Genomic DNA, 72,089 nt, shown 5'->3' with positions numbered 1-72,089 from the left:
CCCACAGCCCCTCCACATTCCATCATATGTATACACCGTAATTTGCCCTTTCATTCATCAGTTGATGTTCTTTTAGGCCACCTTCATCCATTGTAAATCATGAATAATGCCACCAGTGTTCAAATGTCTGTTCATGTCCCTGATTTCAGTTCTTCCAAGTGTATACCTAAAAATGGCGTTGTAGGATCATATCTAAACCCTATACTTAGCCTATTCTGGTACCACTATAACATTCTACATCCCTAACAACAGTTAATAGTTACCTTTCTTTCCACATCTTCTCCAGCACTTGTATATTTCTGTTTATTTTTTAGACAGTTTTATTCATATACCATACAATCCATCTTAAGTGTATAAGTCAATGGTTCTTGGTTTAATCAAATGGATTTGCATTCATCACCACAAACCATATGGGAACATTTCTATTTCTTTTGCAAGAAAAGAAAAAGAATAAAGGGGAGAAACAACAATAATGATAAGAATCCTTTGCCCCTCTCTTATATCCCCCTCTCATTGGGATTTAACTTTGTTATATTGCCTTTGTTATAATTAATGAAAAAATATTACAATGTTACTGTCAACTATTGACCCTGGCTTGCATTAATTGTATTTTTTTCCACATACCATCTCATTTTTAATACCTTGCAATGATGACATTCATTCATTTTCCCTCATGTAAAAATATCCTTGTATTTGTACATTAAATCACTATCATTGTCCACTCTACATTTGCTCAGTTATACAGTTTTTGTCCTTTCTCTTTCTTTCTTTCTGGTGTCATGCATACCCCTAAACTTATACTTTCAATCATATTTACACATACCTTTCTCCATTATAATTACAATATTGTGCTTCCATCACACAGTATTGCACTATTCATACCTGAATCTTTACACTCAATTCTGTTGAACATTCTTTACTCCTTCAGTATCAAATGTCAACTCTTTCATTTAAGCACCACCCAATTAAGTCCAATATCATTCATTGCAGCAGGCACACCTCCTAGCTGACTGCAGGTGTAATCAGCAACAGACGAAATTCACATACTATTGGCTCATGTCCACAGCAACAGAACTAGGTGACTTCACCTGGCCAAGTTGACAACTGAATGTAACTACCACAGCCTCTTAATTAAGTTCTTTAACTGTCCTACTCAGCAAGTGGTCCTTCTCAGGCTGCTGCTCACCACTGGTGTAAATTGGTCATATGCTCTTAATTCTCAACCTGCCAGGGTACGGTTGAGACAGAGGCTGAGTTTGACTGTGGGCTTAAACCATTTCTGTTTTCCAGTTTCTCAAATCTAAATTCTGTAAATAACAGTCACTGCCTGTGCTGGGCCTTGTTTCCCCATTTTTTGGGGAAAAGCCATTCTTTAGTCCCCTGTTCCCTGAAGTCTGGAAAAGTTACAGGTCTCTCCATTAAGTGCCTATATAGCACCTGCAAGTATATGTTTGGGACAGGCTCACCTTTGCTTTGGGTAGGTTGAAATTATTGCTGATATCCCAGCCTTAGTGGTCTAAATTCTCTAAAAGAGAGCTGACACTTGCACAGGGCCCTGCACCCGCACCCCCATCCCCACTTTTCTTGAGGAAGATACACCCTTTAGGGAACTATCTCCTTGACCTGATTAGTTTGTCTCCTCACTTCTTAATTTCATTCTTGCTTGGAGTAGTGCTTATGGGCTGCTAAAAAGTAAAGGAGAAGGAGTAGGAGGAGGAGGAGGAGAAGGAGGAGGAGAAGGAGAAGAAGGAAAAGGGGATCCAAGATCCTTTTCAGAGCTGGTCCCCAGGCAATTAAGAGCCAGAGTTGTGTCCCTTGTCTTGGGACACAACCCCTTTTCTAGTATTCTGAGCTCAGTTAACTCCAAAAGTTTCTGTATTTTTTTTTTTTATCATCCCTGCCTTCTCAATGCTAGGGAGACACTTCTAACTTTTATGTGTGTTTGTCTCATAATTTTATCTGTGCTTAAAGCTTATATTCAGCAGTCTGGATTTATTAATCCAATCTACAATTGGAGCTTCATTGAGCCTTCTTTCCATTGCTCTTAGTAGAGATGGTTTCTTTTTCCCATCAAAGGGAGACTCTGAAACAGTTTACAATGCCAGTAGATGAGTAGCATTAGCTTCCACAGCATGGAATAATTTAATTGCAGTTCTGTGCTGCAATCTGAGCCCTTTCACACATTCCAGGCTGATATATGATATGTGTCTGGTGACGGAAGCCCACCAAACAGTTGTGCTATACAATTTCTGATTAATTTATTACCTGCTCTAGGAGGTGATAACACCTCCCTATACTGCTACCTTGCCTTGCCTCTCCACCAATTAACTTTAACTATAAAAATATCCCATTCAGAAAACTGAAAAGAAATATTTATGCACTGTTGTATGTATGCTTAAAATTCTCATTGTCTTTTATTTCCACACAGTGACCTTAAAGTTGCATGAGATTTATAGACAAACTTCTTAATATCTCATTTCTTTCTAGAAAAACAAATAACTTTTGAAGTTTAGTAATTATTGATTCAATGTCTTTAATAGATATAGGCCTATTTGCATTATCCATTTCTACTTGTGTACATTTGCTAGTTTTTGTCTTTCAAAGAGTTGGTCAATTTCATCTAAGTTATCTAATTTGTAAACATAGAGTTGTTCATAGTATTTTCATTATCCTTTTACTACCAGGGAATCAGTAGCAATGACACTGATTTTCTTCATTTCAGCTCAGTTCTGATATTGGTAATTTGTGTCCTCTCTAATTTTTCTTCATTAGAATGCCCCAAAATATTATTCTGTTCTATTACAATGTTTTTTATTTCTCACAGTTCCTTTTTAAATCTCATTAGAGTTCCCATCTCCCTCCTTACCTTAACCACCTGTGGTTGCATGTTGTCTAATTTTTTCATTGAATTATTTAACATATTTATCATAAATGTTTTACATTCTAATCTAAAAATTCCAACCTTTGTATCTTATCTGAGTCTTGCTTTGACTCTTGCTTTTCCTCATCATGGTGTCTTTTTACTTGCTTTATGGCATGTCTTAAAAGTTTTTGTAAGCCTTAACCCATATCGGTTGTGAGGAATTGAGGTAAATACCAAAGTTTTATGTTAGTCTGCTAGGAGTTGGACTCTTTTAATGATTGCTGTTGCTGAAGGTTCCAAAAGTTTCAAATTTCTGTAGTAGTCTTTCTTTTGTCTGCCTTCTTGACTTTGGTAATTTTTGTGTATTCCTCCTCAGAGTATGCGTCTTTCAGCTCTTTGATTTGTAATCTACTGGTATTATGATGGAGCCCTGTGGGTATAGCAATGAGATAGGCCATGGGGAGGAGTGGGGGTTGGGACAGGGAAACATTACATTTTCTTATGACAATATATCAGTCTTTAGTAGGCCTGCATATCTGGGTTGTTACCATCACAAATATAACTAAATATACACATTGTTCTTTTTTTTTTTTATTAATTAAAAAAAGAATTAACAAAACAATTAGAAATCATTTCGATCTACATGTACAATCAGTAATTCTTAATAACATCACATAGTTGCATATTCATCATTTCTTAGTACATTTGCATCGATTTAGAAAAAGAAATAAAAAGACAACAGAATAAGAATTAAAACAATAATAGAAAGAAAAAAAAAACAAAAAAAACAAAAACAAAAAACCTATACCTCACATGCAGCTTCATTCAGTGTTTTAACATAATTGCATTACAATTGGGTAGTATTGTGCTGTCCATTTCTGAGTTTTTATATCCAGTCCCGTTGTACAGTCTGTATCCCTTCATCTCCAATTATCCCTTCTCTTTTTTTTTTTTTTTTAATTAATGGAAAAAAAGAAATTAACCCAACATTTAGAGATCATACCACACACATTGTTCTTTAACAAATGAATTATTGCTTGCTTTATTCATAAAATTGTAAGAAGTCCTCTTGTAGGTACCTTGAACATATTCAAAACATAGAGGATTTTGTGATGGCTTTTTCACTTTGGAATATGGATTGTACCTGGAAAATTCAAGGGATAGTGAAGAATATTTGCAATTCCAATTTAGTTAAACATTTTTTAAAATTCTAGTTCAATTACTTATTCCTAGATGTTTAACAGTTTCTTTTGAATAGGAGCCAGAGACTTATAACCCAAAGATATTCAGAATTGAGTTATAATCTTTGACCCATGAAGTGCTCATGGAAACTGTTCTGCTTTAGAGAATTATTTGAATATGCTAAGCTAGTTGGCAATTATAATGTCATTTATTGCATTCTCTGCTGTACAAGTAATCATCTGAGTGCCCAATAATTTTTAAGATATATTTTATTTCAAAAATCCATATCCAAGTTCAAATATATAATTCTGATAATATAAAGGACAGGAAAAGTTGATGAAAACTATATCATTCAGGATTCCTGGTTTCTGGTTATTTTAAGCAGAAAGAAAATACATTAGAGTACATTAGGTAACTATCATGGATTGAACTGTGAGCCACAAAACCATGTTTGAATCCTAATTCTTGTGAATGTGAGTTTATTTGCAAATAGGATCATTGAAGATGTTATTCATTAAGATGAAACAAAACTGGATTAGGGTGGGTGCTAATCCTATGTGACTGGTTCCTTAAAGAGAAGATATTTGGACACAGGAAGTGAATAGAAGACTGTCAAAAAGAGAGAGAAGGAGAGAGATACAGAGAGAGAGAGGGAGAGGGAGAGAGAGGGAAAGAGGGGGGAAGAGAGAGAGAGAGAGGGGAGAGAGAGAGAGATAGGGTCATTTGATGGAAGCAGAGACTGAATTATGCTGCAAACCATAGAGCATCATTGACTGCCCACTACCACCTGAACCCTATGGACTTGGAGCTCAGTGTCCCAGTCTCTGTTGCATCTGTAGTACAGGCCTGTAATCTAGGGCCCTGCAAGCACCAGTGAATCAGGGGAGCTAATATATATAAGCATTGATTATGGGGACTGAATACAATAGCTCTGTTATTGTTACTGCTATGATGGCAGAAACATTAATTTTCACATATGAGAAATGATGAATACTGTGCACACTTACTTCTCTGCAAATCTTACTTTTTTCCTGTCACTTATTAAGGATAGATACTATAAATGGATCTGAACAAATTATTGCAGCATGAAATGACATCATATCAGCATACTATAGGTAATTGTTGTTGGGGGATCCTCAACAAGGAGCCAACAGATCATGAGGTCAGATAAGAAAGCTCTTCAGTGTTATGAGATAAAATGCTCAGTTGAACAGTTAAAAGTGTTTTGCAGGCTTTGTCTCAACTTCTATAGTTATTGATCAGACATTGTTCTGGGAAGTTCCTAGTCACTGATACTGTTCCTTCATCCACAAGTGAGATCCCCTTGTTCCAGGCTGCTCAGATCTGCTCTAAAGTCATGTTTCTTTCTTCACCAACTTGTCTGTCCAAGTGATCCTCCCCTAGTCTCCCAAGGAGTAGGATTATCTAGTTCCTGTTACCCCTTTAAATTGGTCCTACGTATACTGTTGCTTTGACTACCTAGGGTCTTCTATTACTTCAAGGCCTTTCTTCTCTCAGCACAACCATCTGTTGTAAATCAAGTAATTGATTTTATTATTTCTGTTATGTTCTTAGAGATCTTCCTTGGCCAGCCTAAAAGTACTCAAAGAAATGTAGATACTTCTGACTAACTAGAATAGTGATTTCCAACCCTGGCTGTACATTAGAATTACTTGGAATTTAAAAATTTCTAAAATCTAGGAACTGCCCCATGAATCCCATATTGAAATGCTCTGGAATATAGCCTGAGAAACAGCATTTTATGAAAAGCTTTTCAATTCCATGTGCAGTGACATTTGAAAATAACAGTGCAAGAAAAAAATCATATCAAAACGTGTTAAAAAGTGAAATATGATTGCTATTTAAAGATGCTATCTTGCTATAATTATTTCAATCTTAAATAATTACATACTTTTTTAACCTTCAGAATTATAAAAAAAAGGTAGGCTGACAGATAAACTGGTGACAAAAATGTTCCATCTAAATAAATACATTCCTTTTAAAATTAGCTGTGGAAACTAGGCAACTTTAAATCATGCCATTTTTTCCAAACCATCAACAATGAAAAGGGTTTGATACTATTTATTTGGATTGTTTTTTCGTATGAGCAGACTCTGGTAATTGCACCTTGGTCTTTGGCATGGCAGGAGAGAATTCTACATGCTGAGTCATAGTCATACCACCCTGGATTGATTTTTAATTCCTGTAGAACAACTTAAAAATGAATTCAATCTTCATTTGTTTGGAAGGTGATTTTGAATTCAGAAATTGAGAACTGTGTTTGTAGATATATCTGCAAGGACTTTTTAAAAAGAAAAGTATATTCTATTCTTTTTATTTTTATTTTTCATTTTTAGTTCTATCCAGATGTCATCCTTAGTTCCATGGTTACTCCCAAATTTAATGCAATCTATTTTCTGCCATCCAGGAACCTACATTCTACTGGGGAGTAAGAACAAGAATAAACAAAATTGTCTTTTAAATAACAGCAAGTTTATCTTTTTTTTTTTGCCAGTTTTGCTTTTGTTCTTAATTGACTCTGAATACAGCTAGTGATGTTTCCACCGGATTTGGAAAGTGAGATTTGGGATGGCCCATCTTCAAGTGTAGGCTGTGCGGGGCTTTTGTGACTGTTAATCAGGGGAAGCAGTCATAGGCTATCAGATAAGATCCCTTTGAAGCATGTTGAATAGGGAATGGCTTGACTGGATGGGCTGGTTAGATTCATCTGGCCATAGTGTGTAGGATATAGGCAAGACCTCGCTTCAATAATTAAGAAGCTATTAAAATAATTCAAAGCAAGATGCTGCCACACTATGGCTTCCTTTACCTTTCTTTTTTCACATGGGCAGGCATTGGGAATTGAACCTGGGTCTCCAGCATGGCAGGCGAGAACTCTGCCTGCCGAGCCACTGTGGCCCACCCTTTAACCTGTTTTGCAATACTTTTAAGGAAAAGTACTCGTTGAATAAAATTTTCTTCTGTGATTTAAAAAAAGTCTTCTCCAGAGCAATCTCATTAAAGACATCACAATGAGCAATGGGACTAAAACTGACATAAGCCTGCGAACTCCCAGTAAACTTGGACTGTAGCATCCATATATATATATATATATATATATATATATATATATATATATATATATATATTCTATAACTTTAAATGAATATTTCTCACTATTCTTTTTTCAGTTAGTAAAATGAGATGTGAACTTTATGTATACATTTTATTAAGTAATCCCAAATTCCAGTAGTAAATATAAATTGAGCTAAGGATTGTGTCTACCTGACAAAAATATTTTTAAGTAACTATCTAATATTTTTTGTTTCTCAAAACAGTGAAATTGGATAGACTGCCTTGTTTTTGAATATAATAAATAAGGTAGGTAAAATAATTAGAATGAAACACTGTGAATAAATAGGGTATAGAGAAGTGTTATGTACTTTATTTCACTGAAATTTTGATTTGTGTTTTGTACGTTGGAGCTGATCTTCTTTCATGAGTAAAATAGGATTTTAAACTTTTGATACTAGCATCTTGAATCCAACTTGATTTTTCTGAATTGCCCTTCTGAGCAGGGTAAAGGATTACCTGTTTTCTAAATAATGAAATTAAAAGAGTGTATCATAGGACACAAAACATTAAGAAGAGATGGCCAAGTATGCCATTTATTCTGATTGTGTGCCCCCAAAGAATTGAGCATCTCCATAGACTTCCAGAGATGAGATAGCTTTTCAGTGTCTACTGAGCCTAAGAGATTTCCAAAACACTGATAATACATGCCAGGTTTGTGGATAATGAAAAAGGTGGCATAACGTAAGACAAAACTGCAAAAATAACGAAAGTATTGACAGTAAAATTAGCATAGGAGGCAGCTCAGGCATATTAAAACTATTCTAATAATGCAAAATTTATAAATTAATGTTTACAGAACAGTAACTGAAAGTTCCCTGTTATTGAGTTCCATTCCTTATGGAATCAAATGTTCTTTTATTTCCATGGGGAGACATTCAGTCCCAGATGCTTTAAAATCACCCTCTTGCATATCAGTAGAAGTTCCACTTTTGAACCTGGGAATAGAAAAATTCTATTTTGCTGAAATCCCTAAAAGACTTTTTATCTTATACTATTCTCCAAAACCCTTGTCACAAAATCCAAGCAATTTTAAATTATAAAATGCTGATGAAGGTCTTAGGTCTCATCATTTAGGATGATTTGATTTTTGTCCCTATGTTTACCTCAGTGAAACACACTCTCCCCTTCTATTTCTACCAGCTGTTCATTAGCAATAGGAATGTTTTTTTTTATATTAGAGTAATGGGTGTGGTTCAAAATTTATTCTGAAGATAAGTCTGTTTATTTTTTTAAAAAACTTTCTCCCTTAACATAAAGGGCACAGCTCTATCCACTCTGAAGATTTTCTACATGATAATGAAGAAAGGAAGAGTCTAATACTCTTAGAATATTTTTTTTTAAGTAGTATGCTAGGTGCTACACAAACATTTATATCATTTTATCACTGTAACGTTTCTGTGAAGTAAAACTCATTGAAAACAGGTGTCGTAAATACATGTTAGAATAGGAAAAGGATTATTATGAGTCCTTAATTTATTCAATATCCTTTCCAATATTTTCAACTTTATTGTTCCTTTGTTTTCCAATTTGTCTAAACTCTGACTTTGAACAAATGCAGCTGTTGGCCTTCTGTGAATCTGGATCCATCTGATGAGGGTTTCTGAAAGAAATGAACCAACTACACAGAGCGGCATCCTGTATGCTCATGGGCTCCCCCTTTGTGCTACATATGATCCTTCCCATATTCCTGGCCAACATTTCCTGACTTTCCACAGGGATGTTTTTAAACCTTTACCCTCCTCAACTCACAGAATCCTCTTTTCCTTCTTTGCATGCACAAGGTGTCCTCATCTTCTATTTCTCAGTGCAATAGAAATAATTAAGACATGGAAATCTTCTAATCATGAAACCTGCACATTTATAACTATCTGCTCATGCCACTTCCAATTTATTTCCTGTTACATAAGGGCTATCCCTCCTCCAATTGCTTATGGCTATGACTTCACTCTAGAGTTTATTCTTATTTATATGCTCAGAGACTTGATTATTCTCTCTTCTTATTTTTTACAGCTTTAAATCATCCCTCATTTCAGGCATCTTTCCATCAGCATAAAAGAGAGATTAATAAACTTAAAACATGCAAAACAACCACAGAAAACCCATACTCAGTCTCACTCAATTAAATCTGGTTTAATTCCCCCATGACTTTATCTTAAAAATAATCTTTTAAAAGACCTCAGGATCTTCCAAAATTTGATCTCTTTCTACTCTGGACTTCTTCGCTTGACTATATTAAAAGCATTTTGAAGTACTGTTTCTAACATTGAACTCATTCATTAGCTTCCCCCCATACTCCAATTTCAAGTATTTTTCCAAAACTGACTACATTTTGGACTTCTCTTCTACTTTTTTCCTTACATCAGTCCTTTTCTCCCCTACCACTATACTAATCCTGCGTTCCAATTCATCACCTAGAATCGAATCTCATTCTCCTCCAAAATATTTCACTCAATTTAGTTCTCTCAGGACATTTCTTCAAACACAAAAATTATTTTCTCATTTCACTGCATTAACACTTTGACAGAACACCATTATCTCTGGTCAAAATTAAAACCACTTAATGAGCCTTTTTAAGACCTATCCTGAAATCTGTCTTGCCTCATCTCTCATTATTCTCCCCCATACATTATTTGTTATAGTTATACTGGATTAACCTAATTTCTTTAAATGTGCTTCATTATCTCATGGTTTAGGAGAGACTCCTCTGCCAAGAGCATTCTCTGTGCAAACCCCACCCTTACACACACACTCACACACACACACCACGACCCACTTGTCCACTCAGTTCCTACTCCCATTAAGGACTTATTTTTGCTCACTTTCAATAGATAATTTTCCCAGATCAATTCTTAATCCCCATTCCCAATCCTCCCCTTACCACAGAATTGACACTAGATGTTTTAGTGTTTGTCCTCACCTATCATAGTTCTTACAATACGATATCATCATTGATTATTTACTTGTTTATAGTATCATCATAGTGTGGGTAGGACAAGAATTATGCTTCTTATAGATTGTCATTTATCCCCAATTTCTTCCAAAATAGTCGTTAGCAGTAATAGGCTCCCAATTACTACTTTTGTATGTATCATTCTAATTACACTATAGTTAATATCATCAACTTTATTACTCCCTGTCTGTTTCTGCCTCAGGTAAGCAGTGATACACTACATCTGTATAAATCTTACTTATTCCTTCCACTTAGTCAGTTTTCAATTGACTTTTATGTATAGAACAAATTTGGATTGCTATATTAAAAACAACCACTGTACTACAAACTAAGCATGATATATTTGTGGACAGAAGTCTTACATATGTAAAAGTAAAATTGACTAATACCTAAAACTGCATAATAATGATTGTAGTTTTCAGTACAGATATTGAATTTTGTAGGGAATAAGATATAAGAGAATGAGGGAGAAACATTATCCTTAATTTTCTTATTTTTTTCTAGCTTATTGTACATTACCTGGTCCATTCAAGGTAATCACTTCACTTGAATTAATAAGTGATAGAGAAATTGAGAAAGTATCATGAATTAGTTGATTTCTTAATTGCACCTTAAGTGACTTCTAACTTTTCTATATAGCCTATATGGCCACCCTGAAAAGGCCAACCATAGACCCTCACTCTCAATGCTTTTTTTATTTTTCACCCTACTTAAAAGTCCATACCAATTAAAAAAATGAAAAGTCTATGCCATACTATGAAAGTGCCTCTCCATCACACCTCCAATAATTTTGCTTTTATCTCCAATTATGCTATTTGTTTTTTTAAACATTTTTATTGTGAAATAAAAAGTATGTACAAAAATGAGATATATTTCAAAGTACATTTTTTATTATCACAATTGTCTTTTTTTCTTTTTAGTGAACTATAGCATATATATATACTAAACAATAAACTTCAAAGCACATTGCAACCATTAGTTGTAGAATAGATTTCCAAGTTTGGTATGGGTAACAATTCACAATTTTAAGTTTTTACTTCTAGCTGATGTAAGATACTGGAGACTAAAAGAAGTATCAACATAATAATTCAGCAATCATACTTATATGTTAAACTCTACTTTCTCTGTTTAATTCCACCATCAGCTTTGATATTTCACCCACTTTTAGGGGTATTTGAACTATGCCCATTCTAAATTTTTCATGCTGGGAGGGGCTGTTAATAATATGGAATAGGGGGATAGAACCAGTTAATGTTTTGGAGAGGCTGACTCCTCTGTATTTCAGGACTTATCTAGTCCAGGGACCCACCTGGAGGTTGTAGGTTTCTGGAAAGTTAACCTAGTGCATAGAACCTCTGTAGAATCTTTTATAACACCCTAGATGTTCTTTAGGATTGGCAGGAATGGTTTTGGTTGGGGGTTGGTAGGTTAAGTTAGGTGGCCAATGTCTGATTGAAGGTTGCATAAGAGTGGCCTCCAGAGTAGCTTCACAACTGTATTTGAACTCTCTCAGCCACTGATACCTTAATTATAACACTTCTTTCCCCCTTTTAGTCAGAATAGCGTTGTTGATCCCATGATGGATCAGTTCATTGATTCTTTCTATTTTTTTTCTTTTTTTTTCCTATTCATTTAACTCTGCTTTAATCTTTGTTATTTCTCTTCTTCTATTTGCTTTGTGGTTAGTTTGCTATTCTTTCTCAAGTTCCTCCATGTGAGCAGTAAAGTCCTCAATTTTTGCTCTTTCTTCTTTTTTCAATATAACATTTAGGACAATAAATTCCCCTCCTAGAACAGCCTTTGCCACATCCCATAAGTTCTGATATTTTTTATTCTCATTTTCATTCATCTCCAGATAGCTGCCAATTTCTTTAGCAATTTCTTCTTTGATTCATTGGTTTTTAAAGAATGTGTTATTTAATCTCCATTTATCTATGAAAGTTCTCTTTTTTGGTGGTTGTTGATTTCCAGCTTCACTCCTTTGGGATCAGAGAAAGTGCTTTGAATAATATCTGCATTTTTAAATTTATAAAGAACTGTTTTGTGTTCCAGCACATGATGTATCCTGGACAGTGTTCCATGAGCACTAGAGAAGAATGTATATCCTAGTGCTTTGGGGTATAACAATCTATATATGTCTTAGATCTAATCCATTTATCAAATTATTTAAGCTCAGTTTCCTTGTTGATCTCTGTCTGATTAGTCTATCTATAGAGGAGAGTGGTATATTGAAGTCTCTTACTATTGTTGAAATGTCTACCACTCCCTTCAATTTTGCCAATGTTTGACTCGTGTACTTTGGAGCTCCTAAATTTGGAGCATAAACATTTATGATTGTCATTTCTTCTTGGTGAATTGTCTCATTTATTAATACATAGTGTCCTTTTTTTCTCTTATGATGTCTTTACATTTAAAGTGTATTTGTTCTGATATTAATATAGCTACTCCTGCTTTCTTTTGGTTACAGCTCGCATGAGACATAATTTACCATCCTTTCACTTTCAATCTGTATTTATCTTGGGTCTAGTATAAGTCTCTTGCAAGCAGTATATAGCTGATTTATATTTATTAATCCATTCTTCCAATCTGTGTCTTTTAATTGGTAAATTTAGTCTGTAAACATTCAAAGTTATTACTGTAAAGGCATTTCTTGAATCCACTATCTTATCCTTTAGATTTTATTAGTCAGATCTACACATTCTTTTCCCTCTTTCTTTTTTTTTTTTATCTTTTAAGTTATCCATACTGGGTACTCTTCAATTCTGTGCCCTTCTCCAGCCCTCCCTCTCCTGTGTTTGTTTGTTTGTTTTCAGTTGGCAGAACTCCCTTTAGTGTTTCTTATAGGGCTGGTCTCTTCTTCACAAATTCTTGAGCATTTGTTGTGAAAATTTTAATCTCCTCCTCAGTTTTGAAGGACAATTTGGCTAGGTACAGTATTCTTAGCTGGAAGTCTTTCTCTTTCAGTTTTTAAATATATTATACCACTGCCTTCTCACCTCCATAGTACCAGTTCTGTAGTCTGAACTCAGTCTTATATGTTTTCCCTTATATGTAGTAGATTGTCTTTCTTCTGCTACTTTTAGGATTTTCTGCTTCTGTTCAACATTTGACAGACTGAATAGCATGTTTCTTAGGGTAGGTCTATGTGGATTTATTCTAGTATTATTTCATTGAGCTTCTCTGATTTCCATATTTATGTCATTTATATGGGTTGGGAAGTTTTCTCCCATTATATCCTCAACTAATCCTCCTAGCCCTTTACTCTTCCCCTTCTGGGACATATATGGTTCTTATAGTTATATGCTTTGTCTCATCCATCATTTTCCTGAGATGCAATACAAATTTTTCCATCTTTTTCACCATTTGCTCTTTTGTTTGTTCAAAGTCAGTTGTCCTGCCCTCTAGTTCACTTATTCTTTCTTCTGCCTATTCGAGGCTGCTATTGTGTGTCTGTAGTAGATTTTTAATTTGGCCTATAGCATCTTTAATCTCTGTGATATCTACTTTTTTCCATTTATTCTTTCAAATTCCTCTTTATGCTCTTGTAGTGTCTTCTTGATCTCCTTTTTGTCATTTTCCATTCCATTGAATTTATTTAGTAGAGTTATATGAATATCTTTGATTAGTTGTTCCTAAGTCTGTTTCTCCTCTGGTGTTTTGATTTGGTCATTAGGCTGGGCTATATGTGTCTGCATTTTCATATGCTTAGTGATCTTCTATTGCCTTTGAATCATGTAAATATCTCTATAGGGTTACTTTGGAAGTTGATTTCCTTCAGTAGTCTAAAGCTTTGTATTTGTGGGGTGGGTGTGGAGCAGGTTGTGGGGTTTGGGGTGGGGCACAACAGTGTGGTGATATGTTGTGGTGCAGGTATAACAACAGGTTGGTTGTTATATATCCTGCACTCCACTGGTAACTGTGAGCCTGGGGTGTGGTGTGCAGAGTTGTGGAGTGTGGTGTGTGGGTGGGGTACAGCTCAGCAGACCTTGGAGTACAGGAACAGAGTGCAGCATGGGGTCACAGAGGTATGACATGGTGGGAGGTTGGTGGATGCATGGTAGCTGGTGCACAGGCAAGATGTGTGTGGATGCAGGGAGCATGTGGCTTGTGGGTAATAGGATGTGAGGTATGGGGCACAAATGTCACGGCACAGGGAGAACAGGGCATGGGTCTGTCCTTGCACAGGTGGGAAGGGTCCAGTGGTGCAGGGAAGTGCATACGTGAGTGTACAGGGGAAAGACACAGGTCTCAGGAGTAGGGGTAGTGGTATATGAGTCAGAATCATGTGATGTCAGTTGGGTAGGGTCCTGGCTTGTGTATACAGTTATAAAGGTGAGTGGATTAGGGATTCTTGTATGTTCAGGGTGTGGCTATGTAGCACAGCTGCATGCTTCAGTACCTGCCAGATGTGGGAGGGTGCTTGTGCTGGGGGTGGGAGTAGTGCAAGCATTTGCAGTTGTATGGGGCAGGTGGGATGGAATGCACGTGTCAAAAGGTTGGTGCAGAGATTCATGGGTGCCAGGCGGTGAGAATATGGCCATGTGTGTGCACACAGGTTTGGGGGCAGGCTCCTGGAGTGCATGTGTGCTGAGCTCAAGGGCAATAGGACAGGTTTTCAGCTGCATGGATTGGGGTGGGTGTGGTCTGGACGTGCAAGTGTGTGCTTGCCCAGAGTTGGGGGATGTGGTGAAGGTGCACAACTGTGTGGGCTGGCAGTTGTTGCCCAGGTACAAAAATGAGCACCTGCAGCCTGTATGTGGAGGAGATCACATGCAGGGGACAGGAAGAGGGAGTTAGTGATCGAGGGGCTAGGTGTAGATGTGTGGGTCTTGGGAGAGGTGGGGCAAGACGATGTGCTTGCATGGGAGAGGTGGATCAGGCTGGAGCAGGTTTGTACATGTGTGCGGTGTGAGGGTGCAGGGGTGGGTTGGGGTGGGGGTGTTGGAGTGCAGTGAGTGTAGCATGCTGTTCTAGTTTGCTAGCTGCCAGAATGCAATATACCAGAAATGGAATGGCTTTTCAAAAGGGGAATTTAATTAGTTGCTCATTTACAGTTCTAAGGCTGAGAAAATGTCCCAATTAAAACAAGTCTATAGAAATGTCTAATCAAAGGCATCCAGGGAAACATACCTTGGTTCAAGAAGGCCGATGAAGTTCAGGGTTTCTCTCTCAAGTGAGAAGGCACATAGCGAACACCGTCAGGGCTTCTCGCTCAGCTGGAAGGGCACATGGCGAACACGGTGTCATCTGCTAGCTTGGTCTCCTGGCTTCCTGTTTCATGAAGGTCCCCGGGAGGCGTTTTCCTTCTTCATCTCCAAAGGTCGCTGGCTGGTGGACTCTCTGCTTCATGGTGCTGCAGCATTCTCTGCTCTGTCTCTGAGTCTCTCTGAATCTCCAAAATGTTTCCTCTTTTATAGGACTTCAGAAACTAATCAAGACCCACTCAAATGGGTGGAGACATGTCATCCCCTAATCCAGTTTAACAACCATTCTTAACTAAATCACATCAACCAGGGAGATGATCTCATTACAGTTTCAAATATACAGTATTGAATAGGGATTATTCTACCTTTAAGAAATGAGATTTATATTAAAGCATGGCTTTTCTTAGGGGGCATACTTCCTTTCAAGCCAGCACACATGTGATGGGGTTCAAGTGTATGAGGTGTGAGCTGTCACAGGTTATGGGGCAGGGGCAGCGCCCGTGAGCGTAGCATGTTGAAGGACCATGGCTTGGCTTACTGCCTCATCTCTGTCTCCCTGTTCATGCCCTCCTGAGGGCTCTGGGTCTATATTAGGCTGTTTGAACTATCTGGATGGTCTTGGAGTCTCTGCATCTAAGTTCTTCAACTTTTGTAACCACAGCCTCCCTATGTAGTGTAGAAGACCCTCTCAGGTCATTTAACACCCTGGAATCACTGTTCCAGTAAATTTTTCTGTCACTTCTCTAGCTGTTCTTTGGAACAGAGGTGAACTTGACCTGTCCTATTCCACCATCTTCCTCATTCTCTTATATTTGTTTTGATGGCTCCTTTTCTTCGCTCTGATTCATTTCTCTAAGCGTCAACATCCAACTCTTCTCTATTTCCATTTTAATTTCCTTTCATTCTCAAGTTACAAGAAATATGGTAATAGAAATTATCAACCATGTAGATTCAATGTATTGTGCTTAGACCTTTGTGACAGATGTGTCTAATTTCCAACCTCTTCACCTGGATAAAAGTATATAGAGGTCACCATGTCAGAGAATGTGCTCATTTCTGTCTCCTAGAAAATTATCCTATGATTTTGCATTTTAAGCCACATTTTTTTTATTTTACTATTCATTTTAGGATTAAGTACTAGGTAAGTTTACACCAATAATTGGGTGGTGGGATCTGGATTAAGTAAAGAGAAAATATTTATGCAGATAGAAAACATAAGAATGCTTTTCCTTATGTTTTTTTGCACATAATGTGCAAGGTAATGGAATATGTGTGTATTTGCACACATTTGTGCATTGTGTTGTTAATTTCACTTTTTTTTTGTTTGAGTATTTTTCCAATCAGTAATGCAAAGCAAGCCACTAAACCATGAGACATTTCCTTAATTCTTAAGTCAATGTAATCAAAACATCATCAAAATTTTGAATGGACCAATGATCATGTAAGAGCAAATTGAAAAGCAAAGCAGGAATATGAAATTAAAAGTATGTTATAAAGCCATTTTCCCTCCACTTATCTAATTTTCCTTCATCTTTTATGCCTCTAGCTAGCTAATTTTAGTGAGTGCTGCCTTTTGCAGAGATGTTACTAATCTTTAAAAAGACAGCATTTCATACATGCTTAAGGGAAAAATAAAGGAACACATTTTGGTATATTGTGGCATTTTACTATTTAACAGAGGCAAATGTTGGGCAAATTAGTATACAAGTGACTAAGTATTCATGTATAATGAATGCATATTTAAACTCAACAGCCTATCTTATAAGCATCAATTATATTATATGCATTAATAAAGCAAATTCTGCAGCTCTTAAATTATGACAATATAAAAACCCGAGCCGTGTAAGTTACATTTTAACATTAGTTATTTTGAAGCTGTTGTTATAGAATTATATGAGAGTATTTGTTACATATAATTCACCTTCCTTAATAGAAAACAAAGTTAATTTTTTATACAAAAGAGAATTTTGATAAGGACAGCGATGTGACAACTACCATGCTTAGCACTTCTTTTACATTCTTAAATATTTACTTACTAATTGAATACATGGCCAGTAATGACTACCATATGAGTTTTCTTTTACAAACCAGTTTTTAAAAACTGTCTCTTGAGACTATGCCAAAGAACAGCAGCCTATAATTACTCCATGTGTAAGCATTTAGCATGGATTTAGAAATAAAACTATTTAAAAATGTATGTTATTCTCTAAGATTGGCATGTAGACCATTCTGCATTTATAGTGTCATGGAGAGCCACTGTACTCTGACCATATTGTCAAAAATATATAGAATTGAATTTATCAAGCATGGTTCACTGTACTGGGGAATTATAAATGATATATTGACCTCAGATCCTAACCAAGAATCGGTCCACTAACCTAATACTAAATTATCATTGCTATGGATAATCTTAATTTTTAACTGAAGTAAAATATTTTAACAATACACCTAAATATATGATCTGTTAAGAAATCAATTGTATTTATGGCAAATAAGTTATCTTATCCTTAGCTTCTACATACATAAAAGTGGAATAATTATAAAATTTTATACCAAGAATATATGAACTGTAACACAAGCTATAATACTTATTAGCATACTCTAAATATTTCTGCAGGGTCCTTAGTTATGTCAGGCATTGACTAGTATCTGAATTTGCAGAACTGAACAGAACAGAGAAGGATACACTCTTTACAGTGCTTAAATTACAGTATAACTTTAAATTTCTCTTCTTAGTCTTAAACAAGTACTGAAGAGTCTATAGATAAGCTTTAGTAGGTCAGTAAATCCTATTATATGATGTGACATTTTATGTTCATAATTTTTTTGCTTTTATGAGGAATCTCAGGGCGATTAGTGAACACCCCTAGACTGACCAAAGCAATAAACAAATGTGAAAAGACTGATTACTGAAAATAAATCTTCGTAAAGTGAAAAATGAACTTTTGAAGATAAAGAAGGCACAAATTAATTAACACTTTGTTTTGGCTCACTCAGAAGAAGTATTTGAACACTGTTCTGCCTACTTAAAAACATATAGTCTTTCAATATTCCACATAACATTTAAAAATAATTTGCTGCCTGCCAGAATGCAATATACCAGAAATGGAATGGCTTTTGAAAGGGGAATTTAATAAGTTGCTAGTTTACAGTTCTAAGGCTGAGAAAATGTCCCAATTAAAATAAGTCTATAGAAATGTCCAATCTAAGGCATCCAGTAAAAGATACCTTGGTCCAAGAAGGCTAATGAAGTTCAGGGTTTCTCTTTCAAGTGGAAGGTATATGGTAAATATGGTCAGGATTTCTCTCTCATCTGGAAAGGCATGTGGCAAACATGGCATCATCTGCTAGCTTCTTCTTCTGGCTTCCTGTTTCATGAAGCTTCCTGGGAGGCATTTTCCTTCTTCAATTCCAAAAGTCACTAGCTGGTGGACTCTGCTTCTTGTGGCTATGTCATTCTGCTCTGGCTCCCTCTGTATCTCTTCTCTTCTTCAAACTGTTTCCTCTTTTTATAGGATTCCAATAAACTAATCAAAACCTACCACCCAGATGGGTGGAGACATACCTCTACCTAATCCAGTTTAACAAGCACTCTTGATTAAATCACATCTCCAGATTGATGATCTAATTACAGTTTCAAACATACAATATTGAATAGGGATTAGAAGAAATGGCTGCCTTTACAAAATGGGATTAGGATTAAAACATGGCTTTTCTAGGGTACATACATCATTTCAAACCAGCACAATAATCTCTGTCCACTATCTATTATTCATTGGATTTTGTTTGTGTGTTTGTTTTTGATTGTTGAGTTTCAACCACCCATTCATCATTAGGTAAATGCATTTCTCAAATGTAATGTTTAATATCCTGAAAGGATTTTTCACAGTTTAACACAAAATCAATCACAAGATGATGTGATGCTGGCTCATTGACAGAATTCTCACTTGCCAAGCTGGAGACCTGGGTTTGATTCCTGGTGCCTGCCCGCCCCCCCCCTCAAAAAAAAAGAAGAACCACAAATCTTATTCAATGTGAACATTTGGCACTTTGTATTCACAGTATTCTTATGTATTATACTTAATATTTTTGAAATTTATCATACATTTTTTATTAAAAATAAAGAAGTTTAGAAAAGGCAGACAGTTTGGAGGTGACAGACTAACCCCTCTACAACAGAATTCCATCTCGAAAATAGGTGATTTGATGGTTAATTTCAGCTTTGGCAAGCTATGGTGTCCAGTGATTTGGTCAAGCAAGCACCAGCCTGATTATTATTGTGAAGATATTTTGGGATAGATTTACAATATTAGTTGATTGGCTCTATTGCTGACTGCATAGACAATCAATGAGATTGTCTTCATCAATTAGGGCAGTCTCCTAATCCAATCAGTTATAGCCCTTAAAGTATTTTTAGAAGACAGAAAGAATTTCTACCTCTTCCTACTTCTGTGGAATTCAACTTTATCCTTATCAAGTTTCCAATTTACAGCCTATCACTCAGAAATCAGATTTTCCAATCCTCTTGGTCACATGAACCCATTTCTAATAAGTCTCTTGATATTACATATATGTATGTGTGTGTGTGTGTGTGTGTGTGTGTATATATATATATATACATACACACCCACATATACAGACATTGGCATAAATATACCATACACACATATACATGATATACATACACATATAAACACACATGTATGCACATACACATATATGCACATACATACACATATCTACATAATACCCTCATGGTTAAATTATAGAAGTTGTGGTTTTACAGGACAATCATACATAAAATGGGAGATATCCATATACTACCCTATTTTTAACACTTTGCATGTTGTGGGACATTTGTTACAATTGATGAAAGCATGTTTTTATAATTGTATTATTAATTATGTCCCATGGCATAATTAGGGCTAACTGTGTTGTGCAGTTCCACAGTTATTTTAATAAGTTTTATTCTAGTACCATAAGTAAAAAATAACAGGGGGCATCTTAATCATGTTCATGCATATATTTCAGTAATGTTAATTGTGTTCACGTATATATTTCAGTAATGTTAATTGTGTTCACGACGTTGAGCTAATATCACCACCATCCATTACCAAAACATTCCATTTTCCGAAATTGATACTCTTTACACTTTAAGTCTTAACCCCCTTTCCATATCTCCACCATTTCCCCTGGTAGATTATATTGTAGATTTTTACTCTATGAATTTGTTTATTCTAATTATTTTATGTCAGTGACAATCATACAATACTTAACCTTTTGTGTCTGTCTTCTTTCACTCAACATGATACCTTCATTCATCCATGTTGTCACATTTAGTGTGACCTCATTCATTTTTAGGGCTGATAATATTTCATTTTGTGTTTACACCGTATTTTATTTATACACTCATTGGATAATGAACATTTGGGTTGTTGCCTTTTTCTTTTTTGCAATTGTGAATAATACTACTATGAACATCAGTATGCAAATATCTGACCACGTCCCTGCTTTTATTTCTTTGAGGTTTCTGGAAGTGGGATTGCTGCATAGTATGGTAATTATGTACTTAACTTTATGAGAACAGTCAAACTGTTTGTTCTTGGCTCAGCCATTTTGCTTCCATCCAATAATGAATGAGTGCTCCTATTTCTCCACATCCCCTCCAACACTTGTACTTTTCCATTTTTTTAATGCTAGTCATTCTATCTGATGTGAAGTGGTATCCTATTGTAGTTTGGATTTGCATATCTCTAGGCTAATGATGTTGAATATCTTTTCATGTGCTATGTGCTTTTTGGTCATTTGTATATCTTCTTGGAGAGATATCTATTCAGGTATTTTGACCATTTTTAATTAGGTTTTTATTCTTGAGTTGAAATATATCTTTATGTAGTCTGGAAATTAAACATTTTTTAGATATATGGCTTCCAAGTCTCCCATTGTGTAGATTGTCATTTTACTTTAATGATTAAATCCTTGATGCAAAAACGTTTTTGATTTTCATGAGGTCCCATTTATCTATTTTTGCTTGTGCTTTTGTGCAAAGCCTGAAACTATTGTCTAATACAAGTCTTGAAGATGCTTCCCTATGTTTTTTTCTAGGAGTTTGATAGTTCTGGCTCTTATATTTAGGCATATATTCCATTTTGAGTTTCTTTTGTTTATGGCATGGGGTAGAGGTCATCCTTCATTCTTTTATATAGGATACACAGTTTTTACAGCACCTTTTGTTGAAGAGGATATTCTCTCTCAATTGAGCAGTTTTTGACCCTTGTCAAAAAATCTGTTGACCATAAATATGAAGGTTAATTTATGCGCTCTCAATTAGATTCCTTTGGCCTACATGTCTTTTCTTACACCAGTACCATGCTATTTTGATTATTGTGTCTTTGTCATAAGTTTTGAGCTTGGGAAGTATAAATCCTCCCATTTCATTCTTCTTTTTCAAGATAGTTTTGGCCATTTGAGGTGCCTTACCCTTCCATATAAATTTGATGGTTAGCTTTCCATTTGCACAAATAAGGTTATTGTAATTTGATTGGGAATGTGTTGACTATGTAAATTGCTTTGTTTAAACATAGCATCTTAGCAATATTTAGTCTTCCAACCTGGAAAATGTAATGTCCTTCCATTTATATAGGTCTTTTTTATTTCTTTTAGCAATATTTTATAGTTTTCTGTGTAGAAATCCTTTACATCCTTGGTTAGATTTATTCCTAAATATTTTATTATTTTAATTTATTTTATTTCTTCTTTAATTTGTTTATTGGTTGTGTATAGCAACAGTATTGATTTTTGGGTATTGATCTTGTACCCTGCTGTGCTTGTTTGAAACTGTTATATACCACAGAAAAGCCATGTTCTTTTAATCCTGATCCAATATGGTTGAGTATAACTTCTTGATTAGGTTGTTTCCATAGAAATGTAACACATCTAATTGTGTGTGTGACATTTTGATTAGATGGAGATGTGACTTTGCTCATTTAAGGTGGGTCATGATTACTTCACTGAAGTCTTTAAGAGAGCTCACAGAGAGAAAAGAGTTCAGAGCTGATACAGATACAGACATTTGGAGATCAAGACAGAAAGAGCCCAGGTACTAAGCAAGGACCCTCCAAAATAGCCAGAACCTAAAAAGAAGAAATGGCTGGACCCAAGAGAAAATAAGCTAAGAGATGAAATGTGGGGTTTTTCCAGAGAGCAGCTAAGTGAGGGCCCACAAATGCTTGCCTAGAAAGCCACTGGAATTAGAAGCTGGTAGCAATGGAACTAGGAACAAGGACCAGCAGATGCCAGCCATGCATCTTCCCATTTGACAGATATCAGCCTTTGTTAGCAATCAAGGCATCTGTTCATGGTCAGGTTCATGTGTCAACTTGGCCAAGTGGTGGTGCCTGTTTGTCTGGTTGGGCAAGTGCTGGCCTGTCTGTTGCAATGAGGACATTTCATAGAATTAGATCATGAGCACGTCAGCTGCATCCACAGATGATTCCATTTGTAATCAGTCAAAGGGCAGTGTCTTCTGCAATAAGTGATGCTTAATCTAATCACAGGAAGCCTTTTAAGGAGGATTCAGAAAAGACAGGTTTTTATTCCTGCTTCAGCTGGTGAGCCTCTCCTGTGGAGTTCGTCCAGACCCTCCATCGGAATCATCGGCTTCACAGCCTGCCCTGTGGATTTTGGACTCTGTTCCCGCGGTCACGTGAGACACTTTTATAAATTTTGTATTTGCGAGTGTTCCCTGTTGATTCTGTTTCTCTAGAGAACTCTAACTAATACAGCATCTTCCTCTGGGTGCCTTAATATGGACATTTTTAGGGCCTTAGAACTGTAAACTTGTATCAATATATCTCCTTCATAAAAGCCAATCCATTTCTGTTATTTTGCATTCCAACAGCTTTAGCAAACTGAAACTGTCAAGGTCACTTGATCTTGTGTCATATATTAGCTCTAGCAACATTTTTGTGGGCTTTTTAGGGTTTTCTGTATATCAATCATGTCATTTGTGAATTGGGAAAGTTTTAATTCTTCCTTTCTGCTTATTTCTTTTACTTGCCTAATTGCTTTAGCAACAACTTCCAATTCAATGCTGAATAACAGTGATGACAGTGAGCACCCTTGTCTTCTTTTCTCTGATCTTAAAGGAGAACTTTCTGTGTTTCACTATTAAGTACTATGTTAGCTGTGAGTTTTTCATATATGCCTTTCATCATCCTAGGGAGGTTTCTTTCAATTTCTAGTTTTCTAAGTCTTTTTATCAAGAGGAGTTACTAGATTTTATCAAATGCCTTTTCGGCATTAATTGATATGATCATGTGTTGTTCCCCCTTCATCTTGTTAATGTGATGTATTACCTTAATTGACATTCTTGTGTTCAAACACCCTTGTATACCTGGGATAAACTCAGTTTATCATGGTGTATAATCCTTTAACTATGCTATTGGTTTTAATATGCTATCATTTTGTTAAAGTTTTTTTGCATCTACTCATAAGAGATATTGTACTTTTCTTTTCTTGTGATATCTTTATCTGGCTTTGGTATTAGAGTGATGTTGGCCTCATATGGATGAATTATGGAGGGTTCCTTCCTTTTCAAATTTTTAGAAAACTTTGAGAAGAGTAGGTCTTAATTCTTCTTGGAATATTTGGTAAAATTTGCCTGTGAAGCCAGTTGGTCCTGAACTTTTCTTTGTTGCGAGTTTTAGGACTAATGACTCAATCTTTTAACTAGCTATTGATTTGTTGAAATCTTCTATTTCTTCTTGAATCAGTGTAGGTAATTTTTGTGTTTTTATGAATTTTTCTATTTCATCCAAGTTATCCAATTTTTTAGTGTACAGTTGTTCGTAGTATCCTATTAGAGTCCTTTTAATTTCAGTGGTGTCAGTAGCAATATCCCCCTTCTCATTTCTAATTTTAGTTATTTTTATCATCTCTTTTTTATCTCAGGCTAGCTACAAGCTTGTCAATTTTATTGACCTTTATAAAGAACCAAAATTCTATTAATTCTCTATTGATTTTAGATTCTTTAGTTCATTAATCTCCACTAATCTTTTTTATGGGCTTCCTTCCTCTCAGTCTAGGTTTTGTTTGCTCTTCTTTTCCTCGTTCTTCCAATTTTGAGGTTAGGTCTCTGATTTGTAATCTTTCTTGTTTTTCACAATGCAATCACTTAGAGCCACATATTTTCCTCTCAACTCTTCCTTGGGTGCCTCCATAAGTTTTGGTAAGTTGCATTTTCATTTTCATTCACCTCAAGATATTTCTTAATTTCCCTTTTATTTTCTCTGTAACCCATTTGTTGTTTAAGAGTACATTGTTTAATTTCCACAGATTTGTGAATTTTCTATTTCTCCTTTGATTAATGATGTCTAGATTCAGTCCATTGTGGCTGGAGGAGATTGTATGATTTATTTTTGAATTTACCAAAATTTGTTTTATGACCTCAGATATTATCTATCCTGGAGAACAATCCCCGTGTACTTGAGAAGAACAAGTATATCATGAATAGTTTGGTAAAGCATTCTGTGCATCAGTTAGATCTAGTCATAGAGTATTGTCCAAGTCTTTTATTTCTTTATTGATCTTTTGTCTAGATGTTCTAACCATTATAGAAAGTGATTTATTAGAGTTTTCTACTATTAGCATAGAATCATTAATTTCTCCCAGAAAAGTTGTCAGTTTTTTCCTACATATATTCTGGGGCTCTGCTGTTAGGTATATAATGATTTTTTTTACTTAAAATCTCTTAATTGTCTTTGACTGAAAGTCAAAGGGATGGTAAGGGGAGAAAGACACCAGGAGCATCTTCCACATCTCCCCATATCTGCACTTTATTTGTTACCTGCCCATCAAATGTATCCCTTCAACCGTCCCCCGCAGCTCTGAGGAAGCAGAACATTTTTAATTCTCATCCACCATCATTGTCCAGGGAAATTTAAACAATGGCTGCCCTCAGAGCCAGGACCCCAATGGTCTGATATTGTTCATCAAAAACTGTGATCTACGATTGACCTGTGGTCACCCTGGAGGTGGAATTAAAAAAAAAATCATTGTGAAATATAATATACATACAAATAAAAAAGAAAAAGCAATCATTTTCAAAGTGTACTTCAACAAGTCATCACAGAACAGATTTCAGAGTTAGTTGTGGGTTATGATTCCACTATTTCAGATTTTTCTTTCTAACTGCTCCAAAATTCTGGAGGCTAGAAAAAATATCAATATAGTGATTTAGCAGTCCTACTCATTTGCCAAATGATATTTTCTCAATTCTACCACCTCCATCTTCTTTGAACCTTTTCCCATTCTATAGGGATCTCTAGGCAATGCCTATTCTGACATTTTCATTTTGAGAAGGGGTGTGGACACTAAAGGATAGGGGATGTAATTAGTTGATAAAATCTTGTAGATGGTGCTTATGCTGGATTTCAGGACTTATCTGGCCTAGGAGCCCTCTGGAAATTATAGTTCTAGGAAAGCAAACTTAGTGCATGGAGCTTTTATAGAGTCTCAATTTGAACCCTAGGTGTTTGTAAGAGTTAACAGGAGTGGTGTTGGTTGGGATTTAACAAAACATGACAATTAGCACTATCTAACTGAAGCTTGCATAATAGTAGTCTCCAGAATAGCTTCTTGATTCTATCTTATCTCTCTTAGCCAGTGATGCCTTATTTTATTAGACTTCTTTCCACTTTTAGTCATGAAGGCATTGTTGATCCCATAGTGGCAAGGCAGAACCATCCCTGGGAGTCATGCTGCATGTTGTCAAAGAGATCTTCATTCTTGAATGTCATATCCCACAGAGGGGAGAGGGTAATGATCTTCCTTGCAGAGCTCAGCTTTTTGCCAGTTTGAAACTATTATGTATTGCAAAAAAGCCATGTTTTAATCCTGATCCAATCTTGTTGGGGCAATTGCTTTCTTTAATCCTTATTCAATACTATAGGATAGAAAATTTTGATTAGATTATCTCCACGGAGATGTGATGCCCCAATTGTGGGGGCAGCCTTTTGCTTAGATGGAGATGTGACTCCACCCATTCAGGGTAGGCCTTGAGTTGCTTACTAGAGTAATTTCAAAGGGGAAACATTTGAAGAAACCTAAGATGCAGAGACACGGGCATTTGGAAGACCCTATGCAGATGATTGAAGAACAGTTGCTTCAGAGCTGACAGAGCCAACATGAGACCCAGACACTTGGAGATGCTGGCTCAGCAGATGTGGCCATGGTGTCTTCCATGAGATGCTAAGCAAGCCAGAACCCCAATTTGTGCCCTAGAGAAGCTAAATGAAGGCACACAGACACCAAATGTGGAGCCCCCACAGGAAACAGACTTAAAACAACAGAGCCCAGGAGCTAGGAATGAGCTGATGCCAGTCAGGTGCCTTCCTAGCTGACAGAGGTGTTCCAGACCTCATCAGCCTTTCTAGAGTGAAGGTAACTACTTGTTGGTACTTTACTTTGGACATTTTCTCAGCACTAAAATTGAAAACTTGTAATTTATTAAATTCCCTTTTTAAAAGCTGTTCTTTTTTCTGGTATAATGTATTCCATCAGCTTCAACAAACTAAAACAGCCGTAGAGAGAGAGAGAGGCTGCATCTGAGAAACAAACATGGTTTCCTTGAAGCAACTCTTAGGCCTCATTAAAGGTAAGCTGAGCTTTTCTACTACAGAAATAATATTCATAAAGACAAGCCTCAAAATCAAAGGCTTGGTGTGTTTTCTTGTGATTCCCCCAATGATTGAGAGGGCACCCAAGTTTTCCCAGGTGGCAAAGTTCAATAGTTCAATTTTTTTTCCCTTCAGACCCTCAAGGGCACGTACTTTTTAATGATCAGCCCACCATCATCTGAGATGTATCATTGTATTACATTAAGCCACATAGAAATACAAGGTCTTATTCTCATTCTGGACTCCAGGGGTTTGGGTTGTTTAAATGAGTTACCCAGAGAGGTTGATTTAGATTGTGTGTTACAGAAAATTTAGGTTCTAGACATAATAAACCTCTCTTCCTTTGGTCTCATACAGTAAATGACATTCTAAAATATACACACTATCATTATTTTACCCTGTGTTTTGATTTACCTTAGTCCCAGCCAGATTTGCTTCATTTTTATCTCTGAGGCATGCTCTCTTTTTTTGCTTATTTTAACCTTAATTGCATATACTAACTTTTTAAAATTGCTATGCTAACTTTCATGGTTGCAACATTGCATTACTGGGTCTTAGGTATCACAGAGTTACTTAAAATTTCAGGAAAATACCATCTGATACACATATTGCTCAGTGTCTCAGAATCTAGAAATACACTTACAACTTTAGACTGAGTGTTGCTGGTATGAGGGCTTACAATGTAGGCTCCAATTTGCTTATAAGCACTTTCTGAATGTGACTTCGCATATTTCTTCTTTTTTTCTGGCTTGTTTTGCACAACACATTGTTCCCAAAGTTTATTCAGTTCATTGCATGCTTCTTGACATGCCTCCTTTTTGTAGCCATACCATATTCCATCATATAAATGTATCACAGTTCACCATTCTGCTTCTTAGTCTTTATACCCTTTGACATTCTCCATCTCTTGGGGATCATGGATAATGTCCAAAATAAACAAACCATGTCATGTAATATCACTACTTCGTTGTACAATCAGCAGAACTCTCAATTTTAGACAATTTTCAATGGACCATAGTGACAAAGAACTGACCAACACAGCATCACCAAATATCCCTTATCTCTTCACCTGCCGCCAAATTAATTGCCCCTTGCAGTACTGCTGTTGGTCACAGCATGCATCTTTAGTTTTCCCCTTATACCTTACTACTACTGAACTCCTTGTCCAATATCAAATCTTTAAAGTAGTTCATGTGAGAACTTATTTATAATTGCAGATTTAATCAGTGGGATACATGGCACCATACAACCCATTAATTAGTTACCGTCATTTCATCCACACTCTTATATTTAAGCTCAATCTCATTGGGTAGCCTTTCCCCAAACTCTAGTTTTTGTGTACCTCTAGGTCTGCTATATTCTACAGTGAAACCTCTGAGATGAACTTTACCAGAGTCATAGCAACATAACCATACAGAATCCGTCCTTTTGTGTCTGTCTTATTTCATTCAGCATTATGTCCTTAAGGTTTGTCCATGTCATATACTTCAGGACATCGTTTCATTTTACTGCTGCAGAATAATCCATCATATGCATACACCACATTTTGTTTATACACTCTTCTGTTGATGGACACTTGGATTGTTTCCATCATTTGGCAATTGTGAACAGTGCCACTATGCACATTGGTGTGTAAATGTCTGTTCATGTTACTGCTTTCAGCTTTTCTGGGCATATGCTGATAATTGATATTGCTGGGTCATGGGTCAACTCAACATTTAGTTTTCTGTGGAATCACCAAACTGTTTTCCACAGTGGCTGAAACACTATACATTCCCACCAACAGTGAATAAATGTTCCAATTTCTCTACATCCTCTCCAACATTTGTCGTTTTCTGTTTAATAGCAGCCATTCTTATAGGTGTGAGGTGATATTTCATTGACATCTTGATTTGTGTTTCCCTTATAGCTAATAAAAATGAGCATCTTTTCATGTGCTTTTTAACCATCTGCATTTGTTCTTTGGAAAAGTATCTATTCATATCCTCTTCCCATTTTATAATTGAGTTGTTTGTTCTTTTCAGGATATCAAACCTTTATCCAATATGTGGTTTCCAAATATTTTCTCCCATTGAGTTGGCTGCTTCTTCACCTTTTTGACAAATTCCCTTGAGGTACAGGAGCTCTTGATCTTAGGGAGTTCTTATTTATCTATTCTTTTTTCTTTTGCTGCTTATGTTTTAGACGTAAAGTTTAGGAAGTTACCTCCTATTTTTAAATCTTGAAGATATTTTCCTATATTTTCTTCTAGAATTTTTCTGCTACTTGCTATTACCTTTAGATCTTTAATCCATTTTCAATTAATTTTTTCATTGGGTGTAAGGTAGAGGTCCTCTTTCATTCTTCGGCTATTGATATGCCATTTATTGAAAAAAACTATTTGGTCCTGATTCGTAATTTGGGGGGCTTATCAAAGATCAATTGTCCATAGATTTGTGGGTCTATCTACATACTCTCAATTCTATTCCATTGGTCAATACTTCTATCTTTGTGCCAGTACAATGCTGTTTTGATCATTGCAACTTTAAAGTCAGGAAGTATTGGTCCTCCCACTTCAAACTTCAGTTTTAGGATCTTTTTATCTATTTGGAGTCTCTTTTCTTCCCAGATAAATTTGATAGCTTGCTTTTCCAAGTGTTCAAAGTAGGTCATTGGGATTTTTATTGGTATTGCATTGAATCTGTAGATCAGTTTGAGTAGAACTGACATCTTAACATTCAAACTTTATATCCATGAGCAGGGAATGTGTTTCCATCTGTTTAGGTCATTTTTTATTTCTTTTAACAATGTTTTGTAGCTTTCTTTGTAAAAGTCCTTGACGTCCCTGCTTAAATTTATTCCTAGATAGCTGATTCTTTTGGTCATTATTTTGAATGAAATTTTTTTCTTAATTGTCTTTTCATATAGGTCATTACTTGTGTATTGAAACATTACTGATATTTGTACATTAATCTTGTATCCTACCACTTTACTGAATTTATTAGCTCAAGTAGCTTTGTCATAGATTTCTCAGGGTTTTCTGAGTGTAGGATCATGTCATCTGCAAGTAATTAAAGCTTTACTTCTTCCTTTCTTATTTTAATGCCTTTTATTTCTTTTTTCTATCTAATCACTCCAGCAGGACTTCTACTACAATGTTGAGTAATAGTGGCATTATAGTAAAATGCCATAAAATGGGCATGCTTGTCTCGTTCCCGATTTTAGAGAGAGTGTTTTCAATTTTTCACCATTAGATATGATTTTGGCTATGGGGTTTTCATACATGCCATTTATGATATTGAGGAAGTTTCCTTCTAGTCCTACCTTTTGATGAGTTCTTATCAGGGAAAGAATGCTAAAGTTTTCCACATGCTTTTTCAGTATCAATCGATATGATCACATGTTTTTTCCCTTTCAGTTTGTTAATGTGCTATATTACATTAATTTTTTTGTGTATGTTGAATAACCTATTCATTCCTGGTATAAGCCTTACTTGGTCATGATGTATAATTCTTTTACTGTGTTATTAGAATCAATTTGCTAGTGTTTTGTTGAAAATGTTTGTATCCATGTTCATTAGGAATATTGGTTGGTAGTTTTCATTTCTTGTAGCATCTTTTTCCAGTTTTGGTATTAGAGTGATGTTAGCTTCATAAAATGAATTAGGTAGCCCTCCTTTTTTCTCAAATTTTTGGAAGTGTTTGAACAGAATTACTGTTCGTTCTTTCTGGAATTTGATAAAATTTCCCTGTGAAGTCACTTGTCCTGGGCTTTTCTTTGTGGGAAGATTTTTGATGACTGATTGAATCTCTACTTGTTATTGGTTTGTTAAGATCTTCTATTTCTGCTAGAATCAGAATAAGTCATTTATGTTTTTCTAAGAATTTGTCCATTCGTTCTCTAGTTTGTGGCATTTAGTTGCTCATAGTATTCTCATATGTTTTTTAAAATTTCTTCTGGATCCATGGTAATGACCTCCCTCTAATTTCTGATTTTGTTTATTTGCATCCTCTCCTTTTTTTCTTTGTCAGTTTAGCTAGAGGTCCATCAACTTTACTGATTTTCTTAGAGAACCAAATTTTGGTTTTGTTGGTTCTATTTTTTTTTTTTCTGTTCTCCTGTTCATTTATTTCTTTCCGTAATCATTGTTATTTCTCTTCTATTTGCTTTGGGGTTAGTTTGCTGTTATTTCTCTAACTTGTCTAGGTGATTGAAAAAAAAATCAATTTTGCTCATCCTGTTTTTTCCTTTTTCGTACTGTATGTTAGGGACACATTTCATTATTTTTCCATGTGAATATTCTGCTATTGCAACACCATTTGTTGAATTTTTGTTTGTTTGTTTTTGCTTCTTTGTTTTTTGAGAAATGTGTGGACTGGGAATCCAACCCAGGACTCCCACATAGTAGGTGAGATTTCTACCACTGAACTACCCTTACATCCCATCCTTGTTTTTTTAATATAGGCATTTAGGGTTATAAATTTCCCTCTAAGCACTACCTTTGCTGCATTCCATAGTTCTGATGTGTTGTAGTCTGATTATCATTCTTCTCCAGATTGCTGTCACTTTCTCTAGCAATTACTTTCTTGGCCCCTGATTATTTAAGAGTGTGTTGTTTAATCTCCATATGTTTGTGACAGTTCTGGTTCTTTGGTGATTACTGATTTCTAGCTTCATTCCATTGTGGTCAGAGAAAATGCTTTGTATAATTTCAATCTTATTAAATTTATATAGGCTTATTTTGTGTGCCAGCATATGATATATCCTGGAGAACATTCCATGTGCATTAGAGAAGAATGTGTATCTTGGTGTTTTGGGGTGCAATGATCTATACATGTCTATTGATCTAATTCATTTACCACATTAAGTTCTCTATTTCCTTGTTGATCCTGTATCTGGTTGTTCTATCTATAGTAGAGAGTGGTGTATTGAAGTCTCCCACTATTATTTTCAAACATCTATTGCACCCTTTAGTTTTGCCAATGTTTGTCTTACGTACTTTGAAGTTTCTTGATTGGGAACATAAACATTTATGGTTATTATTTCCTCTTATGGAATTGTCCCTTTTATTAAAATATACTTTCCTTCTTTGTCTCTTATGATGTCTTTACATTTAAAGTCTATTTTATTTGATATTAATATAGGTACCCCTATTTTCTTTTGTTTACAGTTTGCATAGAACATCTTTTGCCATCTTTTCACTTTCAATCTATTTGTGTCCTTATGTCTAAAATGCATATTTTAATACATTTTGCCAATCTGTATATTTTAATTTATAAATTTATTTCATTAATGATCAAAATCAATATTGTAAAAGCAGTTTTTGACTCTACTATATAATCCTTAAGTTTTTATTTGTCAAATCTATATATTCTTTTCCCTCTCTTGCTTTTTATCCTTGATATTACTCTCATTGGTTCTCTTCAATGTTGTGTCCTCCTCCAGACCTCCCTCTTCTGTCTATTTTTTCAGCTAACAGGATTCCTTTTAGTATTTCTTGTAAGGGAATTCTCGTTTTGACTTGACCTCTCAATCTTTGTTTTTCTTTGAAGATTTTAATCTCTTCTTCAATTTTGAAGGACAACTTGGCTGAATAAAGAATTGTGGGCTGGAATTCAAGATCTTAATTGTATCATATCACTGCCTTTTTGCCTCCATGGTGCCTGTTGAGTAGTCAGAACTCAGTCTTATGTGTTTTCTCTTGTACGTAGTAGATCATTCTCCATGTGCTGTTTTCAGGACTTTCTACTTCTCTTCAAAATTTGACAATTTTATTCATATGTGTTTTGATGTAGGCCTATTTGGATTTATTCTATGGGGTTCATGGGCCTCTTTGATTTAATTGTTTATATCTTTTATAAGAGTTGATAACGTTTCTCTAATTCTGTCTCCAACTAACTTTTCCAGTCCTTTACTTTTTTCTTCTTCTTCTGTGACAGAAATGATTTTTATAATTGTGTACCTTTTGCTATCTATCACTTACCTAAGATTTTGTACCATTTTCCATCTTTCTTGCCATTTATTCTTTTGTGCACTCCAATTAAATTTCTCTGTCTTCTAGCTTACTTACTCTTCTTTCTGCTCTTTTTCAAATCTGCTATCATATGTGTGTATATTTCTAATTTGGTTGAATGTATCTTTCATCTGTGAGATCTGCCATTTTTCTATTTAATCCCTTGAATTCTTCTTTATGTTCTTCCAGTGTCTTCTGATATCTTTTGTTTCTTTATAAATATCCTTCAGTAGTTGTTCTATATTCTGTGACCCCTCCAGTGTTTTGGTTCAGTTATTTGGCTGCGCCATATCTGCCTGTGTGTTCACATGCTTTGTTATTGTCTGCTGTTTGCAGCATTTGATTATCTTAATAAGGTTATTTTGCAAGTTGGTTTCCTTCACTCATCTAAAGTTTTTTACTTAATTTATTTTGCATTGAAGGATCCCTTTGCACTTGGTTTCTCAGCAAGTCCTTGCTTAACCAAGGCCTCGATCTCACATAGGTGATATGATTCTACTTGAAGGTCTATTAAAAGCTAGGCAGGGATGCATGGGTAGTTCAGTGGCAGAACACTCTCCCACTATGTGGGAGACCTGAACTTGATTTCCGATCCAGGCATCAAAAAAGAAAAAACAATAACTATGAAATAGAATTTTTTAAAAAATATTGAATCATCTCAACCATAGTAGGCCCTAAATTCAGAAGGAAGCAGCCCAAGATATATTGGGAATGAACTCAAACTTGTGCCCACAGTAGGGAGAGAAAATTAAAAATAAAAATAAAAAACAAAAACTAAGACTAGTACTAATAATATAAAATATGGAAACATATAGTTAAAGAAACCTTGGCATATAGGGAGTTTGCCAGATTGCACTTACCGCTTCCTCCCAGCAGGTGGCACTCCTGAGGTACCTCCTCCCCTCAGGCCCACCCCTTCCCACTGCATTGGTCAGCTGGGAAGATGACATTCCTGGTGGGGGGCTGCACCAAGTGTGAGGTGGCAGAACAGATAGTCCATGGCACAGGATAGGAGAGCTGACCACAGCACCAGGAGGAGTAGCAATCTGCAACACACAGTGCCTGGTGGTTCCACCACTCACCACATTTGATCAGACAGCCATTTTGTGGTGGCCAGCTGGGTGACTGCTCCCAGCACCCAGGGTCAGGGCTCTTTGGATGGCCATGTATATCTCTAGGCTCTCTGTGGGTGCCACCAGGATGGACCCCTCAGGGAAGCCTCTCCAGCCAGCAGCTGGGGCAGGCTGCAGCAAAGAGATGGTCAGTTGCCTTGGATGTGCACTTCTCTGAATGCCACCAACCACCTACAGTTGGAGTCATGCCTGATCTAACTGCTTCCCCCATCACAATCGCACCACCTCTGTTCTCCCCAAGAAATACCAAAGACCCTTTTCAATCAGTCACACTCTGGGACCACAGTCCCAGTCATTCCCTCTCCATACCTTATCCCTTACAGATATCCCTCCATATCTTGTCCCTTAGAGACCTGGAGTGAATTTTTATGTCCTTTTATGGCACTGGCAAGGTAAATCAGGGATTGGACTCCACTTCTGGCTGAAGTGAAAGTGAGGGTTGGGCACAGTAGCTGCTGCAGGAAGAGAGCACTATACTGATCTTTACCATATTTTACCAGCCTCTTCCTTCTGCTCTTCTTTGGATGCTGCACAGTGTTCTACTGGATTTTGGAGTATCAAAATAATAGATTCAGACAGTTCTTACCTGATTAATGTTTTTTCTGTTGGAGGGACTGTTTTCTGGAGTTGCCTACTCTGTCTTCTTCTGACAATTCTCTCCTGTTTTTTTTTTTTTTTCCTCTTGAGAGAATGCCATGGTGCTACAAATTTGTACATTCTGATCCAGGGCCTTCTCCACATTGGAGAGTTCATTCAGCCCTCAGCACATACTCAAGGAGGGCTATATTGCCATGAGTTAACGACTTTGGAGAAAATGCTCAAAGGATTATGAGATTCTGGATATAAATGCTTCTGCCCCTTTTACATTATGCTTTCAGAAATCATCACCATAGAATGGAGCCCCTGTTTCTCACAGCAGTGACTTAAACAGCTTCATTAAGGCAACATTATAGTTGCTTTTCCTCCTCTAACACTCTTCAAACTCTCCCCCCTGTCTCCTGGGTTCTCTCCACAAATATATCAGCATAATACCCTCAACTAAGTCCTTACCTCAGGTGCTGCTTTTCAGTTCAATTGAAATTTATTGAAGATCTTCCATATTTCAGCCATGCCATATAATTTCTTTCCATTGCAATCTCAGGAACATCCTATGGTCTTGTCTCTGTTTTTCCAACTTTACAGATTAAGAAAATGAGTGATATAAAATGTAAAGATTTAATCCACATGCCTTAATCCAATGCCCATGATCTTTTCTAATTAGTCTTGATCACTTGGACCTGTCAGAATTGGGGACATTTAGGTTAAAAAAAATCCTGAATTATAAACTTAAGAGAGAAAGTACCAGTAGTAATTTTCCATTTTTAGGCTTATCTCTGACTTCCAGTCTGATATTATTTGCTTAGACAAGGTTTCTCAGCTTCGGCACCATTGACATTTTGGGGTGGACAATTCTTTGTTATGAGATGCTGTTCCATGCATTTTGGGATATTTAGCAAAATCTAATCTCTGCCTATTAGATGTTACTAGCAAAGATTGCTCCACTCATTTGTTCTCTGTGCCAACATCTTTCACAGTGATTGATAATAATGAGGAATCTGTAAATATATGCTGCAAAGATAATTAATAAACTCCTTAGAAAACAAAATCACTTCAATGTTTATTAAGCATCTTTTGTAAGAGTCAGTATAAATCATTTACCAGGTATTTTTTATACTTTACCTGATTTCTTTGGTTACTAGGATAGCAGCTGAAGTATTTTTTGATCCTCAGTTTTAAGCAACTAACCTCCACACAGAAGTATATCCAAAAAGGAAATCAATTTTTTCATTATTTTCCAATAATATATGAAAAACACATTTTTTTGAGCTCGTAGGGAGACCTCAAACATTCGTGGTTTTATATGATTTGTGCTGTTCCCACATTTTTCATTAATCCATTTTCCATAATAACTTCTACTCCTTCCATAAAATACATTTAAATTTATTGAATGGTGTGAGTTTTCAAAACCACACAGCAATCTAAATGGCATTATATGAACATGAAAAGGTAAAGTCAGAGACCAATAGCTGTAGTTAAAGCTGTATTCTTAAGATATGTAAAGTCTGCCAAATACTTAGGACTAAAACCTGTAAGCTAATGACCTCAGGATTAAATGTCATCACCTTAAATATTTAAAATATAATAATCTCATCAAGTTTATAAACAAGATGCATTGAAATTTGTTTATGGTATTGAAGAAACAAAGTTAGCATTCCTTCGTTAATTATAAAATTGATTTACTTGTTCAATCTGTAAAAAAAACCATTATTTTATGTTATTATAAAATCTGTGCTTTAGATGTCCTGCCATATTGTATTTAAATAAATTACATTTATTAGAAATGTAATTTTAAAATTAGAAATTTAAAATTAAAATTAAATTTAGAAATCTAAATTTAAAATTAGAAATGCATATTAAAATCTCTTCCAGAGACAATTTTTAAAAAATTGCTTTCTTTTATACCCCTTGTGCCTGTTTTATTTAAAACAAAACAAATTACAGCGGATGATTAAACCAGGGATTAATATATTGTTATGCATGTGTGCTGCTAGGGGATTTTATGTTTGACTCAATAAAAATTATAAATATTTCTACTGCTTAAAATATATTTCTTCTTCAATAGAACTTATAAGCTTTAGATAAGAGCAAATTCATTGCAACATTTATTTGGAGATAAGATAACTTAGCATGAGGCCCCTGGAATATGACCTCCTTCCTTGCCCAACAGAATATAAGCTTCAGAAGAAGAAATACTTGTATCTGTTTTGTTCACTGATGTATCGCAAATGCCTCAAACAGTGCCTGACACAAAATAGGACCCACCAAGAGGTCATGAATGCATGAATGAATGAGTGAATGAAATGGAATCCTTACTTTGAATATTAGTTTCTTATACTATTGTATCATATTATCACAAATTTATTAGCTTAAAACAATACAATTATTATCCTACATTTCTGAGGTATGTAAATATGATCTGGGTCTCATGGCTAATGAAAGTCTCCGGCAGGACTGTATTCCTTCTGGAGGCTCTCAGGGAGAATTGGTTTCCTTGCTTTTTCCCAGCTTCTAGAGACACCTTCATTCCTTGACTCATGATCCCCTTCTGTCTTCAAAGTCAGCATGGTCAGAGTACTTTTCGCATGGATTCACTCTGACAGTGACTCTTTTTCTTTCTACTGCTTCTGTTTTTAAGGACTCTTGTCATTACATCGGGCCCACCTTGATAATCCACATACTCTCTGTGTATTAAGATCAGCAGATTAGTAAAGTTTTATTCCAACTGCAACATTTACTCCCTTTTGCCATGTAATAAAACACATTCACAATTTAAGGGATTAGGATGTTAACATTTTTGGGGGCCATTATTCTGCCTACCACACAATTGCAGAATATAGGGTAAACTATTTGGCCACATTGTATTTGTCTCCATATTTGTAAAATGTAGATTATTATAATGGTATGTAATCTTATATACTTATCTCATCAATTTGTCATGATATTGTTATCGCCATGAAGTTTTTAGAATGTTGCCAGCACATTTTATTATATAGTTGTAAGGACCCAGGGCAAGGGCCCAAACCCTCCTCCATTTAAGAGCAAGTCACTGCACACAGTCGCACAGCCACTTATATGATGGGAACAGACAATAAAGTCAAAGAATGAAAAGCTCCCACCCTGCTCACCAACTCTTATGAGACTCTGCTGAAACATATCTCACAAGAGTCTGTCAAAATCACACTGTAACCATATCTTATAGGATTCTGTTAAACCTTATCAGCCACCATCTTGGCATGCTCTTTCCCTTTTCCCTCTTGGTCTTGGGGCAGATTTCTCTCTCATTTCTTGACTGGTCATCATTGAAATGTATCTCCCTCCTGTCCATAAATTCCTGATTAAAACTCATGACTAATATTCTGCCTGGAATGTTCTTTGGTCTTGGGGTTGTACTAGGCTGTCTCTTTGGTGAGCCATCCAGGAGCCCAAAGAGACACTAGCTATAGAGAGCATGAATCTAGAGAAGGGGAACTCAGCAGGAGTAATCCCAGGGTAGCCTGCTTCCTTCATAGAGGGAGGCGTCACCCCCTTACTTTACTACATTGCAGTCAGCCATTTTTTGTGCGGTATGGCCAGCTGCAGTGGAGTGTCCCAGAGAGACAGAGAAATCAGCAGGTTTGGAGGATGCATCGACTGTCAGGCTATGCCTTGTAGATAAGAATTTCCCTCACTAAGGTCCAAAGTCTTAGGATACCATAAATTCTTTATCTGACAATGAAAAGGAGAAAAAACAAGTTTGGGACACAAAGGATGGAGTGATGCCACCTTTGTTTGCAGTGGTTCCAAAGTTTGTCTCTTTACTATAAGAAATCAACATTCCATTTTGTCATTCCCTGAATATCCTGTTAAGTAGGGCCAGTCAACTGTTTATTGCTTTCACCTAGGAAGGAGAACAAATGATTTTTATCACACTCCTACAAGGCTATTTACAGGGCCTGGCCATATGCCACAGTCTTGTAGCAAAGGATTCAGCTAAGTGGAAAGATGTAACTCTGTCTCATTATGTTGATGATAAGTTAACCAGCAACTCTTTTCCAGAACTAAAAGAAACCTCAGGCTTACTGCTATTTCATATGAACAGTCAGAGATGGGCAGTTGATTGCAGTGAACTGCAATGCCTTGGTTGGCCTGTCAAATTCTTGGGTATTGTTGGGAAAGGAAAAATTTATTGCTTTTGTGGTAATTGAAAAAGGTACAATGTTTTCCTATGCTGCATATGCCAGAACAACTAATGACTTTCTTGGGATTGTTGGAATATTGGAAACCTTTCGTTCCTCACTTAGCCCAAATGTTACAGCTTGTGTATGTTTTGATTATAAAAAAGCCATTTCTAGGAACGGGTTACCTGCTAGCAGGCTGCTTTTGAAAAAGTCAGATGGGCTATTGTATTAGCATTATGAAGGGTGAGCCCAGATGTGCCTTGTGAATTAAATATGGCTAGTACCAATATTGGTTTGGGATGGGGTGTGTGGTAAAGGAAGAGGCAATGCAAGTTCCCATTGACTTTTGGTTTCACTTCTGGACAGGAGCCAAACTACAGTACAGTCCCACAGGAAAACAACTGTGAGATGCCTGTATTACCCTACTGCAAGTTGAAGGACTAATTCAGGCATGCCCTGTGAAATTAGGAACAGCCATCCCCGTATAGGCGTGGATACATGGCACTGCTACAAATCTCACTCTGGTAGTGCACAATTAAACACATTAGTGAAATGGAAAGCATATCTGCTTCAGTGCTAGCATTTTTAACAATAGTCCCTGAAAGGCAGAAATGCATGATAACCCGAGACCAATTTCCTATGTGGAAAAACAATGTTTGCCCCTCCCTCCTGATCCTCTGGAGGTGGTGTATCTGTGCCCACCATTGACAGATGTGACAGTATACCTAAGTCTGTCTAGTGTACTGATGGATTAGCATATGGACAACCTGCTACCATGATGGCAGTAGCTGTGCAACCTATTATAGACACTATATGGTGGGAAATGGGGTCTATGCAAAGCAGTCAATGGGCTGCATTAAGGGCTGTATGGATGGTCATTGTTCAGGAGCCAAAAGATACATTAACTATTTGTGCTGAGAATTGTGCATGGTCCTGAGGCCTGGAAGTGTGGATGGCCACATGGAAATAAAGCAATGGGCTACTGTCTGCCACCCCTCATGGGGAAAAGAAATGTGGAAAGATGTCTGGATTACCTCTCACAAGTGAAAAGTAACTGTGTTTCATGTCTCTGACCATAATACTGATTCTCTAACTGGCAACATTGAAGGGAATGCTTTAGCAAAAATTCAAAGCCTAAAGCCAACATGGCATGAGACTGCTGAATAGTTGCATAAAAAGACAGGACAACAAGGGTACCAGACTCCGCGAGTACTGGCATAGCAATTCCAGCTGCCTATCACAAGACAACAACTGAAAGAAGTTGTGGACACCTGCTCCTCCTGTTCACTGTGATGCCCAAGGAAGCTTTACATCAGCCTCAAGCAGATCCCAGCCATCAGGTGGCAAGTAGATTACATTAGTCCTCTTCCCTCATCCAGAGGTGCAAAATATACTTTTATAGCTATAGATATGGCCATTGGACTGTGGCTGGCCTTCCCAGTAGAGAAAACTAGCCAAAGAACTATAATATGTAGCTTAGAAAAGCTAAGAACATTCTTCATGGTCCCCACATATGTGGATAGTGATAAGGGGATTCCCTCTTCTGGACAACTAATCAAAGCCTGGGCTATTGAACATGGCGTCTTATGGACATTTCATTTGCTACAGGACATTTCATTGGCAATTGCAACCCCATAGCATCGGAGTTACTTGAAAGGGTGAGTGCACTTTTAAAAGAGCAATTAAAAGGTGATAGGCAATTTCTGCAACAGTGGGCCCCAGGTTGTAACAAGTCCTTGCCATCCTCAATTCATGGCCCTGAGCACCTGCTCTTGCTCCTGTTGAAGGTAATATCCAGGCCCATGCAGTGCTGTGAATTCAGGTAAAAGGACCTGACCAGGATAGCCACAACGAGGTAATGAAAACAACTTGCTCTTGCCTATGAACAAGCTTTAGAAATTGGGGAAAATAAGATTGATTGGCCATGATCCTGGCCAATGCAGCTGTGCTGATAGGGATTCTGAGGTCCCTGGGTTATTGGGGTCACCCAGAATTTAAGTATTAGACTACAGTTGATGTCCAAAATGCCAGAATTTTTACATGTAACCAACCCGGACCCCCTCCATACACCAAGGTGCACAGTGTGTATGACTGTGTGGATACTTATTGCACTCAGACTAACTGTGGATTCGACTCCATAAAGTTCCCTGCAGCTGCAGGGGGAGAATATGGGGTATGTGTTTACTAATGGAAATTTAGCTTGAATTCTTTTTGCCCTTAGCATTGTAGCAAATCCCTTCCTGAAATAGACTTGTGCAGTACACTACATGCACACAAGATCTCAATGCTGAGTGTGCACTGAACTGCCACTGTCAGCTACTCCTGGCCTGCCTTGGACTGTGACATCTGTGAACTGGACTGCATAGAATGCCCTGCTGGCATGGCAGAATTCAGCATACCACAAAAATGTAGAAGAGATTTTTCTCATTTAGGACTGAAATAAATTATCAGTAGAAAGATTTCATTCCCTTCCTTGGCCATGGCAGCCTTATTTTGTGGAGTTGTTAACTCAACTCTGCGTGGGGAACTTCTTATGTTTCATTGTCTCTATACTCTTAAGAATCCAACCTCTGTCTTGTGGTCAATGGAGTCTGCTGTGTGTGTGTGGATTGTAAGGATCCTGGGCACAGGCCCTACCCTCTCCTCCATTTTGAGAGCCAGTTACTATGCACAGCCACCTACATGATGGGGACAAATGTTAAAGGGAAAAGAATGTAAAATTTCCCCTCCCCTGCTCACCAACTCCTGTGAGATTCTGTTGAAACAAATCTCACAAGAGTCTACTGAAACCCTATGGTAACCTTAACCAAATCTCACAGGACTCTGTTAAACTTTATAAGCTGCCATCTTGGCATGCCTGTTTCCTTTTCTCTCTTGGTCTTGGGTCAGAGTGCTGGCTTTCATTTCCCAACCGGCCACCATTGGGAAGTTATCTACGCTTTGTCTATAAGTCCCTACTTAAAACTCATGGCTAACTTTCTTCCTGGTATGTTCTTCGGACTCAGTGCTGGGCTGGAACAATTGTAAAATGTGGTGATGAATATGTCCTTTTTAAGCTAACATTTTAAAAATACTTTTTAATTTTAATTTAAACAATAATTTTTAAAATAATTCAGTCCCACTCATGCTTTAAGGAAGAGGGATTAATGACATCTGCTTAAAGTCTCCTAAATACTTCAAGACATCTAGTCTTTGAAATTGGGAAACTGAATCCAATTTCAGGATCCAACCCTCAAGAGGGTGATCTACCAGCCTTTACGTGTTGAAGAAAATCAACAAAGATATTATCAGAAAAGGTGAATATCTTTGGAAGTCAGTGAAAAAGTGGAACTTTGAAGTAGCCAAGAAAGAAAAATATATACTGCAAATATACAAAAATATATATAATATTAAAAATGGATAGTTTTAGATTCCTCCTTTGAATATGGGTCATACAATTGAAGTAGGGGTATTCATGGAGGAATTAATTAGAATAATCAAGGGACTACCACTCAGATCAATGCCATAATAAAATGCTTGGCATAACTTATTCCTGGAGATTGAGTGTTTTGATATTTTAATCTTTTGGTCTCAAAGCTAAACCAGCCAAATTATCATTGTATTTTAGTTAGAGAAAAATTGAGTTATAATAAAGTGGTTTGTCAATGTGAGTAAAGATTTTTGTTGACTATCCAGCAAATGGGAGAAGGTGCAAAATACTCATTTCCTCAAGGTGAAAATAATTTTGTACGATTGAATTAATCTATAAAACATTAAGCAATTCTTCATAGTTCTGAAAGCAATTTTAATTTGAATTGTGGGCGTATGGATTCTTCAGTAATTTTGTAAAATATAAGATTGAGGATTCTGACTGCTTCATTTCATTTCCCTTAAAAGGATAAAATGATTTTCTAATAGACTCTAACTGAATTCACACCAAAGACTGCTCTATGATTGTAAAAACACATTTATATTCAAAATGAAACTTAATTATTTGGCAAAGAAATTAAACTGAAAATAAAATTCTATTTTAACATGTAAAATATTTACAAAATTCACTAGAAATCTTTCTATGTATTTCATTCAAAATAAAACTAGCATTATTTCTTCCTTAAACAGGGAAAATTCTTTTTCAGTAATAATTTGTTTAAATTTTGGTCATGTATTTAATTTCACCAGATCTGTTTCTAATTTGTTAAATGGGCATAATATTACTTGCCTTCCTATATCGTCATTTTAAATAGCAAAAGAAATGACAGATGACAAAAACGTTCAGAATAAAAAAATTGCACACATGAATCATATTTATTATTTTCATTTTTTTTAATGCCTTAGCTCTGAGTTAACTATTCACTTGAACTTTCTGGACAGCATAGGTTGGCAGCAATGTGGGATCAGTAATTTGGAGGTGTATATACAGATGGTAAAACAGCCATCAGACATTCAAATAATTTAATGTTTAAGAATATAGGCTTTTAATTTTTTCTTCATGTTTTCGTGTTATCTTAATTTTCTTTCCAAGGAAAAAAAAGTGGGTAGAATTTTAAAAAAAGACAACGTAACAATACACAGAAACAAAACTAACTGAGCTCAGACTTTTGGTCCATATCCTACTGCTACTATTTTCACTGCTTCAATTGCTACTAATCTTATAGTACCGCTTTCATTATTACTGCCAATAACAATAACAGCAATAATAACTAATATTTGTTGTGCCAGAAAGTTTGCCAAATTTTTATCATAAGTGAACTTCTATTTTCCCAAATGTAAAAAAAATCATGTACAAATTTAACGACTTCTCCTTTCCTGTAGTATTATCACCTTACTATTTTTTCTTTAAGTCCTTACAGGGCTAATGATCCTATTTGACTATAGCCTTCTCTTGGTGAAAAATATCCTTAAAAGAATGGGAGTGATATGCTAATTTTTTTAATCCTCATTAAAATAAAACAATTATGCATTTTTAAAAAATGTTTATCAATATATCTCCTAAATTAAGCACTTGCCCCATTATTGGTTTGCAACTACACCTTAAGAAAGCATTATTTATACTTATTTTACAGATTTAAGAATGAAGGTTTTCAAAAGTCAAGTGATATGTCCAAAGTCACACAGTAAGTAAGAGGTGAAGCTTTTTTTAAAAAATCAGTTTGATTAGCAATGTAGTTACCTGGTGAGTTTTATGTCTCCTGTTATTGTCATCTAAACCCATACCATAGCACCATCATGATGTCTTCATATTCTAGTTAAAATGAAAACCATACAAAGGATTGACTTAATGGCAGGAATTTATTGGCTCTCAGTTTCAGGGTCTAGAAGATTTGCTTCCTCCTACAGTTTGTATCTTTTAGGGTTTCTGCTTTTTCCAACACATTGCAATGCACATGGTGATATCTTCTCCTTTTTCTTCTGGGTTCCATGACTTCCAGCATCTGGCTCTCCCCATGGCTTCCCTCTCTGTCTGACTTGCACTCTGTTTACAAAGGACTCCAGTAATCTGAATTAAAGCCCAATTTGATTTAGTTGAGCTGCACCTTAACTGAAGTAACATCTTGAAGCAATCTTATTTACAATACGTCCTCACCTGCCCCAGTGTGGACCAAGACCAAAAGCATGCACAAACTAGGGTGCCCAATTCAATCCACATCAGTTCAGCCTCTGGCTTCCAAAAGATATGTTATTTCCACATAGAAAATACATTCTTTCTGTCACAATGTTCCAAAAGCCTTAAGTCGTTTCAGGAGCAAATGTGAAGTACAGTCTCATCACAGTCAGTTAAGGGCGTGGTCTGTTCTGGGGCAAAATTCCTCTCAATCTGTGGACCTGTGAAACCTAAAACAAGCTATCTGCTTCTAATACATAATGTGGTACAAGCAGAAGTTAATATTCCCCTTCCAGAAGGGAGAAATCAGAAGGAAAACAGGGGTCACAGGTCCCAAACAAGTCTGAAATAAAGCAGGACAAACACCATTAGATTCCAAGGTCTGAGACTCATCTATGCATCAGGGTTTTATGCTCCAGTCCGGATGGAGCAGCAGCCCCAGCCCATCCAAGTGCTCACACAGCAGCCATCCTTCCCTCGAACAGCAGGGCACAGAACACTGCTCTCTCCCCATCTCTGAATATTGGGGGTGGCTGCAAGTTCCCTGAAAAGGGGCACACAAGGCCCATCCCCTCCATGTGCTGGAGCAGATTGCCTGCCTTCTCCAAATACAAGCACAGCCTGCTTTTTCCATACCTGTGGTTGGGTCTCCTCTGTGGGTGAAAGAGATCTCTCTGGTCCAGACTTTGACTTCCATGGTTCTGCCTTTAAAGTCATTGTTTCTGGACTATTTTGTCCCTTTTAGGTGTTGTTGCTATCATCCAAATTTACAAAATCCTTCCCAGTTTTGCATACAGTTCAAGCAGTTACAAACCAACAGACTACATAATATTCCACAGATTTTTCTGGAGCAACTGTATTGCCAGTACTGATTTCCACTGAAATGGATGATTGGATTCATGTTCAGACAAAGCATCTGTGGCAAAAGTTTGCTCAGTTTAACACTCATAAGGAGTCCTGTTATCTGGGGACTCATTTCTTAAAGGCTCAGGAAGGTCTTCTGTCCTGGGTACGCTCTTTGGATAGGCTCAGAATTTTCCAATTTCTGCTTCCTTTGTGCTTAAAAGTCCAGTTCTCCGCTTATCTTTATCCTTTCACATTTTACGGTAAGTGGCAAGGAGATGCCAGGCTACACCTTCTGCACTTAGATTAGAAATGCTCTCAGATAACTCTTCAAGTTCATGCTTTATAAGTGCTATTTTCAATCTGACATCAGAACACAATTTTGCTAAGTTTTCTGCCACTTTCTGATCACCTCTCTTCCTTCCAGTTTCCAGTAACACACTCATCATTTCCTAAGGCCTTATCAGAAGTACCATTAAATAGCCATTTCCATATCTTTAACTATTTCTATAGCAACACTCTGCTTTCCAATGCCAAAGACTGTTTTAGTTTCATAGCTGCTAAAACTAATACCTTACAAAGGTTGGCTTAAAAAGGAATTTATTGGCTCACAATTTCAGAGCTAGAATGCTTGATTCCTTCTGGGGTCATTGTTTTTTGGATGACTGGCAATCCTTGGGGTTCCTTGGCTTTTCAGTCACATAGGAATGCAATGGGAGGCATCTTTTCTTTTCTCTTCCAGGTTCTGTTAACTCCAGATTCTGACTGCTCCTCATGACTTCACTCTCTGTCCGACTTTCATTCAGTTTATGAAAGACTCCAGTAATCTGAATTAAAGCCTAACCCTATTCAGTTGGGCCATACCTTAAACCGAGGTAACATCTTGAAGGATCTTATGTACAGTGAGTCCACGCCAGCACAATGTCAATCAAGACAAACAACGTATTCACACTGGGGTACACAATTCAATCCACATCACCATATACAGGGGTTTATCAGAGTATATTTCTGTGTTAAGAGAAGGCAGGACCAGATGTCCATTTAAGTCTTTGCAAACTTTAAAATGCCAGGAATGGAGAGCTTGTGTTGTTTGCCCTTATATTGTGCATTTTATTTTTCACATATCAACTTATGCATTTTTAAAAGCAGTGTGGCATTTATTAATTATCCAGCTGAATTCTCATTTTCAGTAAATGGCACCTTAAACAGTGGGGCCATGTCAGACAAGAGCCTTGACTGGGGAACAAATGTCAATGTGGTGAGGAGCCTGCTGAGTATGTAATAACTACAAATGAAGTGCACTGTTAGTATTATAAAGCATCATTCCATCACCCAGTAGGTTTCCTTTGTAAGTAAAGATAAAATGAGTTGGACAATCTGTACTGAATTCATTAGTTTTAACTGTGAAAGCACTAGGGAAGTCAAAACTTCTTCAAGTGGAATGAAGGCTGATTTTACCACTAGGTAAAATCATTTCAATACGATTAATGACTTCACATGTTATGGTTTTGGACAATGAGTTATTTGACCACAGGTAGAAGAGATTTTCGAACTCTACTCATCTCTATATGCCGTGGATAGGGAGAGTTGTAGAGTTGTGCATATATGCTATAAACTTATTTATGTATTAGAACATAGGGGAGATGATGAGTAACAAATCCTCAAAGAAATAGTTCAGTGGTTTTAATATGCCTGTAGGTGTCTCAGTGATAGAGAATATAAATTAAATGAGCACATTTTACATAATAAAGAGGTGACATCTTTTCACCACAGCAAGAGGTCTTTTATTAGGAAAAATAATAAAATAGTTTAAATTGTGTTGGATTATGGATTTAAAGGGTGGCAGTCCTTGGCAAAAATTGAAGGAAAATAGGAAAAGTTAGATTGAACACAGAAATTTAACATTTTATAAAACATAGATAATGAACTATTTATTTAATGAATATTACTCTTTTAATTCTTGTAACAATCCTGTGAAATAGATATTATTATGACATATTTAAAGGTCAGAAAGTCAATGCAAGCAGATTTAAGGACAGTCAGTGTTAATCAGAGCAAGGAAGACAAAGTCCAAAACTTGTCATGATATCATTGTATCCCAGTTCCAGTTTCTGAGAAAAATATGGGTGTGAGCCTGTGAGATCTATTAGGGGAGGCTGTACAAACTCTGGCCAGAAGACATGAAAAACTGAGTAAATTCTGTGTAAATAACCATACACGCATGCAGAACTTTTGTATTAGATAAACAAGCACTTAGAGAACGGAGAGTTGGCACACAGTTAAAGAAAAAGAGGGAGAAAGTGGACCTTGCTATGATTGCATCAGGAATGGCATTGGCTCAACTGGCAGTCATTTATTCCAGCTCCATTATTTGTGCTTCTCTCACTCTTTTGACTTGCATGTTGAATTATCTTTCTAAGGACTCTTGATCCTCTTCAGCTACCTATAATTTTCCTACCCATTCCTTAATGCAAATCATAGGCATTAAAAAGAGAAAAGAAAGAATGGAATTGTGGAATTGGCAGGTATGGGTTTGGATTTTTATTGCTCCCTTGATTACAAGTAACTTCTCTGAATGAAATTCATCATCTTTATCTTGGTGGTGATAGTAGAATGACATTGTCAGGAACACCTTTAATATCTTCTAAACTTTTATTGAAGCTAAACTATGGTCTCATTAAATGACAAATTATTTGCATTAGTAATAACATATATGAAGTATATTACAGTTTCCCAATTTTGCAGTATCAGTATGGGTTATCAGTAGTTAAAAATATCAAATGAAACAATGTCTCTCTTGTTTTGTGAGATATCCATATTTCCAAATATACTGTCACCATTAAAAACTAAATAGAGGGCAATGGTGGCTCAGTGGCAGAGTTCTCACCTGCCATGCCAGAGACCCAGGTTCAATTCCTGGTGCCTGCCCATGTTAAAAAAAAAACAACTAAATAGAGTGCTTCATTCACCAAAAAATAATCTTTTAATGTAGGACTGTAGGGACGTCTAGGATTTTAGTTATACTTTGCCAATTTATTGTGATTTAATTTGCAGATAATAAAATTAATATTTTAATGAGTAAATTTTGATGAATTTTGACAAATGCATACACGTCTCTGTAACCACATCCATCAATAGTACATGGGACATTTTCATCACCCCCATTTCCTTGTTAAGTCCTTATTCCCAATATTGGAAAACCAGTGATTACTTTCTATCCCTATAGAAATATCACTCTTTCTAGGATATAAAATCAATGGAATCATATAGTACAGTGCTTTGTAACTGTATGTACCCCAGAAAATAATGTTCTTAAAGCTAAGCCATTCCTGTAGAGGTAAACCTATTTTAAGTAAGACCTTCTGATGAGGTTCTTCAGTTAAGGTGTGTCCCAAGGTAGGTCTTCATCCTCTTACTGTAGTCCTTTATAAGAAAATGAAATTTAGACAAATAGCGAGAAAATCACAGAAGCAAGTGGCTGAAAACAATTGACACCCAGAAACCCAGAAGAAAAGGGAGAGATCAGAAGACACCACCATGGGTTTTGCCATGAGGTACAGGACGCAAGGATCACTGACAGCTAGTCTTCAGAAAGAAAGCATGTCTTAATGATGCCTCGATTTGGACATTCTTAAAGCCCCACACTACAAAAAAAAATTTCATCGTTAAAAGCCAACCCATTTCCTAGGTTTTGGACAGTTTAGGAAACTAGAATATACAGTATATACACTTTTGTGTCTGTCTTCTTTTGCTAAGTATAGTGTTTTGGACAATCATCCATATTTGTTTGTTTGTGTGTGCTCATTTTTATTGCTAATTAATATTCTATTTAGAGATATCCCCAAAATTTTTTATCTATTCACTCATTGATAGATATTTTATTCACTTCCTGGTTAGGTTTGCTACAATAAATAAATAAAGCTGTTTTATATATTTGTATGCATTTGTTTGGGCATATGTTTTTATTTATTTTGGATAAATACTTCAGAATGGAATTTCTGGTTCATATGGTAAATGCATATTTAGCTTTTTAGTCACTACTAAAACGTTATACAGAGTGATTGCATTATTTCACAGTACCACTAGCAATGTATGAATGTTCGAGTTGCTCCATATTTTCAGCAGTGCTTGGTATTACACTCTTCTTATTTTGTTGAATCTGGTGGGTGTTTATTGTGTTTGATACTGGTACTTATTTGCATTTCCCTGATGACTAATGATGTGGAGCATCTTTTCATGGTCTTATTGAGCCTTTTTTTTTTCGAACCCAGGTCTCTGGCATGGCAAGTGAGAACTCTGCCTGCTGAGCCACTTATTGAGCATTTTTATAATATCTTTTGTAACATGTCTTTCATGCTTTTTTCTTATTTTAAAAATTGTGTTGTTTGTATTCTTATTGCTGAGTTTGAAAGTTCTTTATATATTCTGAGCATAAGTCAGTTTCCATATATATATGGATTATGAATATTTTGTCTTTTTCATTTTCTTAATGCTGAATTTTAAAAAGAAGTTTTAAATTTTGATTAAATTCCATTTTATTCATTATTTTATAGGTGTTCCTTGCGTAATACATTTTAAAATTATTTTCCTATTCCAGGGTTCTAAAGATTTTCTTCATGTGTTCTTTAACAAGTTTTATATTTTAATATTTTGAAGCTAATTTTTGCATATTGCTGGAGGTAAGGATTGAGTGCTTTTTAAACGGATATGTTCTTGTTCCAGCACTATTTCTTAAAAAGTTCCTTTCCCCATTAAAAGCCATTTCTACTTTTGCTATTGTCTTCTACTCATGTTTGTATAATTTTCTTCATTCTAATTATTCTGGCTCTGTTTTTCTCTTCTTTTCATATTTCTTAAGATGGAAATGGCATTTATTTTAACACTATTTTCCTTTCTAATATAAGTATTTGATATACATTTCTAAGTACAGCTAAGATGAATCCTACACATATTGACATATATATATATTTTAAATATTCATTCAGTTTAAGTACTTTCTAATTTCCTTTTTATCTTATTTGAATTATGGGTTATTAAGAGGCATGTCTAATTTTCACATACTTGAAATCTTTCCAGGCATCTTTCTGATTTTCATTTCTAATTTAAGTATTTTGTGGCCAAAGAACAAACTTTCATAATTTCATTTTTATTAATTCATTGGGATAATTTTATGACCTAGTATACCATTTTATTTATTACTGTTTCATGACAATAGGAATAAAATCATTGTTCTGCCATTGCTGAGTACAGTGCTCTCTAAAGTCAATTAGGTAAAGTGATCAACACCATTTAAGGCTCCTATATATTTTTAATTTTCTTTCTTAATCTATTAAATAAATTGCTGAGAGAAAAATATTCAAATCTCTAATTATAATTTTGGGCTTATTTAAATGTTCATGTAACTTTTTGATTTATGTATTTTGAATTTCTATGATTGGGGTCATACTTATTTGGGAATGTTATGCTTTCTTGATTAATTAACTTCTGTTTATTACAAAAAATTCTGTTAATATTACTTGCTAGAAGTCTATTTTGCTGATATTAATGTTGCTGCTCAGTGTTTCTTATGCTTAGTGTACCTACACTATGTGTTTTTTCTTCTTCTCTTTTTTTCACTATTTGTATCTTTATATTTAATGAGTGTTTTTCTAAATTGGCATGTGGTGGATGTCTGCTTTTCACTCCAATCTAACACTATATGACTTTCAACTGGAATGCTTAGACTATTTGTATTTAATGTGTTTATTGGTATGTTGGATATAAATCTACCACTATTTACTTCGTATTTGTATTATTAATTTATGTTCTTTTCCTTTCTTTTTGTTGTTGTTGTTGCTCCTGAATTATTTTTGATTGATGTATATTTGTGTTAAAGGTACCATTATTGGATATTAACTATACCTCTTGAATTAGTTTGTTTTGCATGTGTGTGTGTGTGTGTGTGTGTGTGTGTGTGTGAATGTGAGTGAGAGAGAGAAAGTGAGAGAGACGAAGGGAGAGAGAGAGAGATTAAGGGGTTTATAAAATGTTTTAACAATACGTTTTACTTTCAAATACTTTATACCACTTCAAATATAATACATGAGCATAAAACAGTGTGCTTCATTTTCTTGTATTGTACTTTGTGCAATTACTGTCATCCATTTTACTTTACCATATATTATAAACCTCCCAATACATTGTACTTGATTTTCTTTAACAGTCAATCATGTTTAAAGAAGCCAAAAGATAAGAAAGTATATTTTCTTCTTACCCTAATATTTATCTTTTATGATACAATACATTCTTTCCTGTCAATCTTAGATTTCATCTAGCGTCATTTTCTTTCAGTCTAAAGAACTTTTACTATTACTTGATGGACAGAACTTTAATCAACTTTTTAGTGGTTATGTCTCTGAAAAAGTCCTTTAAATGTCTTTATTTTTGAAAGATAATTTTTCTGGGTACAGTATTCTAGAATTGGAAGGTAGTTAAATAATGCCTTCTCAACATTCTAATAATGCTTTCCATTTTCTTGTGACTTGCTTATTTTCTGATGAGAATTCTGAAGTCCTTCTTATTCTTGGTCTTCTGTACATATGAAGTCTTTTCTTTTCTCTTATGGCTATCAGAGTTTTCTTTTTATCACTGGACCTCAAGAACTTAATTATGATGTATCTTGATGCTGTTTTCTTTGTGTTTATCCTGTTTTTGGTTCATTAAACTTTCTGATATACCAATTCATATCTTTCAGAAATTTAGAATATTTCAATTCATTGTGTCTTTAACTATATTATCTATAGTTCCTCCATTTCCTTTCCATCTAAGATTCCAATTAAAAATGTTAGTCTGCCTGTTGCTCCAAATGACACTGAGATGCCTCAACCTTGTTTCTGCTCTTTATCATTTTTGTTGGAGAGATTCATTGTGAGGTTTTTATGCCCACTGATCTTTGCTTCTGCAGTCTAACCAGGGAGATTTTTATTTAAAAATTTGTTGTTTTATGTCATTTTCAGCTTCTTTTACTTTCCTTATTATGTTCATATTTTCATTTAAATCTCTTAATATAGAGAGTATAGTTATAATAGCTTTTAATATCAGTGCCTGCTACTTATTTTATCTTCCTTTTCTGGTTCTCTATATATTGATTACATTCTTGGTGTTATGAATTAGATTTCCTCCTCATTCTTAGGTATCTGATTTGTCTTATTGGATTTATCTTATTAGATGCCAGATATTATGAACTTCTCATTGTTGAGTGTTAGTCTATGTTGTTTCCATTTAAAAGTTGTTCACTTTTGAGGGGATATATTTTCTTGTTGGCAGAAAACAAGCATCAGTTTGACCTTTTTAAGACTTATTTTTCAACTCCTTTATGTTGTGTCTACAGAGGTCTTTACTTTAAGGCCAATTTACACCCTCTTCAAGTGTGTCTACTGAAGACCACTTTTGAGGTATCTCTTTGATTAGTAGGAAATTATCAATTCTTGGAACTCCGTGATCTTGGAAATAGTTCAACATACAGGTACTACTCTCTTGTGGCTGCTCCAGTTTAATATTTTTCTGTCTTTTTAATTTTTCCACTTACATGTTCCATCTCTGTGGCAGAATTAATGTTCCAATTGAATTATTTTGTTCCTTATATTGTCGACAAACAGTAACCAAAGAATTTCTTTCCCAACTCTATTTGCCTTTCTCTCCTCTCTTCAGAGCCTTCTCCCTATTTATAGCCCTCGGGGAAATTTAGGGAACAGAATGGACCCATGGAACTAATACATTTTGACCTCAATGGTTTTTCACAGATTTTATGTTTATATATATATATGTGTGTGTGTGTGTGTGTATGTGTGTGTATATATATATATATATATATATATATTTATTAGTTAGCATTAACAAATAATAGGAGGAAAATATAAAATAATAGAGGGATAAATAATAAAATGCAACAAACAATATAAGGTGAAAATCAATAAGACTGAAAAATAGAATAATAATCAAATATTTTATATATATGTATCATCAGGGGTTATAATGATTCTGTATTTCTTTCAAGACTAAACAATTCTAGTTTTCAACTCTGAACATATGCTATGATTTTATTGCAATACCTTTTTTTAGTATCTGGTTTAATTTAAATTTTATTATGTGGCCCTGTATTGGGATAATACAAAAGCTAAAATTGTTATATACAAAGATTTTGACTTATAATTTCTGAAATTAAATATCTGAAAATGAGATTTATTTTTTGAGAAACAGTGAAATATCTTGGAAGTGGAAGAGGAAGGTGATGGTTGAAGGCTTCTGATCTATATATTCGAAAAATATGTAGTTACTTAAGAGTTCCTTGATTAAATGCATATTTTTGGATAAGAATCCTAAGTGTAAGACTAGAATTATCATTAGCAGCTTCGTATTTAGCATATGTCTTTGTGAAAATTCACTTATATTTTGCACTCTTTACTGAGATAATGCAATGATATATCCTTATACATTTTTCCATGGTAATTATTTAATGGCTGTAAGATAGTGTGTATGTATATGCTGTGCATTAGGATCATGGATAATTCATTGGGCAGCTGAGCTTCTGTTACACTTTGAAGAAGCATCATCATTAACAACTCATCAAATTTTCTTTTAACGGGAACATATTTTATTTCTACTTTTTAATAAATTATTCCAATATAAAGCCTTTGATGATTATAGTCTAGTATGATAGCATAAATGCTATCAACATCAGTCTCAATTATCTTTTGCTGCAACAAACCATCCCAAGACTCAGTGGCTTAAAAGAACCATTTGTTCATGATACTTTTGGCTGTAAGTGGTGTGGGCTTTGCTCAGTTGGAGCAGCTTATTTATGCTCCACATGGTGTCAGTTGGGCTTAGTAAATGTTTCCAATTATTGGGTGTGTTGGCTGGGGCTCTCTGGTCCCAGTCACATGTATGGCATTTTCTCAATAGGTAGAAAGGCTGAGAATCTCTCCCTGAGGTCTCACATCTGTAAGGATTCTATCCTGAGATAGTAGTATCAGTGATCCCAGAGGGTAGGGTGAGAGCAGAAGCTACAAAGCCCAAATGGCTTGTGCTTAGAGTGCAGTATCCCTTCCAATACATTATTTTGGCCACAACAATACACTGCGCTACCCATATTGAAAGGCTTTGGAAATAGATTCCAAGTTATTATTGCAGAAGAATTGGTGGACATATTTAATCTATCACATAATCTCATTTTTAAAGGATTCTTATTTTAAATAATGCCACAGATTTTTTTTAACATTTGTTTGGAATGTTCATTCCTAAATGTAAATCTATGTTCAATGTCAATGATGTTAGATGATTTCAGGGAAGAAAGGGAAAAATATCAACTTGCTTATGTAAATAAATACTGGAGAAGTAGGGGAAAGTCTTTTTTGAGTTAGATAACTTAGGTTGAAATTTTGATTTCCTCTTCTGTTACCCAAGAGTTTAATCTAAACGTTTAATTGCCCCAATTCTTTCCTTTCACATCAATAAAAAAGATGCAAAGCTAGCACCTGGGTTACATAAATATATATAGCTAGTTAAGAAATGTAAATAATGCATAAGGAAGAATTCTGAATCCTAAAATTTTGCGCATGTATAAGGTGCTCATTCATTTCTATGTTTCTTGCGTTTCTACCATGCTCACTGTAGTTAACTTGGGAAACATACTCTACATGCAGTTACTGCCATTATATTAGTGTCAAATATTGGTTAATATTATTATTTAGCTTGTATTTGATCTGTTTTCCCTTAATATAATAGTTCACATATCCTTCAGTATAGTTACATTCTTTTAAAATTATTGACAATATGTAATATTTCATAATATGTATACATAAGTAGTTAGCTAATAATTTAATTATTATTCAATACTTGAGTTGATTTCAACTAAGCTTTATTGAACATAGATGGATCTACATCTTTATGCATATTTTTGACTCTAGGCTTAAAACAATTACCAAAGACAACCATACTTTCATAAAAACTGTCTATTATATTTTGAACCTGCCCTAGAGAAGGATGAATATCCTGAGCTTTTGTTTTTTTGATATTAAATAAACAAGGGGTCTTATTTTAGGCTGGAACAATTTACTCTGTTTCTTCTTTGCATTATTTTAATCATATACCACTTCTTATTAAGTTAGAGGAATTATACCTATTCTCCATCCTTATGGCCTGTTTTGCTTCTCTTCAATTCATTTTAAAATTCTGAGTACTGTGGAATCATTAAGATATCTCATGTCCAAAACAGGTTAAAAATGAATCCACTTTTAGGTATGGCCACCTTGTTAAACTATGCCTAGTTAATTGATATAAATGTCTCTGAAGTTAAAAATCAGTTTTAAAGTATCCCTCTGATTTGTTTATTCAGAAATGGATTGGCTTTTTAAAAGGGAATTTATTAAATTATAAGCTTTCAGTTCTAAACCCATGAAATATCCACACTAAGGCATCCAACGAGAGATACCTTGACTCAAGAAAGGCCAATGGGCCCAGAACACCTCTGTCAGCTGGGAAGGCATGTGTTTGGTGACTTCTGGTCATTTGGATTTTAGTTTCAAACACTTTCCCAGAAGCATTTTTTTTTCCTGTATCTCCTAATGTCTCTTTCTGTGTTGGCACTGAAGCTTTTTCCAAAATGGTTCCCCTCTTAACAGACTCCAGCAAGCAACCCCAATTTGAATGGGTGGAGATACATCTCCATACAAAACACCTAATCAAACAATCCCACCCACAATTGGGTGGGTCAGTTCTCCATGGAAACAACTTAATCAGAAAGATCTCACCTAACAAAATACATTCATTCTATTACAATATCACAAAAAAACTTAACCATTTTAGCAACAGTACAAATAAAATACAGTCAGAAACAGTTCAGAATCTCATCAAAGTCAGCTACAGTCATGGTCTTTCCTAAGGCAAACATCTCCCCTGACTCTGGACCTAGAAACTCAGACAGCTTATCTGCTACCAATATAAACAGTAAGAACAGTCATAGGATAGATGTTCCTATTTCCATATGGAGAAATTAGAAGAATTACAATGGCCACCAGACCCAAACAATTCTGAAAACCTGCAGGGAAAACACTAGATTTCAAAGTCTGAGAGTCGTTTATCCTCGGAGCTTTAGAAAGTGGGAGTTCTATCTTTTTCAAGGGCTTACACAGCTACCATGTTCTCTGCAAATACTGGGGTGAGGGTTACAAACTTGGGGGACATTGGGGAAACCACCGTTTTCTTGGCTCCCCCCTCTCAAGCATAAGGGCAGAACCTGAGCTCTCTGCCATCTCCAGGGCAGATGCTAAACCCTCTTAGAACTATAAGTGGCAGCAAGGCTCTCCCCAATCCCCAAAGAATATGCTCTACCTTCTCCTAGGCCTGGGGCACCAGAATTCTTCCTGAACGTCAAGGCAGAAGGCCTATGCCCTCTGCTTTGAGGGAAAACTCACTCTCTCCAAATGCATGGGTGGGTCTGCTCTCCTGACCTGAGATTTCTTTGTTTCAGACCTTAGCTTCCAGAAGGAAGAGTTGTTCTTCCTTAATTTGACCCTTTTCTGTCCCTTAAGTCCAGCTGACAGGAGTTCTGTTTATACAGATCCCACAACTCTCTTGTTGGTTTTCTATATGGAATACTGGGACCATACCCATCAGATAATAGGGCTTTGCACAAGTGCTTCCTGAATAACTCCACTTCCAATTATGGCTTTCTCTGAAATGGCTGACTGTTTGTTTAAATCCTCATATAGGGAACTATTCTCTGGCTCTCCCTTTCTGGAAGCCCAGAATTTGCAAGACCATAAATTTCTAGTTTCTTTGTACCCAAGGTTTCAGTTCTTAGCTTATCTCTTTCTTGTCCTATTTTACTATAAACTGCAAGGGGAAGCCATGCTATATTTTACATATTTATTTTAGAAATTTCCTTAGCTAAGTATCTCAGGTTGTTACCTTTAAATTCTAATTTCCCTCCTGTGCTGGTTTGGAAGGATGTATATCCCCTAGAAAAGCCATGTTTTAATCCTAATCCCATTTTGTAAAGGCATCCGTTTTTTCTAATCCCTATTCAATACTGTATGTTTGAAACTGTAATCAGATCACCTCCCTGGAGATTTGATTTAGTCAAGAGTGGTTGTTAAACTGGATTAGGTGACGACATGTCTCCACCCATTGGGGTGGGTCTTGATAAATTTCTGGAGTCCCATAAAAGAGGAAATCTTTTGGAGAATGAGAGATTCAGAGAGAGCAGAGCAGAATGACATAGCCACAAGAAGCAGAGTCGACCAGCCAGTGACCTTCAGAGATGAAGAAGGAGAATGCTTCCTGGGGAGCTTCATGAGACAGAAAGCCAGGAGAAGAAGCTAGCAGTTGACACTGCTCACCATGTGTCCTTCCAGATGAAAAAAGAATCCTGACCATGTTCACCATGTGCCTTTTCAGATAAGAGAGAAACTGTTACTGTGTTTGCCATGTGCCTTCTCACTTGAGAGAGAAACCCTGAACTTCATTGACCTTCTTGAATCAAGGTATGTTTCCCTGGATGCCTTAGATTGAACATTTCTATAGACATGCTTTAATTGAGACATTTTCTTGACCTTAGAACTGTAAACTGGCAACTCATTAAATTCCCCTTTTAAAAAGCCATTCCATTTCTGGTTTTGCATTCTGGCAGCTAGCAAACTAGAACACCTCCAAAACCAGGACACATTCTGGCCATATTCTTTGCCACTTTAAAAAAAGGATCACTTTATTTCCAATTTCCAATAACACATTGTCCTAGTTTGCCAGTTGCCAGAATGCAATATACCAGAAATGGAATGGCTCTTAAAAGGGGGAATTTAATAAGTCAATAATTTACAATACTAAGACTGTGAAATTATCCAAATTGCAACAAGTCTATAGACATGTCCAATCTAAGGCATCCAGGTAAAGGTATCTTGATTCAAGAAGGCCTATGATATTCAGCACTTCTCTCTCAGCTGGAAGGGCATAGGGTGAACTTGGTAGCATCTGCTAGCTTCTTCTCCAGACCTCTTGTTTCAAGAATCTCCCCAGGAGGTTTTTTCCTTCTTCATCTCCAAAGTTTGCTAACCAGTGGACTGTTAGCTTCTATGGTTCTGCCTTTGAAGTTATTTTTCCTTCAATTTGTCCCTTTTCTATCCCTTTTAGTCCAACTGGCAGGGCTTCTGTTTATACAGATCCCACAGTACTCTTGTTGGTTTTCCATATGGTATACTGGGACCATACCCATCAGATAATATGGCTTGGTTCTCTTGTCCTTCTGTCATTGTTCTACAGCTCTCTCCTTGTTTTCAAAAAAGGACACTCTCTGAAATGTCTCTTCTTTTATAAGATTCCAGTAAACTAATCAAGACCCACATAGAATGGCTGGAGACACATCTCCATCTAATCAAGTTTAATACCCACAGTTGATTGAGTCATATCTCCATGGAGATAACCCAATCAAGTTTTCAACCTACAGTACTAAAAAGGGATTAGAGGAAACTATTGCTCTCACATGATTGATTAAGATATGGCTTTTTTAGGGTACATAAATCATTTCAAACCAGCACACACATGCATCATTTCTGTCTAAAGCCTTATCAGAAGTATCTTTAGAGTCCACATTTCTACCAACAGTCTCTTCAAAGCATTCTACACATTCTCTATCAAGCTCCTCACAACTCTTCCAGAATCTTCACTTTATCCATTTAAAAAGCCATTCCAAAATATTTGGCTTTGGTAAACCCAGCACTACACCTCTCAAGTACCAAAATCTGTTTTAGTCTGTTAAAGCTGCCAGAAATGGGTTGGCTTTTATTAAGGCAGTTTATTAAATTATATGTTTACAATTCTAAGGCCATGAAAATGTCCAAACTAAGGCATCCTGAAAAAGATACCTTGACTCAAGAAAGGCTGATGCTTCTGGAACACCTCTGTCAGCTTGGAAGGAACATAGCTAGTGTCTCCTGGTCCTTTGACTTTTAGTTTCAAACACCTTCCCCAGAAGCATTTTCTTTCTGTGTCCTATTGTGTCTCTCTGCATGGGTTCTGAAGTTTTTTCAAAATGGTTCCTTCTTAAAGGATTCTAGTAAGCAGCTCCACCTTAATTGGGTGGAGAAACATCTCCATGGAAACCACCTAATCAGAAGATCATGGATGGGTCACATCTCCCACTTTAATCAAAAAGGTCACACCTAATAATATTGAATCATGATTAAAGAACATGGTTTTTCTGGGGTACACAGTAGTTGCAATCTTATGCACAACTTGTAAGCTTATTCCTGGCTAATTTTTCTCTAATATCTTATTTTCTTGACAATCAAATTATTTGGAGAATAAAGATGATTACGCCCAATACAAATGGATGATATAGGATTATTTATGGTAGTGGATTGTTAAAACTTTTTATTATCTATGAAAAGCCTAATGTAATAGCTACCAATAACAACCAAGTCTACAGAGAATCAGTCTCAAGTCTTCAGGTCCTTTCTAAAATGCAATTACTATTCTTTATAAATAATTAAACCTAGGTACATTAAATAACTAAACGATTTTTTCCAAAATCCCCATTCATGATTTGGTAGTAGTACTAATAATAAACATTTTGCTTCTACTGAAGTGGCTTCCAGCAGTAGAAATAAGCCAAGCATTTTACAGTGAGCCTCTGTAGTTGATAGAGCTAGAGCTAAGTTTTCATAGTACTTTTGTTCTTTGACATTCAACAAACAAAGAGCTTTATATGGGCTAAAATGATTTGCTCTGTTTCTTCTCTGAATAATTTCAAACATATACCACTACCTATTAAGATAGAGGAGTTATACCTACTCTCCATATTTATGACTTTCCATAGTAACCAGGTCTCAGTGTAAATACATATGGGATAGACAGGGTTGAGACCTGTGCTGGTTTAAAAGAATGTATGCCCCCTAGAAAAGCCATGTTTTAATCAAAATCCCATTTCATAAAGGTAGAATAATCCCTATTCAATACTGTATGTTTGAAACTGTAATAGGATCATCTCCCTGGATGATGTGATTTAGTCAAGTGTGGTTGTTAAGCTAGATTAGGTGATGACATGTCTCCACCCATTTGGGTAGGTCTTGATTGGTTTATTGGAGTCCTATAAAAGAGGAAACATTTTGGAGAATAGGAAATTCAGAGAGAACAGCACCACGAAGCAGAGAATCCACCAGCCAGCGACCTTTGGAGATGAAGAAGGAAAATGCCACCCTGGTTGCTTCATGAAACCAGAAGTCAGGAGACAAAGCTAGCAGATGATGCTGTGTTCGCCATGTGCCCTTCCAGTCAAGAGAGAAGCCTTGACTGTGTTTGCCATGTGCCTTCCTACTTGAGAGAGAAACCCCGAACTTCATCGGCCTTCTTGAATCAAGGTATCTTTCCCTGGATGGATGCCTTGGATTGGACATTTCTATAGACTTGTTTTAATTGGGACATTTTTTTGGCCTTAGAACTGTAAACTAGCAATTTATTAAATTCCTCTTTTTAAATGTCATTCTGTTTCTGGTATTTTGCATTCCAGCAGCTAGGAAACTAGAATAAGAACAAAGTATAGTCCTCATTCTTTTCTTAAGATAAGCAATAAGAAAAATCTGTACAATAAAGAAAAATTTAATGAAATTTTATGTAACATTAATTTTTAATAAAATGTATCATCAATCCTTTGTTAGTTCCAGTTTTAATGTCCATATCTCACTCATGATACTGGTGAGGATAATTATTGGTAAGGGAAAAACAGATGAAAATAGATTACAATTGAGGAATGTATAAATAATTGAGAGCAATTCTTTCCTTCCAATTCACATATCTTAACCTTTGCAGAATTGTCTTGATTTTATTCTGAAAGTTATGTTAATCAACATCAATGGTTGCCTAGATCAACCTGTCTCAAATACTTTTCCAATGCATTACTACATAAGACAGATTATCAATGGAAAACAATTTTTTTGAAAATTCAAGTTTGTGAAACATTGGATTCAACAGTTTAGTAGCTTTTACACTGCTGCACATCTTAAAACTTTAATCTGATAATATGTAGCCATTTTTCACATTTTGTGTAGGAAAAATTTCATTCATCAGAGCTGAAAATAATATCACCTTTCACCTCCTTATAACTTCATTAGCAGTAATTCCTGTTTAATCACATCATGCTCCGGTTAAGATGATCCAAATTGCACCTTAATACACTAACCATGGCTTACACAGTCAGCACAGATGTCATGGTTCAAAATAGAGGAAAAGACATAAGAATATGGATGGAAGCCAGTGAACACAAGGTTTAACATTACTTTTGGAGAGTTACAACAGAGTGACTTGAAAATTTCACTATTGTCAAAAATTATATAGAAGAAATGGATTCATTTCTATTTGAATTTCACCTCTAGAAAATCTATAATTGCAGAGAGAGATTATCATACTGTCTCTCCCTCTCTCTTGCTCTCTCAAACGTTAGTATCTGAAAAACAATTTTAGAATTATTTATCTTTCCTCACTGCATTTATGTATATATCCTTCTATATTCCTAGTACCCAGCTTGATACCTAGTAGGTAAAGAATACAAATTTTGCTAAGCAGGAGTTAACAGAATCATCAATTTATTGTTTTCTTAGAGAATATTAAATCTAATTTTTATTACACACACATCCCACATCCTATCATATGCATGAGCAGAATATTTATCTTATTGAGATAAATTTCCACTGTGTTTTAAGCTGGAGACTTTCAATGGAATATTTCCTAGGCTGTTTTAACAACTGCTGTTAGAAATGAGCACACATAAATATTCATAAGGAGAAATATGAATATTTATAAGGAATTGGATTTTTTTTTTGTATTTGAGGCCATTTATTGCTCGAAACACCAGTATTAACAATAGCTACTTTTAGATTTCTCTTACCACTTTGATATCTTAAGATTTTTCTATAAAAATTTCAAGAACCCCTAGGCAAAATACATCCGAACCATGTTTACATTTTATTTTGTTTAAATAAAGTATTTGAAATGCTATTTCCTATGGATTTCGCAGTATAATACAATAAAGTATGCACATAAATCAGTTTTGCTTCCAAATATACATATATTGAAAATTTGATAATGAATCAAAACTGGTATTAATACTATGAAGTTCACTTTCAATATGAAGTAATTAATGAATGATTGCAAATGCTCATTTTAGTTGAATTCTTAGAGAATACAGACATAGACCTTCAGAGATACAATAATGGGCTTGTTTTCTCATCTTTAAAACTAATCTAAGTAACAGTATAAGCTGGATACATATAGAGAATTCAATTATTCTTAATATGGACACTGTTTTTAAAAATCATATCATGCAATGAAATAGAATTCAGGTATTGAAATTTGTAGTATAGTTAGAAAGATGTAGCTTTTGTTTTGGGTTTAGTATGGCTGATTTAATCTTTATTTTCAAAACCAATGGTCCAAGCAATTGTTAGTTAAGAGACATCATCTTTTGATGTTTCTTCAATTGATCTTATTCATAGTCCATTAATTCTTTGTTTAAGAACAGTAATAAAAATAAGTAACATTTGTTGAGTATTTATGTGTCGGGTCCTTGTCTAAGCACCTTTAGAAAAAAGAATGTTTACACATTTTACAGATAAGGAAATAGAGGCTTGAAATATTTGAACAGTTTGCCTAAGATGTTTCAGCAAGTTGCTGCCTAAGCTGGAATTCAAGTCACTATGACCTGACTCCAAAGGAACAGACCTTAGTCCTGCCCTATAATGTGTCCAAAAAGCACTGCTGTAAAAAAATGCATCTGATTAAGGCAGACCAAAAAGAGGAAATAAGGTCTGGTCTCTAAGTGAAAATTAAATCCAATGAATGAAAATATTTGCACTTATCTCAACTGTTCACTGTATTTATTAGTACTTTATTCATAATTCTAATAAGAATGCCAATCTTATTTGCCAGATCATAAAGTACAAAGAATATGAAAGTTATTTGATACAAGTACATTGAGTCCAGGAAAGCAGAAAAGAGTGTCACAGAGTAAATAGTGAACTATTCCCAGGGAAAGCAAGAAAGAAACATAGAATTGTTGGCTACTATTATTTCACAAATTGCCATTTGATACTTATGAGTATCTCTGTATTCTATGTAGTTGATGCATTAGGAATGACTGTGGCCTATTTAGTTAATTTATGCATGACTCAATTTCTTTCTTTTGACCATGGACATTATAATAATCATGTCAAGGATAGTGATTGAATGTCTGCATGTGAAATATTCAGCTTGGTGCTTGGCACATAGTGGTTCTTCAAAAAAATAATGATTTTATTGAGGTATTACTGATTAAAGATATTATGTACAATAATATCTAATATTAATTGATTAAAGTTATTTAGACAATTTATTTTCTTATTTCAGCTATATATTGGAGCTACTGTGTTGGACGTCAGTCCTTTAACTGTAATCTAAAATCTCTCTTTCTATTTCTTAATTGATAAAGAACATGTACACAAGACTTACCATTAACATAATACTTAATGGTGAAATACTAAATGCTTTCCCACCAAGGTCAGTAAAATTGCAAGGGAATCCTATCTAAGCAATTTTATTCAACATTCAACTGGAAGTTCTAACCAATGCCATAAAACAAGAAATATAAATGAATATGTAAGAAGTTTGAAAAGAAAGAGTGAAACTATGTTTATTCATAGACAACATGGCATAATATACAAAAATTCTAAGAAATCTATAAAAACAAAAAGAGGTAACTAACAATAAAACAATCTTGCAAGATACAATATAATACAAAAATCAGTTACATTTCTAATAGAGGCAACAAAGTATTGAAAAACAATTGACAAGAAAAAATCCATCTGAAATACCATCTGCTTTGGTTTGCTAAAGCTGCTAGAATGCAATATACCAAAAATGGATTGGCTTTTATAAAGGGATTTATTCAGTTACAAAATGATAGTTCTAAGGCCATGAAAATGTTCAAATTAAGGCGAGAAAGATAACTTGACTCTGAAGAAAGACTGCTGGCATCTGGGGTTCCTCTAAGTCACAAGGGAAGGAACATCACTGAAGTCTGCTGATCATTTGCTTCTAGGTTCCATTGCTTTCAGCTTCTGATTCCAGTGGCCTTCTCTCTAAGTGTTTGTGGGTCCTTTCTTAGTTTCTCCTGGGCCTTTTTCCCTCTGTCTCCAAAATGTCTCTGGGTGTTTTTTTCTCTCTTAGCTTCTCCCGGGGTGCTTTCTTTTTCTCTTTAAATGTCTCCGAACTCTCTCCACTTTTATTGTCCTTTTATCCTCTCGCAAAAGACTCCAGTAAAGGTTATTTGAATTGGGTGGGTCACATCTGCATGGAAACAACCTAATCAGAAGGTCCTGCCCACAATATTTCTGCACCCACAAGAATGGATTAGAAGAACATGACTTTTCTGGGACACACAACAATTTCAAAATAGCACACCATCTAAATTTAAAAGATTCTTAGAAATAAGTTTAAGAAAGGCATGGATGTTCACGGACTGGAAGAATCAATGTTTACAATACATGAATTTTCCCAAATTTGATCTATAGATTTCTTTTAATCTCAGGCAAAAACCCAGAAGAAGTTTTGTAGAAACTGACAAGCTGTGTTATTAATTTAATGGAAATATGTAGGACCTAATATAGTTAAAAAAATATTCTCTTAAAAAATTTAAAGAATTTACACTATCTGATTTCAAGACTACTTATAAAGTTTTATACACTGCTGGTGAGAGTGTGAAGTAATACAACCACATGGAATGTCTATATGGCAGGTTCTTATAAAATAAATCATATAACTAATACATAACCCAGCAATTCTTTTCCTATTTATTTAACCAAGGATGTATATACCTAGGCTCTTAAAAGGCCTGTATGTAAATGTTTTAGCAGCTTTATTATAATTATTCCAAACCAGATATGATGCACTTTCCATTAACAGAGAATGGACAAACAAATAGTTGTGATGGGGGCAGGTAGGGGGGCTAGTGGTTATAGCTGGCAGTGATTTGCTGAATTGTATACAATGAAACTTCTTCAGGGATGATAATGTTCTACATCTTGATTGGCATGTTTGTTACTAGGTATATGCAGCTGTCAAGTCTATGATTCATACACTGAAGTTTTGAGCATTCTGCTGTATATATATTTTACATCAATAACAATAAATTTAAATATGTGTGAATGGGTGTCTGATGTTGCCTTGTGAGTGTGTGTTTGTATGTCTGTGTATAGATAATCCTGTACAACAGAAAAACATGTCCTTTAATAAACACATGGTTGTACTTCTCTTTCTGACACACACTATCCAGAGATACCACACATTTTTGTAATTGTGGAATATTAACCTGCTTTATAAGTACAATTTTGGTAGTAAACTGTTTCTTTTAATAAATCATATATGAAAAATATAACCGTGGATAGGCAAAAAGGCTTAATCTTAAAAATAAACTACACTCATTGAATTATGCAAATTAGATGCTCTTGATATGACTAAAGTATATTAAAATATAAACTTGCTAATTTCACTAATATTCTATCATAGTATTTTTTTTATTGCTTCTATAACAAATTATCACAATTTTAGTAACTTAAAAAAAAAACACAAATCTATTATCTTACTTTAAATTAGAAGTCCCAAATGAGTCTTTTGGGTCTCAAATCCAGGTATCAGTATGGCTAGTTCCTTTCAGGAGGTTCTAGGGTGGAATCTGTTTTTGCTTTGTTTTTCCAGAAAAGCAAGAGGACACCAGTGTTCCTTGGCTTATTGTCCTCTGCCTTGATTTTCAAAGCAACCGAGAGCAGGCAGAGTTCTCGCATTGCATCAATCTAGTAATCCTATCACTGTCTCCCTTTTCCACTTTTAAGAACTCATATTTATATCTGAACAGTCCAGGATAATCTCCTTATTTTAAGATACACTGATTATCAATCTTAATTCTGTCTGCCCTGTTAATTTCATTTATCATGTAAAGTGCCTATGCACAGGTTCTAGATATTAGGTCATAAACACCTTTTAGGAGTCATTTTCCTGCCTACTACCCACACTATAATGTAAAAACTGGGAAATATTTATTCTGCTATCACTTTCTTTGCCAGACTTACTTTATAGGCTAATGAAAGTCCATCTCTGATATTGTTTTCACTCTTAGTTTTTGTTCCAATATATAGTTTATAATTAAATATTTTGCCCTTACCTTTATTTCCATTTATTTCTCTTTTTCTTTCTTTCTGTATACAACTGTGTGCGTATATATATGTATATATATATGTGTGTATATATACATATATAATTACATATTTATAAGATGAAATTTTATCATATTCTATACAATATTTTACAACCTTATTTTACTATGTTAATTGATGAAATCATTATGCATTTCTAGACCTTAAATTCAACACTGCACTTACTTGGAATAAAAAATTTTTGTTCTGAAATGCTTGATATAAGCTCTTAGATAAAGGAAAAAAATGTAATGAAATACATATTTTCCATAACTGACATGACTTGATGCACAGTGTATACTATTCTGTCAATTGGAGCATTACAAAACTTCAAAATACTTCAAAATGGATATGCTAAGCAGATACCATTACTAGACAATATTTACAATATGGCATTTTACTACAAAGATTGCTTCCAAATTTGGTAGTTTGAAACACATCAGAATAAAATTGAACAAATTTTTGGTTGTTATCAAATGAAAAATAAATGCAATTCTCAGGAATTTATTAGCAAATTTGAATAATATAATTTACTATTGGACATAATCATTAAGAAATGTTTATAGTTAGCCAAATTAAATGATAACAAGACTGCAGTAAACTAATGCTATTTTATTTCTTCTTCTTCTCTCAGTTCACATGATTATAATCCTGACATGTAGTTTATCCTTGATGGATGAAAGGAGACAGTAAGAGAGGGGATGAGCTAATAACAGTAAAATCGGTATTGAATCAGAAATATATTGAGATTCTGAGATAAATCAAGATATGTGCTTCAATCATTAGAGTTTGTCACTACTGAGACTTGTTATTTGATGAGCTGTCAGTGAACCAAGAGAAAAAAGGTTTTATAAGAAACAACTTGACTTGCAAAAAAAAAATCTGTTTAATGCCCAAAGGACTCTGCATAAACAGAACTTATAAAGTAAAAGTGGCAATAAAGTTTGCAGATCAGGAAGGATAGAGTTTAACTTAGTTAAAAAAAAAAAAGGCAGCCACTATATTTTTCCCCTTAGTACAATAACTTCTTTATAATGATATTTAAATATAATACGATTCTCAGTTATTTTTTTCTCTAGGTATGGAGGCATGTATATGCAAAACATAAGCTACAATACATAGTTTTGCCCTAGTACGTATTAACATAATTAGCATAAATGTTTTCTATGCTCAGTTTAAATCAACTATATAATTGGAATCCATAGACTTGCCATGAATTTAACTCTATTAAAAATCCTGAGCAATATATCACATGAAACTTTAAGTAGAAAAACTAACCACGTCTTTGATTAGATGCTAAATCTTTCTTTCTTTTAAGCTGCATGGACAGAGAAATGAACTATTTCTGAGCATCCTATAAAACAAAGAAGCTAGTTAATCCACCTGACATTAATTGACTACAGTGATTCCAGATGTTTCCCCAACTCTTTCTATTTTCCTTGTTTACTGCACTAAAAATTCTGGTGGATTTTGAGAGTATTTGTCTTTGTTTCCCATTTCTGAAAAATCCCCCAAATTGAGAACCATCCCACTTAGTGATGTGATTCATCTTTTTATGTATCTACAGAACAAGGTGGAGTATTGAAGAATAGTGTACACTTGAGATTCTTTTATTCTGGAGACGTCTACTTGAGAAGATTGATAATTGCTCTTCTTTGACTAATTCTTCTTGGATCATGCATGCTTACCTTCAGGCCAGGATCTCCCCAGAATCCACACTGTGTGATGCTTCCCAACACCAGTGTACAAGATGTCACAGAGGGAAATATCCTACTCCAGTTTAGTCCAAAGCCTTACTTACGACCTTCGACCTCCATGTGGCTGACTCCTTCAGCAGCAGTAGTTAGTCTTACGTTAGAAACTGGGAGGGGATAACCACAAGGATAGTCTCAAAACAGCCTCATTCCAGAATTTTTATATAGTGAGATTTGTAGGGAGTAATGGTTGTTTTACTTACTCCAATATTAGCTACTGAAATTGTAAAGAGGTTTCACTGATCTATTTGAAAATAGAAATTTTGTTTCCCTCTAAAGGCAATAAACATGTGTTAATAGCCAATATTTAAAATCTTTGGAATATGTATGACATTGGAGGTGCAATCATTTCATTAGAAATTATGTATATAAAATGTAATAAACTAAAACACATTTAGCATTGCTACCTGGGGCCCAAATTTTCTCTTATTTAATATATCACAGAAAGTACATAAAACCAGTTTGAAGAGTCCATTTAATAAATCAAAAAAATATATAATTCATGCACATAGTAAATTTTCAAGTAAAGGTTTATATTATGGCAGAAAGATGTAGAAAGAAAATGGAATTTGATGTCTGACATAATAGGTTTCATTCATAATCTCATTATTTAATAGGTCTTTGGGGGCATTTATGGGTCTTAAAAATCTATCATCTCTAAAATGTCTGGAGTGAGTCTTAGTGCTCAGAATCTAATTTGATTAGATAAAGTCCACTCTGCTAGATAGTAAACTTGAATTAAACCTGATCCTGACTTATACTTTAGTCTGTTTGTACAATAAGAAGCTAATATGGACCAGTCAATATGCCAAGTATTTGAGATATACCTGTGAATGAGACTGCAAAGTCCCTGCCATTGTAGAGTTTGTAATCAAGGTGATAGGAACAGCATTTTAGAATTTTTATATTTTGATTTGGATAATTTTTATTGATTGGAAACATATTCAATTTCTCCCTAAACTTCTATATTCATTTTCTAATATCAGTAATTTTTATCTTTGATGAATCTAAAGTGAATTTTTGATATCTATGTATATGATTTTGATCATAATATTTGGTATAATACATGAAAATGACTGCTAGTTCTTTTCTTTCCTCTCTTTCCATTCTCAGAGGACAATAATTTACTGAGAATCTGTTGTATGTATGGAAAGAATCACAAAAGTAGCCCAAAGTCCATTGAATTTAACAGATTAAATTAAATTATTTGAAAAGTACATTGGCAAGAAATAAAACAACTATAGTAATTATGATAACCTTCTAGGAACACAAATCTCCTGTATAATATTTTAAAACTGTAAAGCTAACTTCCAGGATATTCAAAGGAGGCCATGAAATGGTATTTGAGGTGGGCATAAAAACTTGCAATGGTAAATACTGCATGATTGTTCACTAGTAATTTTATGCTTACCCTCACCGTTAAGGAATTAAGGAAAAAAATTTAAACCAATAAATGATTGCTTGGGATTTCTTGAGTAGAGATCTGGCTGAAGTGACATCTCCTTTACTGAATCATTCTCAGAAGCCACATTAAAGGCAAATATTTTTTATTGGTTGTATTCCATCCAGAATTAAAAGGAGGACATAAGACTCACATCTTGATGGAGAAGTATAAAATAATTTGGGAACCATTTTTATAAAAGTCTAAACTTCTTTTCCTCTCCTTTTTAGTCATTGCATATTGGTGTTCAAGATGTCCTTGGAAGTCATATACAGTAATTGGAAGATATTACTCATTAATGATGAGGGAATTAATTCCCTATTAATAAAACCCAGTGAGTAAGGGCTGCTCACTTATTCAATCATTTAGTATAAATAAGGCATAAATTATAATTATTTGTAAGATAGCATTTATTTTAATTATATTTGTAATGTTGGCAGTTAGCCTTTTCTAACATATACATAAATCTTGTTTTCTACTTCCCAAGAAGTCCTCTGTCCTCTGTCAGTCACTTTTATTCTGATACAAAATTTTAGTTTATATTGAATACATACTCCTTATGAAATTTAGATTGGGGGAAATGATATATTTAAAATACATTTTTATTTAATTTTAAGAATAATTAAAGTAATTAAAACTTTAATTGTTTTTAATTGATAACTGATGATAATAATTAAATTCTGTCCAAATTTTATTCATTTATTGGGTTTCCATTTACAGAATTGACAGTGTTATGTTTTTTTCTGCAAAGTGTAGTTACCAGAACGCTGTACTTAAGTGACTTGGGCAATATATACACTTTTTCTATTTAATAGTACCATGTAGAATGAATTTTTATTCATTAAACAATTTCTACCAGTGCGTGGTTGGGAATATCACTATATTTTTATTCACAAAACATATTTAGTTAAATAAAACGTAAAAATACAGGCTTATGCTACCAATTTTACTTTCTAAAATATAGTTATTTAAACACTTTCACTGTCTTCAGAGAGGAAATAACTTTGGACCAGGTAATTTGGGAAAGTTGGTTAGCCTCTTAGAGTAGGTTTCCATCATCAGAATAATAAAGATGATTACATTAATTTCCTCTAATGAATTTTGTGAGGATTCATATCATTAAAGTAAAGCACTTACCATAGCCTCAATCACTATCAGTCATTATTTATTATATTTCAAAATTGATTAATATTTATTGAGAACCTATCGTATTTCAAGTTCCTTTTCTTATTTCATAAATATTTCTAATTTAAAATTAAAATTTAATTGAAAATTAAATCTTATGGAGTTGAATATCCATTTGAATCATTAGTCATCACTAAGAGGTAAGTAAACTAAATTCAGGTGACTTGAATTACTTTCAAAACAGTAGAGTCAAGCTCTAAATATGATTTTCAATGCAAAATTTTGGTTCATGTCTGTCTGTATACTAGATCAGCCTCCATTTAAACAGCTGAAAGCCTACTGCTCTTTCAAGATCTCTGACAAAAGAAACATCCTAGTAATCTTCAACAAAATGAATCCTTCTTTGTGAGGTGTTCACAAATAGTAAATCATGATACCTGTCACCTTCTAAAGAAATTTAGTTACTTAAAACACATATCTGTATTCCATACTAGTTTGTAGCTTCTGTGAGGTCAGAATCTGTGCTTTTATTCTTTTAAAAATATATTTTTGGCCATATTTCTCCCTAGCATATATGTTTCATGTAGTAAACTAGTATGTAGTCTATAAATATTTATTATTTGGAATCATGAAATATGGATACAATTTTCCAAATAGAATAGCTATTACAGAAAATCTGTTCTTAAGAAGTTCTCTGATAATGGAAGAAATGCTAAAGTAGTTATTTCTCTTTGTTCTTGGACAAATTCACTTTAAATACATTTGTAGTGAATATTTGCATGAAGATTTGGAGAGTCTTGTAGTAAAGTCTTAATTAAAATAACTAATTATAGTCATTGAATTTTTAAGTGTTTGCTGTGCAACACTGATATCATTTGCTTATGTGTTATGGATGAATGAAAATATTTTCAAATAAATGATTGCAAAACAAAAACAAAACAGGGATTACCCCAGTTGAAGGTACCTATAAGGATAGAAGAGACAGGGATTGGAATGGAACAGCTGATATTCAACAGGGTCTTTTGAGGATGCTGAATTATAATCAGCTTTACATTGGAAGTTTCCAGAAAAATTCTTAGTGCCTCCTTGACTTCCTTCTCCTATCTTGCTCCCATCTATCTTTCTCTATTGTTTAAACCCACACTTACAAGCACCACTCACCATGATTAAGCTAGTCAATACTTCTCTGTGATAAGGATA

General features: G+C 35.1%; 1 long non-coding RNA gene across 2 annotated transcripts; it reads left to right on the top strand.

Annotated features, from left to right (window-relative positions):
• The first annotated feature begins 26,926 nt into the window (after nt 1–26,926).
• On the top strand, nt 26,927–68,607 carry LOC143663560 (uncharacterized). Of its 2 annotated transcripts, none has more exons than XR_013166042.1 (3): nt 26,927–26,990; nt 43,937–43,987; nt 68,137–68,607. It is a non-coding gene; the product is annotated as an uncharacterized LOC143663560 (long non-coding RNA). The 2 variants fall into 2 exon arrangements; XR_013166041.1 differs by lacking the exon at nt 68,137–68,607 and adding an exon at nt 46,061–46,186.
• Nucleotides 68,608–72,089: the final 3,482 nt, after the last annotated feature.

The sequence above is a fragment of the Tamandua tetradactyla genome, chromosome 19 (genome assembly GCF_023851605.1).
Source record: "Tamandua tetradactyla isolate mTamTet1 chromosome 19, mTamTet1.pri, whole genome shotgun sequence".
NCBI classification, from domain to species: domain Eukaryota; kingdom Metazoa; phylum Chordata; class Mammalia; order Pilosa; family Myrmecophagidae; genus Tamandua; species Tamandua tetradactyla.
This window is presented reverse-complemented; position numbering and strand designations above follow the sequence as displayed.